General features: G+C 39.1%; 3 protein-coding genes and 1 long non-coding RNA gene across 5 annotated transcripts in view; all 4 read left to right on the forward strand.

The window, feature by feature from the left end:
- LOC137064500 (uncharacterized) overlaps positions 1-9,038 on the forward strand; it is a 17,232-nt gene extending 8,194 nt beyond the window's left edge. Inside the window, exons 3-5 of the long non-coding RNA XR_010901554.1 lie at positions 1,363-1,483; positions 7,092-7,177; positions 7,493-9,038. This is a non-coding gene — a long non-coding RNA (uncharacterized lncRNA). The remainder of the gene's footprint in view (positions 1-1,362; positions 1,484-7,091; positions 7,178-7,492) is intronic.
- A 1,721-nt stretch (positions 9,039-10,759) lies between these two features.
- Positions 10,760-28,537, forward strand: hsd17b12a (hydroxysteroid (17-beta) dehydrogenase 12a). Its single transcript, XM_067435873.1, has 11 exons — positions 10,760-11,080; positions 19,525-19,571; positions 20,325-20,400; positions 22,574-22,681; positions 23,019-23,083; positions 23,171-23,215; positions 23,552-23,586; positions 24,068-24,149; positions 24,523-24,588; positions 25,290-25,439; positions 27,450-28,537. Exons 1-11 carry the CDS (start codon positions 10,903-10,905, stop codon positions 27,555-27,557), a joined length of 960 nt encoding a protein of 319 aa, XP_067291974.1. The 5' UTR covers positions 10,760-10,902; the 3' UTR covers positions 27,558-28,537.
- Positions 28,538-29,288: 751 nt separating this feature from the next.
- Positions 29,289-53,202, forward strand: alkbh3 (alkB homolog 3, alpha-ketoglutarate dependent dioxygenase). Of its 2 annotated transcripts, XM_067436848.1 has the most exons (11): positions 29,289-29,409; positions 29,790-29,881; positions 30,645-30,712; positions 30,801-30,835; positions 30,934-30,981; positions 31,068-31,174; positions 33,803-33,891; positions 33,984-34,193; positions 35,581-35,679; positions 41,466-41,605; positions 52,748-53,202. In XM_067436848.1, the coding sequence occupies exons 2-10, from the start codon at positions 29,806-29,808 to the stop codon at positions 41,568-41,570; spliced, it is 837 nt and encodes a 278-aa protein (XP_067292949.1). In that variant the 5' UTR covers positions 29,289-29,409; positions 29,790-29,805; the 3' UTR covers positions 41,571-41,605; positions 52,748-53,202. The 2 variants fall into 2 exon arrangements, with proteins under 2 accessions (XP_067292949.1, XP_067292948.1); XM_067436847.1 differs by lacking the exon at positions 52,748-53,202 and having other exon boundaries at positions 41,466-41,883.
- Positions 53,203-57,515: 4,313 nt separating this feature from the next.
- Positions 57,516-59,105, forward strand: c25h11orf96 (chromosome 25 C11orf96 homolog). Its single transcript, XM_067436076.1, has one exon. It carries the CDS (start codon positions 57,971-57,973, stop codon positions 58,337-58,339), a length of 369 nt encoding a protein of 122 aa, XP_067292177.1. The 5' UTR covers positions 57,516-57,970; the 3' UTR covers positions 58,340-59,105.
- The last annotated feature ends 1,843 nt before the right edge of the window (positions 59,106-60,948 follow it).

Consider the following 60,948-nt stretch of genomic DNA (forward strand, 5'->3'; position numbering starts at 1 on the left):
GACAAACAAGTAACTTGTTACTTCCATGTTAAAGAGAAACAAGTTTTTAATGTCACAAAACATCTCAAGAAATTGAGACTTTTCCTAAATTGTTTGCAAAATGACATATGATTAAATTGAAACTTTTAACTATCATTCTAATCAGTCCACAGGAGCATGATGCCAACGTTAGCCTCCTGTAATAACACATAACAATTATCAAATGTTTGCCGCATGGACTAAAAAGAGGAAAATATGCATATGTCCCCCCCTCTTTTCTCACATTCCCTCCATCCATCCATACATGGATGAGTCAGGGAAGGTGTGAGTGAGGAATGAGTCAGTTCCGGGCAGAATTTTTAGGGAATGGGAGTGTCCGCTTGTACCTAAGAGGGTGGTCCCGTCAGGCGAACATGTCACGACCTCACTGCTGCAGAAATACACGTACACACATTCACTCTGCATTAATGTGCTCTCTACACAACCAGCGCAGTATATATATATATAAATTATATATGTTATTTCCCAGTTAATGTTAGCTATTTTTGTGTCATATGTTTTTAAACATGTTCAGTTCATTTTAAACATGGTCATATTGAATCTTTTGGTAAAATACATTAATTTAAAGGTAAATCTGAAGTTTTCAGTTACCTTAGCAAATATCACTAAATGGACCCGAAAAATTACTTCTCATTAAAAACTAAATCTTGCTCTTTTTTTTATACAAATATATATCACTTAGATGATATTGCTATTAGTATTCCACAGCTGATCATATATAAAGATTATATAAAGTATGTTGAAATAAAACTGTGGAAGAGTGTGTTAGAATTCATTTTCTGAAATTAGTGAAGACAATTAATATGTATAATGAATATGTCACTTTCACCATAAATGGAGAAGAAAGGATAACTTTACAATTTTATAACATATTTATATATGCACAGAACAATCTAAAAAATACAATACTATAAAATCAACTAAAACCATACAAAAAGTGTGAATGATTAATTATTTAATTTAATTTAATCAACAATTTTAGCACAAATAAAGAAACCAGATGCTGTGTTTGTGTTTGGCTGTGTGTCTGCATGTTTTGTGGGGGTTTTAATACTATAATATCAACTAAAACTATACAAATATATGAATTATTAAGTATTTAATTTAATTTATTCAACAATTTTGGCACAAATGAAGAATGCAAATGTGTGTGTTTGGCTGCATGTCTACAGGTTTTGTCTGGGTTTTAATACTATTAAAACTATAACATTACAAAAATATTAACTCTTTAATTTATTAAACAATTTTAGCACAGATAAAGAATGCAGATGCTGTTTTTTTTGGTTTTGGTTTCTTTGGTGATTGTTTGTGTCTTATTTGTAGGAAAACTCCTGATGTCCATCTGTGCAGAAGTGAGCTGTGAAGCTGAACTGACTGTTCCTCATGAAAAGAGACAGGAATGGAAGTTGACAGAGGAAAAAGAGGGAGTTGACCAATAAACGAGGTATCAACCGACACCTGTTTAGACCCAAACTCTACATGGAAGCATGGGAGTGTCCCGCACTTGAAATAGTTGTAATGCAAAACACACTTTATGACATTGATTCAGACCTCAGGCTTTGCTAAGAGGTGAAACTCAGTGACCTGCAAATTGTGACTAATCAAATGTGTCATTCAAGAAATACATTTGCAAATGCGAATCAATTGCAGAGAATGTTTAAAAATAGTAATGAGAATACTTAAGCACTGTAATTAGCAAGAATGAGAAAAGAAGGAGTATTCCCTTTTTGAGTGTGTAGTCATAAAATCGCTTTAGATGTCATCATAGACTTAAGTAACTCTCTCTAAAATCATGTGAGAAAAACTGTCAACTCACATTTATTTGTGTTTGGGTGGTCTGCTCCCTATTGCATGGGTTTAAATAACAAAATATGATGTTTAATTGGTCATTAATCATGTACAAAGTTGAAAAAGTAATATAGATATGACAAATCAGGCCTGATAGTGACGTGAGGAAAGTACAGGCTCCAATGGCACATAAAACGACGACAACTGAGGGAGATTATTGCAGACCAAAATTAATACTGTTTATATAAATAAAGTTATTATATATTTTTATACAAGTTATTATTAAGTTTATATAAAAAAGTATTAGTATTATCAAACTCTTAAAACAAGCAATACACAATAGATGCAATAAAAAATTAGACATGACAAATGAGTTAAAATTCACACAATTTTTGTTAAAGTGAATGGAATACATTTTTCTCTGTATACAAGTATTGGTATTACAGATAATTTAATTTAATGATACATAAACTAACTTACATAAAACTTCTATTAAAAATAAGACAAATGTGACCCTGGACCACAAAGCAAGTCATAAGTTACACATTGCCTGGGTCAAAATTGGGTAAAAAAAAATTATTTTATGCCAAAAATCGTTAGGTTATTAAGTAAATTTCATGTTCCATTAATATATTTTGTAAATATCCTACTGTAAATATATCAAATGTATTATTAGTAGTAATATGCCTTGCTAAATACTTAATTTGGACAACTTTAAAGGCGATTTTCTCAGTATTTAGATTTTTGCACCCTCAGATTCCAGATTTTCAAATAGTTGTATCCTAACAAATCATACCTCAGTGGAAAGCTTATTTATTATATTGACCATGGCTTTGTGGTCCAGGGTCATAAATAAAGTAGTTAAAACCAGTTTCTTACTAATCATAATGAAATTTGTAGAAACCAGCAAACTAATCTACACAGTCACTACTTACTGTTCACTTCAACATTTTAAGCAGTCACACACATTTTTAGAGGGTAAAAATAGTTGTGTACCCTGTTTTTGGTCTTTTTGTGTTTTTTGTTAATAAGAAATGTAGAATCTGAAAGACTAAGGCAGCTGACGTATAACAACATTAGACATACAATCACATAACCTATATACACACGTATGTAAGTATGTATATATAAATATATATAAAAATAAAACTTATGTCTGATATTTTTCTTTTGAATGAGCATTTTTATGTTTTTAATTTAACTCTATTAGTGACATTTTAGCAAATTAGGCATGTCAATAACTGACTAATAAACTTTTCATTGGCATTTAAGTGAAATGACTGAACCTAAACAGGATAACTTTAAAAGAAAAATGTCAGAAGTACTTTGGTAACTTAACATACTATATTGTACTAAGTCAGTCCTTAAAGTCTGTATGTATTTAGCATGGGAGTCTCAGGAAACACATTTGTTTTTTATGACTGTCATAAGCACATTTTCATTGTCTGGGCCAAATCTGTGTGTGTGTGTGTGTGTGTGTGTATGTTAGTATCCAGTGACATATATAGCTGTGAGATGTGTTGCTTGTGTCATATGTTTGCATACCCACTCAAAATGCTCTTGAAATGTGAGTTTAAGTGTTAGTCTGTGTAAGAATCTTTCTAAAAGAATTTTATTGTGGATGTGTGTGTGTAAAATCTTTGTAAATATATATATATTATATACATATATGTGTGTATAAGTTGTGGTGTGTGTGAAATGTTATACATTTATAACATTGCAAAGTGGCGCATTGTAAATCTATGCACATTTATATAAATATTGAGTAAATGTTTGCGCATACGACAGATAAAGCGAGTGTGTGAGTCTGTGTGCAATGTGTGTGTGTTAGTGTGAGTCAAAAAGCTTTGTATTGTTATTTAGTGTTGGCAAAACCTTATACAAATGAATGCATGCGTAGATATTTATGAATAGGTGCGCGTGTTTGAAAATGAATATAAAGCATGTTCATTTTTGCCGTTGTTACATACAGTATGTGTGTCATTTGCTTATGAACAAAATATCTATATTTGTGTAAGTGTATATCAGAAAGCTTTGTGTCATTATATCATTATCGCAAGGCATCTGTGTGTGTCCGAAATGTACGTACAAGTGAGTGTGTCTAAAGGTACGTGTGTGTGTGTGTGTGTGTGTGTGTGTGCGTGTGTGTCTGTGTGTTTGTCAGTTATGCTGATAACATGATTGTGTGTGTGTGTATATTTGTGTACTAGAAGAGCGCACAGAGATGTGTGTGTTAATGTTGTAAGACTTTGTGTAATTGTTTAGAGGCCCTAAAACCGCTTGTGTGTGAATGCATGCATATATGAGTCTATAAGTGTGAGTGTGTGTGTAAATACGCACAGAATACTTGCGTACGATTGTCTGCGCACATGTAAAGGGCTGGATTTGTGTGTGTGTGAGCACATGGCTGAGAGCTTGTGAAACATATGCATGAGCTTTAAGAAAGAGACGGACTTATACATCCTATACATCGAGTTATATCGATACATCAGAATGCATTGTTTAGTTAGATTTTGATAGATTATATTTTCTTTTAAATGTGTTTAAAAAGTCTAAATGTACAGTTTTGTAAATATATTTAATGTGCATCTTATATTTAAGGGTTGGGTGTTTTGTAAGCAAAGCAACGTACTTTACAAGTACATTTGCTAAATTGCAGCTTTTTCTGTAATATTAAATGACCCTGAGTAATTTTAAACACTGTATACTTTTAATATAATATACTGATTTTCAAACTTTAATAGTTTACAGCAAATTTGCTTCTAAACATTCATTGTAGATGTTTAAGAAAGCAGGACTTCATGTGTGCGTTTAAAAAGCTTTGAATCATTATCGCAAGGCCTCTCTGTGTGTGAATGTTTGCATATATGTGTGTGTAAGTGCAAGTGTGTGTAAATATGCACAGAAAACATGCGTAAAATTGTCTGCGCACATGTAAAGGCCTGATGTGTGTGTGTGTGTGTGTGTGTGTGTGTGTGTGTGTGTGTGTGTGTGTGTGTGTGTGTGTTTGTGTGTGTGTGTGTGTTAGTGAGCACATGGCTGAGAGGCCGAGAGGCAAAAATGTTACAAAGCTTTCTGATTGTGTGTTTGAAAATAAATATAAAGCATGTTCATTTTTGCCGTTATTATAGACAGTATGTGTGTGATATTGGCATATGAACAAAACACATATGTGTGTAAGTGTATATCAAAAAGCTTTGTTTTATTATCGCAAGGCCTGTGTGTGTGTGTGAAATGTTTTGTGGGAATATAAATCTATGTATGAGTGAGTGAGTGAGTGAGTGAGTGTGTGTGTGTGTGTGTGTGTGTGTGTGTGTGTGTGTGTGTGTGTGTGTGTGTGTGTGTGTGTGTGTGTGTGTGTGTGTGTAAAGGGATGTGTGTTTTTGTAAGTTGTGCAGATGATGAGTGTGTGTATATTTACATACTAGAAGAGTGCACAGGGATGTGTGTTCATGTTGTTAGACTTTGTGTGAACGCATGTATTTAAAAGGTGTAAGTGTGTCTGCGCACATGTAAAGGCATGGTGTGTGTGTGTGTGTGTGTGTTAGTGAGCACATGGCTGAGAGGCCGAGAGGTGATAATGATACAAAGCTTTCTGATTGTGTGTTTGAAAATAAATATAAAGCATGTTCATTTTTGCCGTTATTATAGACAGTATGTGTGTGATATTGGCATATGAACAAAACACATATGTGTGTAAGTGTATATCAAAAAGCTTTGTGTAATTATCACAAGGCCTCTCTCTCTGTCTGTGTGTGTGTGTGTGTGTGTGTGTGTGTGTGTGTGTGTGTGTGTGTATGTGTGTGTGTGTGTATTTGCGTATTTGTATTGTGTAAATATGAACGTACGTATCAGGGATTATGTCAGTTGTACTGATGTGTGTGTGTGTGTGTGTATTTGTGTACTAGAAGAGCGCACAAGGATGTGTGTGTTCATGTTATAAGACTTTATGTGATTGTTTAGAGGCCCTAAAACCGCTTGTGTGTGAATGCATGCATATATGAGTATAAGTGCGAGTGTATGTGTAAATGCGCACAGAATACTTGCGTACGATTGTCTGCGCACATGTAAAGGGCTGGATATGTGTGTGTGGTAGTGTGTGTGTGTGTGTGTATGTGTGCCCTTGTTTATGTTACATTGTGGGGATCAAATGTCCCCATAAGGATAGTAAAACCTGAGATTACCTACATTGTGGGAACTGGAAGCCAGCGGTCTCCACTTTTCAAAAGGCTTATAAATCATAATGGATGCGGTTTTTTGAGAAAGTAAAAATACAGAATGTATCCTGTGATGGGTAGGTTTAGGGGCAGGGGCAGGGGGATAGAAAATACGTTTTGTACAGTATAAAAATCATTACGTCTATGGAGAGTCCCCAAAAATATAGTAAACCAGACGTGTGTGTGTGTGTGTGTGTGTGTGTGTGTGTGTGTGTGTGTGTGTGTGTGTGTGTGTGTGTGTGTGTGTGTGTGTGTGTGTGTGTTAGTGAGCACATGGCCGAGAGGTTGTGAAATAAATTCATGAGCTTTGAAAAAGAGACGACAGAGCAGACAAACCAAAGACATATTACATAGATATTTCAGAGTACATTGTTTAAAATAATTTAGTTAGTCATATTTTCTTTTAAAAGCATTATGTCTAAATGTACAGTTTTGTAAATATATTTAATCTTATATTCAAGGGTTTGTTGTGTGTTTAATAAGCAAAGGAACATACTTTACAAGACAATTTGTTTAATTACAGCTTTTTCATAATATAAAATGAACATGTATAATTATAAACACTACATCATTTTAATCTAAAATACAGATATGCTCAAACTTAAATAGTTTATAGCAGTTTTCCTTCAAAACTAATTATAGATGTTTAAGAAAGCAGGACTAGCGTGGAATATAGGATGCTGTCTGTTTTAAATAATTGGTATCTGTTCAGACGTGGCTAATATGAAAAGGTTGTTTTGAAATATAATAACATGAGGCACAAGGGTGGAAGTGAACATGATACATGTGGATGTGCATGAAAAGAAACATACATGATGTTTGACTGTGTGTGTGTGTGTGTGTGTGTGTGTGTGTGTGTGTGTGTGTGTGTGTGTGTGTGTGTGAATATGCTATTTATGTGAAAAAATATGTATTGTTAAAGAACACAACCTAAGAAAATATTTATATTACTGTATATTACTGTAAATTTTCTAAAATTCCCGTTGTTGTTTGAAATCATATCTTTATCTGTTTTTGCATCCTTTGTCTTTCAAAACCCACCCAAAGGCCTCAGGCGAGAGAAAATCATGATGAGGTCCTACGGTTAATCATCTGATCCAGAACATTCACATGAGGAAGGGAAAAATAAAAAGGTATATGGTATTTTATCAGTGTCTGTACTTTTGTAAGCATGTAATGTGGCCTGCGTCAAGCTGACAGTATATGAACGTCCCTCTCAATAAATGCTATAGTGGAGATTAGTATGATTTTCACCTTATAAATGTACTATAAACTGATAGATAAATTATTATATTTTCTGAATGAGCATATGTTGATAAAACATGAAATACTTGCTTTAAAAATATATTTTAGTACAATTTATTGATAAAAGAAACAATAATGATTTATGATTCAGAAGATATTACATTTAAAAGAATACTCAAATGTGTTTTATTTTCCCCCCATAGGTTAAGAAAATCTGAAAACTTTACCTTGTATCCTGGCCACAAGATCAACGTCAAACCAACGTCTAGGCTGCTTTACACCTGTTAATGGATATTCAGCAAGTTAAATACTTTGTAGGAATACAATAACACCGTCAGGTATTTGCAATATTTGTCTGTAATATATCTGGGTTTTAATAAATGAGCTGGACTTTGCTTACGTTGTCACCTTCAGACGTTTATAACGTGCGAGCTGCGGATATTAAAATGATAACGTATTTAATCTAAAAAATATATGCCTGCACACAAATTCATATATATTGTAGGCCTACATTTGTCGTAACTCGCCCAAGTGAGGAAAACTGCGCACGAGAACGCTTGTGTTGGGTTATGTTGTTTTAATTCGCAAAGACTAGAAGGGAAACGTAGTCGGATTTAATCTTATTTGTGCTAATTAAATAATAGTCTATATGTAGCTTGAAATGGATTTGTTTTGAATGTGATGATAAGAAAGTGAGCGCGGGAAACTCCCGCGTCTGTAGAAGAGCAAGAAAATTACAGATACAGCACGGATCTTTTTTTTTCTTTTTTTTAAAGCTTGAGGTGCTTTATAATTACGAAAGTTGCATATTTTTGGGTTCCTATAGTTTGTTAAAATTGTTTAATGTGCAGACGGTTGAACGGAGAGTCGGAGCTGTCCATTGCACGTGGTGCTGAAACGCGCGACTGCTGCTGACGTATCCCTCACACGGGCCTAACTGAGCTGATAAACATTACACTGTGTTTTATACGTCCTTTACATGTATGAGTTGAGTATGTCGTATAAGGTTTAACAACTAGTGTTAAGAAATCATTCTGAGCACAATTAATGTTAACTATGACTTGTTTGAATCGTCAAAAGGTCAAAGGTTCTATGAAAAAGGTATAAGAAACATGTTATTGGCGTCGAGTTGATTTTAAGATGTCTGTGGTAGATCTGTGAGTGTCTGGGGACGGAAAGAAAGATATAATGTGCTATATGAGAGACTGAGAGGAAACGTCTGTCTCTCTCTCTCTGTGTGTGTGTGTGTGTGTGTGTGTGTGTGTGTGTGTCTGAGGTAATGTCGAAAAGTGTATGTTTTAAGGTTTGTATTGGCCTTAAGTAAAGGATAATACATTAAAAATGTGCATCAGTTATTAAAGTACTATATTATATACATCATAGCACAATAAAGACAAAAATAACCGTTGTAGTGCTCTATGTATAGGGTTATTTGTGTTTTATGTGTCTTATTTTTTTATTGATTTATAATTGTGCTATTTTTCTGCTTTGTTGATTTTGTAGTTATCATGCAACCCATGTGCCGAGTTCTGTGTGTGTGCATATAATGCACTGAGGAAAAATATGCTGAATTAACTATTTGACTAATTGTTTAGCTCGTTTATTACATGAAATACGCTGTAAGTAGAATATGGTTTGACTAAAATGAGTGTATATTGCAAAATCAAAAAGCTGGAAAAGTTGTGATGGATCACGCATTTTGTAATCAATCTGTATTCTCTGTTCGTGCAAATAAAATGCTTGGCGTTATTTTAGAGTCTGCTTATTTTCCTACTTTTATGTGTGAGGGGAAAAATCTGCAAAATGAAAACTACTTTATGACATATTGAAGACTTTCGTGTAATTAGAGCATTTCAAATATACAAAGACAAAAAGTAGCGTGAGGGCATGGAGATGTATCCACAGCCAGACCAGTCTTACAATTCAAAATACTGACATTAAAATGTTTTTCTTAACGACACCAATGCTTTTTTTCTACTAAACACTATGTGGTTTACATGTTTTACGCGTTGCTTGAATTGTGCACGTATCGGTGGGCTTATATTTTAGGTTAAGTTTCAGCTCGTGAGTGGACCGAATGGTGACAGTGGGCATGGATGTGTCGGAGGGATCCAGTCTGACTGAATGTCAACCTGACAAGCTAGGCACGAGCAAAGAGCCAAACACGAGTTTCACCGCTTACAACACTCGCGTATCGCTTTCGTACCTGCGTGCATGTCTGGGTCGATTAAAAACGTGTTTCGCAACCTGTATTTTCACAGGTTGCTCAGCTACATACCTATTACTTGCCTGTTGTGTTTACATAACCGTCCTCTCTTCCGCGTTACTCGCAGTTCTCGCGATGTTTTGGTGCGGCGCCGTATGGTAATTGTAGTTTCATGCGGGGGATGTTCACCGTGAGAATTAGGAATACTACGCGTGTCTCCATTAAAAATAAGCAGAGTTTCCCAAAATAACACTGTTCAAATCATATTAACTTACGTTGTACGCTATGTGAGATGTAAAATAACAGATCCAAGCGCGTAAATCGCTTGTTACTACGTAAAACTGGTTAAAAAAATGCATAACAACTAATTTTGCAGGTCATTCATCACCACGCACAGCCAACCGCTGACATGGAGTTGTTTAACGTGGTAGAAACGCTTTACATGTTGCATTACAAGAATGTATATGGATGGATGGATAATGTCCATATATCCTGATAAAGAAATGCATTTATGTAATGTAGGCATTTTTATGTATCCAATGTATGTATAGCCACAATTGTATTTTCAATACAATGGCTTTGCACTATTCAAAATACATTAATAGCGTTTATGTACTTTTTCTCTGATGCACTGTGGAAAACAAGTGGAATGCGGATATGCGGGATTTTTTTGTTAATTCACGAACGTTTTCATGTGCTTCGGGGAACTAGGAAAATTGAAGAAAATGAGTCACATATGTGTCTTTCTAACTAAAATGCAGCAAATAAGCATGCCCGTCTTTTTTTCCCAGTGTATGACTCATTGGTGTGACAGCGCTAGTGAATGAACGTGACTGGCGTTCGTGCCGACCAATAGAATCTTAGTGAATGCTCAGAGGGGGCGGGACGATAGGAGTCCTCTTGGCCAATAAGCAACAAACTTCATTCATAAAATAGTGTGGGGGTGATTGTTGGACGCGTGGGTTTGGAGGTTTCATAACCCTGGCTGAAACAGAAAAACCAGTTCTGAATCACAACCAATGGAATTATTTGAATGGAGGTTACCACAATGTTTGTCCAATCGCTTCTCACTCAGAAGAGTTTTCGCTCCGCCCTACTGAAACGAGCAACCGAATGAATGAGAATAGGCTATTTGTGATTGACGCGCACAGTGGCGAATAAACGGTAAGTTTCGATTGACGGACGCGAGTTTCAACCAATAAACAATGGACGTGGGCTCGCACGGGCGGCGATGGAGTATGTGGGAGGTGTGCACTTAAATCTGGATAGACTAGTATGTTAGAGGAGTTGTAGGGGTGTGATGCCACAACCTGCTTATAAAGGGGCGCACACATTGAAGCTTTTAAAGCAGTGCTTAACGACTAATTTTGCAGGTTATTCACCACGCACAGCCAGCCAGCCATAGTCATGGAGTCGTTTACCGTGGTGGAGACGCTACAGCCTGCCGTCAGAGCGATCTTCTGGGTCGGTGCACTTGTCACGGCCTCGCTGGCGTTGTGGCTGTTGTACATGATCATCACTGGCTTTAGGATATGGGTGCTGGGAAACGGGGATTTGCTCTCCCCAAAACTGGGAAAATGGGCAGGTAAGTTGAAAGACATTCTTTGAGAATAAGCGCTTGTAACGCAGGACATGGGTGGGATAGATGTAGTGCGCATTTGACGCAGCCTTAAACTAAATAAAGCTCAACTTTATGGATTTGGGGGTAAACTAATAATTTTAACTTTTTTGCGCATCAGATTTAATTTAACACATTGTTGTGAAGGGCGAATGTTTATACTACTCACATACATTTATAATCCTTGAGGAAAGATTGACTAATTGAGGCATTAGTATTTTATGCGTATGGTCAATGGAGGCGACGTGTGTCTCAGGTTGACTGATTGCGCCATACATTCATATATTATGCGCAGATTGCATGTCACTATGAGTCATTCAGGTATTTCAGCCTGACATTTTTCAATAAGTTTGGTCTTAATATATTCGGTCAAATACCACAAATTAAATAAGTTTATTGTAACAACCCTTTAGGTTATTTAATTACAAAAGCATACCTATTATTCAACAAGATATTTCGATATAATCAAGATATTTTTGATTTTTTTTCACATTTCTAGTTTTTCCTCAATCGTATGCCTGGCCTGACCCAGTTATCCAGTTTCCCGGCTGCGCGTGCCAATGTGTGTCCCGACAAACGCTCTTTCTTTTTTTGTGTGACAGTTTTTGTGGATAAAATGCGGCTTACTCTTTTAGTTGATGTCTTTTTGCTCGCCGTTGTCCGCTTCATCCCCTTACTAGGGCACTGAGGTTGTTTTTTTGGCAACATGACGCAGTTTAAAACGCCAATCTTAATTATAATGCGGGTCCATACCACGTGCGGCATGTGAGGGGAGACTTGTATGTGATGCTCAAGAGTACAAAAGCCGTGAGGTTCAGCGCAAAGATTTCCAATAGTCACAATCGCACTTTCAATACTGTTACTTCAAAACTCCTCGCACTGTTAAAGATTTTGAAATGGCTCATCATGCTATAGTCTTTCACTGCCTAGGATGTTGCCTAGGCAGCAGGTGCACCAGCACTCGACGCCCCTAGCGGTAGACTTGACCATTGCACGTTCAAAGCGATTTGAGGGTTCGCAGTATCTTCGAGCAATTCTGAGCAAAATTGATTTAAAAAAAATAATATATTTTATTTATAACACACCTTTCATTCCAAAGAATCTCAGTCTTTTTATCGAATGGCAAGCAGGTTTGAACTCTAGGTTTTTGGGGTTATTCTCACCTGTCAATAAAATGTTCATGTTATACCTCACTCCAAAAAGCAGCAGATATATGTTGAGTAAACGTCAGCCTATATCGTTTTTATTTTTTACTGATAGTTTAACTGTTTGATAACCAACCAATGACATCACCACTAAGCAATGTGGTTTCCTGTTCAATGTAGGTTAAAGGTGAGCAAACATACCAGATTTAGAGCCATTTTTTGATAAATATGGATATCAATAAATAACAACACTATTGTTTTTTGAATCACTAAATTTGCCTATATAGAAACAATTCATTTTAAACCATGACATTGTTTTTCAGGACAACGATGCATTTTACCCACTATTCTTATTAAATCGTTTTGATATTTTACTGCAACTCTCCCCATCATGTATACGTTTCACAATTCAAATAACAAATTTTTTATGCATTACATTATGTTTTACATGTGATATTTGGAGGCATTACTTCCATTTCATAAGTTTGATTTTAAGATGAATTTCTTGCTTTTTGGAGTGAAATGACATCACATTTTCATGACAGGTTTTGTAAGAATAATCCCTTTGCTCACTAGTCAACAGCACTCCCTATTCCAGTGATATTTTGAACTATTTCCTTCGTACATTTTGTAAGGGTGATTGTCAAATGTGGAGCTGATGAATGCCACTCCCTGAAACCAAAAAAACAGGGTACCAGTTGGACTTGTTCAGTTTAACGTGTACTGTCGCTCACAGGTTAAAGGTGGTGAGTAAGTGGAGATGGGGAAACTAGTTCCTCTTCCAGTCAGTCCAGAAGCACAGGTCTTGTCAGGTTGAGCAAGAGTTCGTTTCCAGATCTTGAAACTCTCTTTCACGTGTATAACTGATGATTCTTTGACACGTCTGCAGTCTCCCCCACCTCCTCTCTTGCCAAGTGCAACATCTTACAGGCTTTTGTGTTGGCATGTTAATAGCATGATGTCACAAAAGTCAAAAACAATGTGTTTTTGAAGGTGTAATATGCTGACTATGCTGTAGCTTGAAGGTGAGTCATGAAGAGGAATGTATGAGAGGGAGAACTCTGATGAAAGGCCCTGTGGTGTCTTCCTGAAGTAACAAGGCATTCCTGGCCTGAGATGCTTACGGGAGACTCCTGGTGTATTTCTTGGGAACTGCATTGCCATGGCAATAAGCCTGGTTTAGTTATTGTGCATGTTTGATTTTCTTTCAGCATTATTGAGAGAAAGGAAACCCAGACAGCATTATTTTATAAGCAATCACAGATGTGATATAGAATTGTTAAAGCTTAAAATAATGTTGTTGTTTTTTGTTTTTTTAAATCATAAGCATCAGAGGTTAATTTAATCTCAATCTGATGGTCTCCAAAGTTGAATCTCATGCCCCAAAATCAAAGGGAAATTAATATTTTGCATAAAGGACATTTATTTTGGATCAGTTTATATTTATTTGCATTGACATTATAACATTTTTGTAATTCCCATTTTGTTCATTAGTGGTTCTCCTCCTCTTATACAGTCAATTTTAGTGCATTAAAATGATAAATTCTAGAATTATTTAAACTCAATATAAAGGCGACACAAATATTACCACAATGTCAGTTTAAATTTTAGGTACATGTATGAAATATTGTGTAATGGGTTAATTTTTTAATTTTAACACAATTTCATAAATGTACCTAAAATTAAAACCGACAATGTGGTAATATTTGTGTTGGGTCATGTCATACAATTAAAATGTATTTATACATTTTGATTTTGTAATTGTAAACTGCCCATGCCACACTTTGATCAGCAACACACATTTGTGTCTTATTGCTTGCGTTTTGTGTTTCCGTGCATGTTTTGTAAAACGAGAGCATCATGGGACATTGAGACGGTCCTGGTGATATTAGTAATATTTCATTGTGCGTTAAAAGCCCTTTAATGCACATTGGTAAATGTGAAGGGTGTCACTTCTGTTCCGCTAGCATCACTAAATGGATAGTCAAATATGACTTTTTTTCAAACATTGTAATTAGCCTATTTTAAAATAATAAATAAGTAAAATAGTTTATTATCATTATTTTCAAGAAATGCATAATAAGCGTCAAAATGTGATTTGTGTTGATTTTTTTAAATTCAGGGGTGACATATGACCCAGATATGTCTTTGACAGGTTTTGTGGTATTTGAATGTTGAAGAGACCTCCAGTTGTCTCACGGACGCAAGCAAAGAAGCCACATAAATGTTTTCCGGCCCATCAGTGTATAAGGACTGAGAGGGTCTTTGTTTTTTTTTTGGTTCCAACTGGCAGGTTTCGGTGCTAGTTTATATGACTGGTGCAGTGTACTGTGTGAACAAGGTGGGTTGGCCTTTCTCACAGCTGAGTTATGATGCTGACCGAGCAGCGCGAAGAAGCCAGAATTAGCGTTTCATCACCCCCCACCCTTCCCCATCTCTCTTCTTGTCCTCCAGTGGCTCACTTCAGCCTTCCTCAAAACACTAAATGTGTTTGAAATCAGTTATGTAACAGAGCTGCAGTCATTCATGGGGATGGGGGGGTGATTTGTGTCTCACAAACTTGGTTTGACATTCAAATCAAAGGTTTCGGCTTGAAAACCACTTCTGGCTCTGGCCTTTCTCAAACTGACAAGCATGTTGGCTTGTTTTTAATACGCTTTTACTGCACACGTTTGTGAATAGCATTGTTAGCCCATTCATGCTAGCTAAACGATGTGAATGAAAGGTATTCGGTGAGAGAGTGAATGTCGGCTGCGCAACGTGTGACTGTGTGAGCCCTTGTGCACCGTGAATGACAGCGTGTGACTGGCTCTTGTGTTCTTTGAAGAGGCGGGGGTCTTCAAAGAGAACGCTGCTGTTCATGTGACTAACACGCTCGTTGCCACGTGCCGAAACCGAGGATGCTGGGTAAAATTGCACCCCCCACCCCCACCCCCCTCCTCTCTCTGTCTAAGCCTATCTCCATCCTCCATCTCTTGCTCATCCCCTCACTAAGAACCCCCCCACCCCCCTGAATCTGTTTGTTCGCCCTCTGCGAACCCCCACCCTCCTGTTCTCTTCTCTGTCACGACTCGGCTCCATTTATTTATTTATTTCCTGGAAAAGGAAATCTTCCATCTGGCGTTTAACATTACACTTACAATTCACATCCCATCCCGACCTGCTATCGTGAGCTGAGTGTAGCAGACGTTTAAGTGGCTCTATTTGGCCAAAATATACGTATATATATTTAAAAAACTATTTAGACGCTACTTACATTCCCCCCTGCTTTTACAATGCAGCTTGCAAAAATGCCTTAAGACACATTCCATCCAACACTTTTACCATATTTCTCCATGACACTTATTTTTGCACATAATGCATCTCCTCCCTAGAAAAAAAGCATCTACCTCTGCACCAGCGTCCAAGAATATACCATGTCTATGTTTAGATGTTTTGAATTATTTCTGCCCTTTTCTGTTCTAATTAATTTTGTGCAAGGAGAAATATTGATTTTTTTTTTTTTACGCATGTGACTTTTTGCTGCTATTTCTGATATTGCACCCTCTCACCCCCACAGTCTTTTCTTTTTTTCTTCCCTTCAATCCACCTTTATCCGAGTATAGATGCTATTTTGGGTGCTGAACTGCTCTGCTGTGTAGTTTTTTCCTGCTGGCCATGTGACTGGCTTGTGCTATTTAAAACATGATGCTGCTTTGGGGGGAGTGGGCGGAGGTGTTCGCATTCTGCAGTGCTACCGAGCCAAGAACGGGAACGGTTCATTCATGGAGGAAGAGAGAGAGTGATGCGACAGATTGCATACAGTAACCGGTCTGAATGTGGAAGGCCGAATCCTCCCCATAATCCCTACTTTTAATTATGCTAAACTGGCCTCCAAAGTTTTCCTCCTCTATTTGTAAAGGGATAATTCTCATAAAATGTCATTACTCACCCTATACCTGTATGAGTTCCTTTCTTCAGTTGAACACAGATATTTTGAAGAATGTTGGCAACCAGACGGCACCCGTTGACTTCCATTGTATTTTATTTTTCTACAATGGAAGTCAATGGGTGCTGTCAGCTGTCTGGTTGCCAACATTCTTCAAAATATCTCCTTTTGTGTTCAACAGAAGAGAGAAAGTCGAACAGGTTCAGAACAACATGAGGGTAAGTAAATGACGACAATTTAATTTTTTCCCTTTTTTTCTTTGGTGGGTGAACTGTCCCTTTAAACACTGTTTTCGTTCACGATTGTCCTCTGCTGTAAGCATAAAATCCCCTGTTCCATAAGAGCCGGTCAGCTCTTGCTTTTTTTTTTTTTTTTTTTTTTTTGCTTTTTTCTTTCTACCGAAGGCTCTACACTGAGCTGGGTTGCTGGGGGATGCAGGGAGAGAGGGAGAGGTGAGCGGGCAGCATCTTGTTGGTATTCAAGTGCTGCGGCTGTTCCAGACGAGGCAGCTATTTTTATTCACTCGTGTGCTTTTTTTAGCGCTGGAATATAGTCGGAAGAGGGCGAGTGCGCATGTGCGGCTCCGTATTTCTGAACGTACTGTTCGTGAACGTACCCGAGCACGACTGCACTGCTCGTGAAGAACCCCAGGAGCTGCTTCTAATAATTTGTTCCATGCTTTTAATTGTGTAGCATCTTGCTAATAATGTTCATGCTACACTCTTAAAAAAAATAAAGGTTCTTCATATAACCATTGGTGCCAATAAAGAACCTGTAACACTCACATAACCTTTATAGTAGAGTGGGGGTTTTTTTATTGGTGGAAAGGGTCATTTAGATTATTGAAATTTAAACTAAGAAAAAAAAATTAAGAACTATCGCTGAAAGGTTTTTTGGGAAAGCAAAAATGGTTCTATGTGGCATTACTGTGAAAATCCTTTTGAAAATGAATGTTTGTGTGGGGTAGACTTGGGTTTTGATGGCCAGCAGATCTGTCTTCTGCATTATAAATTATCCCATGGTCCCCGCCGGATATTCTAGATGTTAATTAGTCTTGGATTTGTGTGCTATTTTGATGGTTGTTGATAGTTAAAAGGCTGGATTGATGGCCCGTCTCTTCGTCTCCATTACCCCTTTCCTTGCAAAATCTGGGAATTGTCCCCAAGCTCTCTTCACTTCCTGTTTGAAGTGTTCTGGTGTGTGTGTCACACCTGCACAATTGACTTTAAAGCGATAGTTCACCCAAAAATTAAAATTAGCCCATGTATATCCCCAAAATATCCATATTTAAAAGGTTATAAAGTAAAGTTCCGGCCAATCACCTTCAATGGGAAAGTGTTGAAAGTGCCTCTCGCTTTTCAAAATACTTATGCTACGTCTGACCAGCATAACTGGAAGCATACACATTTTGAACTGCAGAGACACTTTCAACACTTTTTCCATAAATTGAATACGGACGGCGATCTGATTGAAATGCAGTCCCAGGCAAGGCATCTTGTCATTTTTGGTGATGTTTGCTTTTTAAATGCTTCTTTGCTAGAGGAAGAATTCTTAGCGATGTCTATTTACTATTGTTCTGAATTTTTTTTGTTAATCAAACGAAGGAAGTTTGTGTATACAAGATTTTCGATCTCCATAACATGAGTTTTGTTCTTCAGCCATATCCTTGCAAGCTCTTGCTGTTGTTCAGGAGACCGTTCCCCCCTCATGTTGTTTTGAAACCTGAATTACGTCTGCAAAACACAAAAGAATGTTGGTTCCCATTGACAAAAAAACACTGAGACATTACTCCGAATGTCTTTTGTTCCACACAAGAAAATCAGGCAGGTTGGAAACAACATGATTGTGAGTAAATGACAGAAATTTCATTTTGGGCTGAACTATCGCTTTAATGTAATTTGTCCCATTGAGACGAACCAGAGCGTGCTTCATTCTCGGGATGAATTTGAAAAGGAGCTTGTGAATCACCTTCTTTTGTTCCTTCTCCCTTTCGATCCAGTGCTCTCACTCCCGTTGTCGTGCTCTCTCACTTTCTACCCACATCTGACTTTGCGCAGTCTCCCTCTGGTTTCTATTTTTAGCAGCCCCCAGGATCCCTCCTCACCCCTCCTGTGCTGTCGTGCTCTACAGACGTCATAACCCCCCTATTCTCTCCCCCACAGCCATGTTCTTGCCAATGACCACTGCCCATGCCACACTTTGATCAGCAACACACATTTGTGTCTTATTGCTTGCGTTTTGTGTTTCCGTGCATGTTTTGTAAAACGAGAGCATCATGGGACATTGAGATGGTCCTGGTGATATTAGTAATATTTCATTGTGCGTTAAAAGCCCTTTAATGCACATTGGTAAATGTGAAGGGTGTCACTTCTGTTCCGCTAGCATCACTAAATGGATAGTCAAATATGACTTTTTTTCAAACATGTATATGTAGGTTGCACAGATTACCCCGCCCCCTACTCAAGTCATTGGTTGAGGCAGTGTTGTTGGTCGGAATTGTGAAATGTCAAATGTTTTGAGCATCTTAAAGTCACAGTGTTTATACTTTGAGTAAATCGACCTACAAAAGGCTTTCTTATAGTAGTTTTTAATATAATAAGCTGTTATATGAGGGAGCATTTTAGCATTAGATAAGATTTAAAAGCAACAACAGTTTTCCTGAACTCTGTTCCTGTCTGCCATTGGTCAAACAGATAGCTCCGCCCTAAACTCACGCCATTGTTTGAGCCAGTGTTACTGTGTTGAGTATTCTCAAACAACAGAGAAATGTTTTGAAAACATCAGAGTCGGTCTGTATATTTTTGAGGACGTCAACTTAGAAATTGCTTTTTTTTATAGCAAGCTAAGATGCAAGGTATTTTAACGTCAAATTGTGCTCAGTGGTTTTAAGAAAGAATCACTGTATTGTGAGAACTATGCCTGAAGATGTAAGGAACTTATAAAAAGCAAAAACAGGTTTCCTGAACAATGCTCTGGTCTGCCAATTGTCAAACATGGCTCCGCCCCAAATCAATGCCATTGGTTGAGCCAGTGTTAGCGTGTTGGGCTGGTTCCTGGGATTCTCAAACAAGTCCGTGCTTACACTTTTCAGGGAAATCAACCTTCAAATAAAAATTATTTGCATATGAAGCTCAAATATAGGACGTATTTATTTCTGACGTCAATAAAGTGACAATCTTCGACTTCAGCGCCCCTTAAGGTTGTTTTGTTTTGAACCTGGTGTATCCGAGTACCTGTTTGCCCTGAATGTACCTTGTGAGAAGTTAGTTTTTGGTGATAAATGAGCAATTGAGCTGCCGCAAACACTGATCCTGTCTATTTCTTTCTACTTTCTTTAGTTGTGACGGGAGCCACGGATGGGATTGGGAAATCCTATGCGGAGGAGGTAAGGGTTTCTCTTCTTATTTATCTCTTCGCTCCACGGAAAGCACAGTGACTCATCACAAGACAGAGGTTTCACTCTGAGGCCAAGAGAAGGAGGGTGACTAGAAGACTACTGGTGGAAAAAGACCTGTTACCTCATATAACTCGTACAGTTAAAAGCCCTTCTTGTCATTGCTCACTCCAAAGTTAACAAGCTCAGTCTTTAGCTTTTTCATAACTGTTAAAAGTAATCCACCATTGTGCAAAATGTGAAAGCATGACTGCCTTCAAACAGGTTTCCCCTCAGACAGTAGCCTCATTTCTCATTGGTCAAACAAACAGGTTGCCCCACCCCCTCGCAATTGGTTGAGCCGCTGTTTCCATGCTGGTCATTCTCAAACAGAAGTATTTTGAAACTGCTTCTAGCTTACTGTGTTGTTTTTACATATTAAACTTGAATAGGAGGACTATTCAAACAAAAATTTACATTGATGTTATGCTATAAATATTACGTTTTGATTCTGTCAAACATTTTATTGTTGTAATATTTCTACTGACAATTGGAAAAGTTTTTAACCTTATTATGAAATATTGTCTTAAATATCCTATATAATTTCTGTTTTAAATTTTAACTTTTATTTGGTGTTTGCCTTAATAATAGCCAAAGAAGCTGACATGGATCACTTTTAGGAGTTTTCATTAAACTTATTAACGCAAATATTTTGCAGTGTTTCTGTCATAAATGAGATGATTCAAACTCTCTTCTCTCTCTCAGCTTGCTCGACGAGGGTTCTCCATGATGCTCATCAGCCGTTCCCAGGAGAAGCTCGACGACGTGGCAAAGTCTCTCGGTCAGTGTTCAGCCATCTGTGTGTATGTGTGTGTGTGTGTGTGAGAGAGAGTGTGTTAGCAAACTGCAGTGCTCATCTCTGTGAATGACAGACAGTCCTCCTGATGTTAATGAAACAGGGTTTATTTTTAGCCTTGGCCTGAGAGGCAGGGTGGGGGCCTGGTTCACTGACTGGGCGGAGAGCTGATGCAGCCTGGCAGGAGTGCATCGTCAAAGGTCCACGCAAGCTCCAGGGGTCATGCACGACACTTCTCAGAAGGGCCAAACCACTGTTTGCCTTTCCTGTTCCAGTAAATGTGAACTACTTGGATGTTCGATCAGTGCTTGCATGATGTACAGATAGCATGAAGGTCCTTCTGTCTGTCTGACCAAGTGCTAAATGACCAAATGTTGACCGTTTAGAGCAGTCAGATGTATGAAAGGCGCAGGACTGTTTTGACTTGTTTCCTCTATGATCACATGCAATTAAATTTAGCATCTAATTGGAATGTGATCTTTTGTTTGACGCTTTTGGTGTGAAAGCAATTTCTGCTTCAATCTCTTTATATGCAATGAAACAATCCAAACAAAGTTTTTATAATGCAATGCATGATTATTTTAATATTTATATACTATTCATAATAGTTTGAATTAGCATTTTTTATTTATTTATTTTTTTAGTTCAGTAAGTTTTACTTTCGGTAATGATATAAAACTTGCTAAAAAAATCCACCCTACTTTCCAGTTCTTATTTGGCCCCAAATACTGAATAATGAACTAATAATGCCTTGATAGAGTCTTAAAGGAACACTCCACTTTTTTGAAAATAGGCTCATTTTCCAAGTCCCTTAGAGTTAAACAGTTGAGTTTTACAGTTTTTAATTTTAATTCAGCCGATCTCTGTATCTGGCGGTAGCACTTTTAGCATAGCTTAGCATATAGTCCATTAGCATCGTGCTCAAAAATGACCAAAGACTATTATTCATTTTTTTCAAAGATAATGTTTTCCCTATTTAAAATTGGACTATTCTGTAGTCATAACGTGTACTAAGGAAAATTAAAAGTTGCTATTTTTAAACCTATATAGATAGGAACTATTCTCTGTTCCTGTGTAATAATCACGTAACTTTGCTGCTGTACCATGGGTGCAGCGGTGCAATATTACGTAGCGCTGAAAGTAGTCTTCAGATAGGTAATTTCCAATGCGACTGCCACTAAGTTTGTCATTGCAGATAATGCAGAGTTGCAGCCGGCAAATTAGTTAGTGGATTTACTGTGCGATTAGCCATGGTTCTGTGTCATAAAGGGCTGTGATATTAAGTCGAAGGCGCAACTTTTCATTTTCTGTTTTTCTTAGTACACAATGTTACTATAGAAGAGTCAAGTTTTAGAAAAAAATATTGAAAGTCTTTGGGGTTTTTTGGAGCACGATGCTAATGGTCTAATCCGATTCATTGATAATGTATGTTAAAAGTGCTGCTGCCAGATACAGAGATTGGATTCAAAAATGGTAAAACTCAACTGTTTAACTCTAAGGGACTTGGAAAATAAGCCTATTTTCAAAAAAGTGGAGCACTCCTTTAACTCACCCATGATCAGCTCTGGAATCATTTAAGCTCTATGCTGATGCAAACAAAAATTTAAATCAGCATTTTGGCTGTCTTAAATGCAAGCACTTAACTATTGAGGGGAAAAAACCCAGCCTAGTTCTCAAACCTCACACTTGCATTGATCACCCTCAATTTGGGGTGTTAGAAATCACAGAGAGCTTTATCTCACAAGCCCCCAGAACAAACAAAAAAAACGTTGGAGCTCATTAAGGTGTGTTCTTGTTCTTCTATATAAATAAAAATCCTGCGAGACCTGAGAGGAATTTTCCTCTCATAACTCAGCGGAACAGTGTTTAGACAAATGAGCCTTTGGACAATAAATTCTAATTGCTGCAGGCACCTCAAACAAGCAGGGGAGGGGAGAGGAGATGTAGGAAGTTCCACTGACAGCCTTTTCTTGGTATGCAGTGCCCCCTGCTGGCCAGAAATCTGTGTTTTGGTGCAATGGGCAAAATCCCAGAGAAGTTATTTTTAGAACAGCAGCAATGGCAGGGATGCCTGATCATGGACCGGGTTCTCCAATGCCTATTACGTCTGCAGATGGAAAGTTTCTCTGAATTTAATGTCTTTTGTTTCTTATTACAGAAAGCGCATATAATGTGGAAACGAAAACCATCGCAGTGGACTACAGTCAGGCTGATATCTATCCTAAAATCGAAAAGGGTCTTGCTGGACTGGAGATCGGAATCCTTGGTAAGGTTTTTCTTCAACGTGAGGCCATGAACGTAACACAAACCATCAAAGTTGGAAAGCTGACTCGAACACAACTTTCCTTCACGATTCCCTGTCAGTGTGTGAAACTCCTTTTTATTTGGCCTCATTTTCTCAGGGTTTTTTTTTATTTGTTCACCTGAAATCGTGATTGAGATTTTTTTTAAATTTTATTTATTTTATTTTTTACATCTGTGTTTAGCGCTCATGTCTCATTACTGATGTGTTATCACCACATAGTGGTGATTCTTGGAACATTTCAGATGCACATTCTCCATCACATCTAATCTTCCTTCTCTTCCCCCCCCCCGATCCATAGTTAACAATGTGGGAATGTCCTATACATACCCTGAATTCTTCCTCCATATCCCTGATTTGGAAAACGTGAGTAACTAATTCATCTGAGGAGGTTTAAATGTTAGTAGCCACATTGCTGTTAAGAAATATTCACCAGCTTCTTTCCTTTTGCAGTTCATCACCACCATGATCAATGTGAACATCACCTCAGTTTGCCAAGTAAGTAGACACAAACAACACATCGGGATGATGAAGGGCTTCGTAATTCTTAATTTTGTAAATCTGAAAAAAGTAAAAGCACTGCAACGTGACCACTTTGATGTACTCCTCCTGTTGTACCTGTTCTCTCTTTCCCTATGTTTTGCTGATCTCCACCAACGCTTCCCGTGTTCACCACCCACGCCTCTCTCTGTCTCTCTGTCTCTCTCTCTCTGTCTCTCATTTATATATATGTATGTGTGTGTGCAATAATAGCTTTTTAATATTGTCTCAAGTCATTGGAGCATGCGAGTCTTAGCCTAATTCCTTTTCTTTCGTCCCCTTTTTATTTGCCAGATGACTCGTTTGGTTCTGCCCAGAATGGAGGCAAGGTGAGTCCCGAAACGATAGCTGGTGTTTTTTATTTTTAAAGCATCCTTTTAGCGTGTGACTGGAATTCCTAACACAACCGCTGTCACTAAAAAGGAATTCAGTGCAGATTTTTAAAACAGGGTTTCTGCTCCCCTCCTGTTTTCCCCCTACTCTTTGTGTAAAATTGAAAAGCAACAATGCACCGATCTGATTGGCTACCCTGGGGTCACATGCAACTCTTGGGCCAATGATGGAGCTGGGCAAATTTTGTACAAATATGTCCAACCCTCTGCACTCCCCAGCACTCTGCTGCGGCTGCAGGGGTGCTGCATGAGAAAGCTGGTGCTATGGCAACACGCATGGCGACCATCATTAGACAAGTGTTGATGTGAAGTACAGTGGGTGACGGCAGCTGGAAAAAACCCTATTGGATGTTAATGTCAGACGTGATCAGTTGAAATAAAGATGAAAAACTTTTTTTTTTTTTTTTTTTAATTGCAGAACTAAAGGTGTCATCCTCAATATATCCTCTGCCAGTGGCATGTTCCCCCTCCCACTGCTGACCATCTACTCCTCTACCAAGGCAAGTGTCTTCTACATTCTTCATAGAAGTATAGTGATCATAGTCGTTACAGAAAGGGAGAGAGGGCAAAAAAGTTTATTTTTTTTAACAATTCTGTGGTGTTTATTTATTAGTATTGGTCGATAATGAATATTTTGTGCACTTTTTTGTATTTTTACATTTAGATTACCTTTGCCATCATCTAACAATCACTTTAAAGTGAATCTTTAAAACAATTAATTTAATAACACTATTACATTTACAAATCGCAAAGTGAGTATACAATTTCCATACTGTACACCAATGTTATGATGTCCAATGTCTGTATTTAGAAATTTTATTTTAGTTTTTTTTTCTTTTTGGATGATTATTTTCACTTGTCATATTTCTACAGGCTTTTGTGGACTTCTTCTCACGTGGACTTCAAGCAGAGTACAAGTGCAAAGGGATCATCATCCAGGTGAGCGTTAAATGCTACGCTACTTCTGTAATGTGTCGTATTACAGAGTGACGTGTTATTAAATGGAGGGAAAAAGTTGGGCAGGAATTTGTCCTGTTTGGTATTATTTAAGTTTAGGGTCAGTAAGAGTATTATTTATTTATTTATTTATTAAAAAAATAGTTGAGAAATTACTTTCATTCTTTTCTTTTTTTTTAATTGAAAAAAAATGTGGCCGTATCTTTTTTTATTTTTTATATAGATATATTACAAAACAGTTCTATTGTAAATACTGTTCTTTTTATTAATTTAAAGAATCCTAAAAATAAAAAAAAATCAAGGTTTTTACAAATAAAGCGGCACAATAATTTTCAACAAGAAATGTTTCTTGAGCAGCAATTCATCTCGATGATCATGTGACACTGAAAATTCAGCTTTGCATCACCGGAATAAATCTAATTTTTAAAATGTATTAAAATAGAAATCGGTTATTGTCAATTGTATTGAGCAATTAAATGCAGCCTTGGAGAGCTATTTCATTCAAAGATTTTGCCACCCCCAAACTTTAGAACAGTAGTGAATTATTTTTGTAAGTTCTAAACAAAACAAACATAATTGGTTAAATTGAGAGAATAAGCTTTTCAATTTCTGCTACATAATGTAATATTTACATGCATAAGCCTATGAAACTGAAAAAAGCTCTGAAATTGTCCCTGCCACAGAGTGTGCTGCCTTTCTTTGTGGCTACCAAGATGACGAGGATCAGGAAGCCGACCCTGGACAAGCCCACTCCTGAACGCTACGTAGCTGCTGAACTGAACACTGTGGGACTACAGGACCAAACCAACGGCTATTTCCCTCATGCCTTCATGGTACGTGTGCTTTATTTGCAATTATTCCAATTTTGCACGCGTTTCTATTCCGTCAAGAACAAAAATGGTCACTTCCTGATAAACTAGCACTAAATATCTTTGTCAAATGGAAGATGCAGCACTAGGAGAAGCCACTTTATATCATTTTGGTCACACTTTAGATTAGGGTCCAATTCTCACTATTAAAGGGTTAGTTCACCCAAAAATGAAAAGCGTAATTTACTCCCCCTCATGTCCTTCTAAACCTATGAGACCTTCGTTCATCTTCAGAACACTCAGATTTCATCAAAAATATATTTGAGTTCTCTGACCCCTCCATGTGACTCCAGTGGTTCAACCTTAATTTTATGAAGGGATGAGAATACTTTGTGTGCAAAAACAAACAAAAATGTACACCTTTATTAAATTTCTTCACCCCTGTGCTAATCTCCTTAGTTTACATTGTAAATACAGTGCAGCTCCTGCATTACGCATGCTAGGTTTGTTTTTCATGCACTTGTCGCTTCATAAAATTAAGGTTGAACCACTGGAGTCACATGGATGATTTTACCTATGTTTTACTACCTTTCTGGGCCCTGAAAGTGTTACATTACATTGCTGTCTACGGAGGGGTCAGAGAGCTCTGATTTCATCAAAAATATCTAAATTTGTGTTCCGAAGATGAACGAAGGTCTTTCGGGTTTGGTGGGACATGAGGGGGAGTAAATGACATTTACATTTTTGAGTGAACTAAATATTAACTACAACTTTTGCCTCAAATTCCTAATTACTGCTTATTAATGGTTAGTAAGGTTGTTGTTTTGGGTAGTTTAGGTATTGGTAGGATTAAGGGATGTAGAATATGGTCATGCAGAATAAGGAAATATGTGCTTTATACATACTAATAAACAACCAATATCCTAGTAAAATGCATGCTAATAAACAATTAGTTAAAGGTGGGTTAAGTCTTATTTCAAAACCGTTTTAGAAAAAGGACACGGGCCGAGTGGAATAACAAACTTGTAGCCAATCAGCAGGTAAGGGGCGTGTCAACTATTGATGGTGAGAAGAGCGCTCTGTGCACGTCATTATTCAAAACACACGAGTCACACATGACAGACATTAGCACCAGCCTAATATATGCTGCTTGACTATGCTCGTGTGTCATGTTCACTTGTTTGTCCATTTGCGATCGTATTGTCTCACTTCAGCGACGATAAAGACCCGTTCATTTCCACACTGTATGGAGCATCTAAATCTCCTCACGGTGTGCTTCAAGCATCAGTTCACACAATGTCTCCGACAAGTAAGATACTATACTCCTAATATATGTTTGCTTACTCTTTTCATGATCTATATAACCCTTATCCAGTCATAATTGTAATATGTCGTTAGCTGGACTGTCGTGCTTGTGTTCTATAGAGTTGTTCATGAGAACAGGTTGTTCGCTATCTCTAATCTTGTCATAATTGTAATATGTCGTTAGTTGGACTGTCGTGCTCGTGCTATAGAGTTGTTCATGAGAACAGTTTGTGATAGAAGGGATGACTTTTTCATTGAATATTCGACCTGGATTAGATACACAGAGATTCTTCCATAGTCGTTGATGCCTCTGGGTTACATATGTGTGGGGCGGCCACTATCAAAATAGGGGCGAGACACTTTTGGGGGTAGGGGCGTGTTTGTTTTGGTGATTTGAAATATCAACAACGGTTACCAGATAGCACTTACCCCACCTTTAATATTGGGAATTGGACCCTAGACTAAATATAATAAATTACTCACGCCTCAGAACGCGCAGACAGAACACAATATATGCGGTCATGTTATCTTGCTTTCGGAGAGTTTGGGACAGTTCTGGGAGGTTATACCAAACCACTTTGACCAGGCATTTTGGAAGGGGGTCAACGAGATCGATCCAGTAATGCGTTCCCATTGCAAAGCCGGGAATTTTATTTACAATTATTTTTTTTTTTTTGATGCCTCAAAATAGGTGAAGGAAACCTAACCTTGTTTCTTTGTGTCCCGCAGGGCTGGGTCATCGCCGTCCTGGCCCCCATCAAGCTTGTCATCTGCCTGGGCCTGCGCTTGAACAAGTCCCAGCGTGGAGGCTACCTCAGGAGGAGAAAGCTACGATAGACGGAGGACATTGTCTGATGGAAACAAAACAGGACAAGATGTTTTATAGAATATATGTGCTGAGATTTGAGATTCCTTTTGAATCTCACATCTTTGAAGTGCTTCCTCTTACAATGCATAATTTTTTTTGTGTGTGTTTAATGTGGTTGTTTTGTTTTTTGATAAATATCTGGACATGCTCACGTTCCACAATGACTCGTTGCTGAAATGGGAGGACCAATCTTTCTTTATAGGGTGAACAAAGTATTACATTTTGGAGGGAGGGTTCTGTGACACTGCTGTTGTAAGCAGAGGGCTATTTATCTGGTGGTGGTGTTTTATATTTATTTAATTGCATATATATGTATCTCCTTTTATCTGGGATAATCTACTTGCACTCTTCTTATTAACTGCCAAAAACTTTGTAATCATGCCTTGTGATAAAGGGGTGCTGGCCTTATTAATTTAACAAATCAATGGTGGATAATTTTTGAATCCTGTACTGTGACGATATAAAACCAAAGGTCTGATTTAAGTGTATTTTGTACATTGGCCTATTCAGGTGGGAAGTTTACCTGTCAACTTTGGTTCATTTAAAACCTGTGCCTTTTTATAGAACATAAAACTTGGTCACATTTATTGAAAAGAGATCTAATGCACGTTTACATGATTTTCTCTGCTGAAGACTTTAAGGTGTGGTGAAATGTCACCGGTTTGTCTTGGGTTTCATCCAAATATGGATTTGAGGAGTACCTCCACAGCTTGGATCTCTGATCGTTTATGGGCCAGTGCCAGTCAAGTTGAAACGTCCAGGTGGTTGATCTTCAGTAGTCGCCCCTGGTTTAACTTGAATGTTCTCATTCCAGTCGTGTCGAAGAGTGGAACACAATGTGCTGCTTTACTGATGCATGACAACCCGAAGTGCTTGTTTGTTAATAAAATGACTTTTCTGTAATTATTTTGTATTTGTCTTTTTTAAAATAAATATTATACAACTGTGACTGTTGTTTCATTTTTTTTACTATTATATTCTATGTCAGTACTTGTCCATTTGTAATAAAGAAGGCTCAATTGTTCTGGGGCACTTAGAATTTAATGCAAAGCATAACTTCTTGTTATAAATGTATATTACAAAAAAATAAAATCTATGGAAGATTTACGATGCTGATAACCGTTAAAACGCGTCATCATAGACTGAAAAAAGGCCTATTCTATAGAAAAATTTGCTGAAAGAACATTTATTTCTCCTGAATGTAGCGCAAATGTAAGTATAAAGCTTCAAGGTGTAATGCTTTGCCAAGCATTTTACAGCAATCTCCCCCTTCTTCTTTTTTTTTTTATCTACCTAACCGTTTTTGTGTAGGCCTGACACTTGAATGCAGGTGTTCACTTTGTTTATCAGGTAACTTATTTACCGTTTTTTTTTCCTTTTATTAAATATACCTTGCCTAAAATAACACATGTTAAAAGTTGTTGAAGTGTTTAAAAATTGAGCAAGTACTTTCCTTATGTAAGCCTGTTTTTCCCAGTATCATGTAGACATATAAATATTTCCTAAATGACTTTAGATGTAATATTACAAATCTAATAGAAATAGCATAGTAGGCAATCTATATCATACGTATCGCATCTTAAACAAATATGCATTATTATATTTGTATTATACACATTTGTTGGTGTATATTTTTTTCATATTCAAATAGCTGTACTTACAGAGTACGGGGTAGGAACGATTATCTCAAGGTAGGAAATATTTTATCGGTCACTGTAGTAACCCGGACACGTTTCGATGAACACGAGAGCTGTTTGTATTACATTACTTAAATGTTCAACGCTTTGAAGATCGATATAAATCGACTCGAAACGAATGTTTGTAAGTATTATTGAAGATACTAATGTTTGGGACAGCTATCAGGTCATTAAATAAACGAACCGTTTCTGTCTAGGAAGTGTGCAAATATAAGTAGTAGATGTCATCAGTCCATTTACATCAAACATACTTCTGTATTTTATAATATGGCTCTCTATATGTCCATCTTACTTTTGAAATAATTTATTTTAAAAACTGATCCATAACCACATTCCGGAATGAAATAGGAGTGTTATGATTTAATGAGTTATTTACTAAAAATACCTGAAGATGGCAGCAAAATCCTTCTGTGGTCATTTTTAAAACTGGGAGGGTGAAAATATATATATTTGTCCTTTTAGGGTACTAAAGCACACGGACGTCATGTGTTTTTGTCTTGTCAGATAAGGTTTGCTTTTGATGAGTGATAAAAGGCAGCGAGCAAGGGTCCAGGGCTCCTGGGCCAAACCTCTTCACAAACCACAACAGCCAGCTGGTATGCCAACAATAATTTACCTATTATAATGCATGTACAGCAAAATAAACCTCTTTTGTTCAAGTTATCGGAATGTTTTTTAATGACATACAGTAACTATCAAAAGTTTGCAAACATTACTATTTTGAATGTATTTGGAAGTGCCTTTGCTCATCAAGCCTGTATTTATTTGATAAAAAAAATATAGTAAAACTATAGTAAAACAGTAATATTGTGAAATATTATTACAATTTAAAATAATGGTTTTCTGTTTTAATATACTTTAAAATATTATTTATTTCTGTGATGCAAAGCTGAATTTTCGGCATCCTTTCTCCAGTCTTCGGTGTCACATGATCCATCAGAAATCATTTTAATATGATGATTTATTATCAATGTTGGAAACAGCTGCGCTGCTTTTTCCCCCAGGATTTTTTGATGAATTAATGCATTTTTTTCTTGCTTATTTTTTTATATATAAGGATGTGTTAAACTGATGAAAAAAAGTGTTAGTAAAGATTTTCACAATCTTAATTTTTCCCTGTGATTTTGATCAAATAAATGCAGACTTGATGAGCATAAGAGACTGCTTTCAAAAACATTACAAATAGTAATGTTTTCAAACTTTTAGTTTTTATTAGTAAAATTATTAGTATTTTTTACTAAAAAACATTGACTAACTTCATGAATTTACTGGTTTTCTGCTTCTGTTCATTGTGTTACAGTGATAAGTGTGATTTCTAAATGTTTTTTTAAACAAAAAAAAATCTGTTTTGTGTTTCAGCTCAAGATGCCCAGTCAGGGTCATGGAAATATGGACCACGATCATTTGAGTTCAATCAGCCAGCTGACGTAAGAGCGTTCTGTAGCTTTTATATGCTGTTTTCTTCGACATTGCTTACATCTGAGTCTTCTAATCTGTCCTGTGTTTTTTTTCCAGCCTATCAGAGAGATTCCCGCAGAGAAAGTGATTGAGTGAGTTACTCAGTCCCATGCACTTTCAAGCGATAAAACCCTGTTTATTGACATGCCACATATAGATATTGACTGTGTTGTTTTTTTCTTTTTCTCAGAAATGCCGGTGACTATGAGATTAGTCAGGGGCCTACTGGAGTGTCCCGGTAAGAATGCTCAAGATTTAAATAGCATCAACTAAAAAAGAAAATGTCTTGCATGTAAGGTAATTGTTTACTGTGTTTCTGCCCAGACTGCGGCTCATACCGGGGTTTCTACAACAGGAGGAGGCAGACTGGATGTTTAGTAAGCTGCTCGCTGAACTGCCCTGGTCACAAAAGACCAATTATAGGATGATGGGTAAGTTGCATGTTGAAGTACTGTAAATTGGGAAGGAGAAAATAGTATTTTGACCTCTGGACATTATCTCCAAGATAAACCATGTAAAGCCTGACATATGAAATACTTTGTTGTTCTTTTTTTGTGTGTGAAGTGGAGCAGTTTATTAAAGCTTTAAAGAAAATATTCAAATTATCTTTTTTTTTAAATGTGCTGGATCAGTAGATTGGGTAAACCCAGCCTGATCTGCTGGTGATTTGATTTCGCCCTGCAACTCAGTCTTGAAACCTGTACATCAATTTCTACTGCTTCTGTTACACTTTTGTCGGAACCAATCACAGACTGGCTTATCCACCTGGTGCGCTATTGACAGGTTTAATCACACCTCTCGTGGTCTGATTGGTTAAAGAACTATCCAGTTGCGTACAGAGTCATTTGAATTATGCTCATTGATCACGTCTCTTGTGCAGTAGAAAATACAGAGCAGACTCCCCAGACCAATGTTAAATCTTAAATAGAGCTAGGTCAGGTGATAGCCAGACAACTGCATCAGGCTTTTTTTTGGCTGAAATAGTATGAAAGTGAGACTATGGAGCTCATACTTCAGAATGAAAAACACCTTAATTTTATTCCGAGGCTCACATTAAACAAAAACATTCAATTTGGTAGATTGGGTAAACCCAGCCTGATCTGCTGGCGATTTGATTTCGCCCGACAACTCAGTCTGGAAACCTGTACATTTATTTCTACTGCTTCTGTTACACTTTTGCGGGAACCAATCACAGACTGACTTATCCACCTGGCGCACTATTGGCGGGTTTCACATGATGACTGATAGAGAAGTGATGGGTTGTTGCCCGTTTATCACGCCTCTTGTGGTCTGATTGGTTGAAGGACTATCCAATTGTGTACATAGTAATTTGAATAATGCTTATTGATCACGCCTCTTGTGCAGTAGAAAATACATAGCAGACTCCCCAGACCAATGTTCAATTTTAAATTGAGATTGGTCTGGTGATAGCCAGACAAGCAATTTGGTGCATTTGCTGAAATGCATATGGTCAAAAGTATGCTTGTAATGTAAATCAATAAGATCTACAGTATAGCCAAATACTTAAAATGCATATAAATATCAGCTGTCATTATATCTCCCAATAATATGTTTTAGTAAGATGATAATTAAATACTTAGTTTTATGATCAAAGCTCTGTAGGAGGCAAAACATACAGTGCAATGTAATATAATGATGATTGAGAGATAAACAAAATAAATATTTCTCAAAAGCCTGATGGATCATATTTTATACTTACAAAAAATATCTATGGATAAGTAAACAGAAGTTGCTTAAATCCAGAAATTTTTCATCTAGAAATACTTACGATATGAAAGTTATTCTTATGTTTGGTTTATGAAAATCTGAAAAAAAGTTACAGCTAAAAGACACACATTTTATAATTATAATAAAAGACCTTTTACCTACTAAAAAATATAAAATATCACAATCAGATGACAGAAGGCATTAGTTTCACAAAGTTTTGATCCGGTTTATAATAGAGTGCTTAAAAATGGGTCTATTAATTATGATAGACACTAGGCATTGTAGGGCAAAAAGGGAGTTAGAAACTCTTTTAAATGTTCATCATAACTGGAATAACAGTTCTACGGAAAGCATGCTGGTAACTAATAATCCCCCCATGCAGTTTCAGTTAATGCAACAAAAATTACTAATGTAGTCCCAACACAAATGATTTAAGTAAACCTTAATTTTTTACACATATAAGTGGACTGAACACAGTGAAATTAAGTTGATATGTGATAAAATATTCAGCATATTGTGTTGCTTTAGTGCATTTTAATAAAGTAAAATGAAAAAGCAGATATTCTTTAGCATATGAGAATATGTTGAGCCTTGGTGTTAATGTGGGAAAACGGGTTCGAATCTGACTCAATACCAAAACAGGAGAATGCAAAATAAGCATGTGCTTGTTCTTGCATGCGTATGATGAAATGTTGCATCTGTCCCACTCAGACATGTTCACTTCCCAGTTCCCACAGTGACTCACTCTTTCCAGTCCTTCTTCATCAGTAAATTGGCAGGAATGCCACTGCCTCTAGTTCCCTTGTCTGTTTACCTTCTCTAAGACCGACATCATTTGAAAAAGTCCCAAATATACCAAATGTTTAAACCTTTGCTTTGGACCAGGGATAGTTAACGTTTGACTGTGACTGATCGAGACCCGTTTTGACAAATATGTTGTTGTTCCGCGAACATTCGGCCCTTATTTGGCGCGCTGAAGGTCGGCACTTCATCAAGTCAAGTCACATTTATTTAGATAGCTCTTAATACAATACAGATTGTTTAGAAGCGGCTTCACAGTAATAAGTAATAACAATGATGTTGCAAAATTCCTCATTTATAAAAGTAAAACAGCTCTTCAAAAGATATTAGTATAGCTCAATCCAGTTCATTCAATATCCAGCTCAGTTCAGTTCAGGTTTCATTTTCAGTTGAGGGTGTTAGTAGTGCAGTCAAATCACTAACATTAACTGAGTATTACTGAATTGTCTTTAAACCCCAATAGATGTTAAGCTGTATTGAAAGTACAAAAAGCAGAACATACTTCACATTCAATGGTTTTTGCACTTCAGGTGATGCATATGAGGAACCCAGACTCACTTGTTGGTATGGAGAGCTGCCGTATACATATGCACGCTCCACAATGGAGGCCAATGCTCAGGTATATCGTATGATCTCCTGTTTTTACATTAGCACGTGAGCAAATTAAAATGACATCTTGAAGCAACTCTTTCCATATTTCTCTTCTTCTAGTGGCATCCAGTTCTTACCACTCTGCGTCTGGCTGTTGAGCAGAAGAGTGGCCACACGTTTAACTCATTGCTGTGTAACTTGTACCGGGACGGTAAAGACAGTATTGGCTGGCACAGTGACAGCGAGCCTTCATTAGGACCCCAGCCCACCATCGCCTCTCTGAGTCTGGGTGACACTAGAGTGTTCAGTCTCCGAAAGCAGCCACTTCCTGTGAGTGTTGCAACTTGTGGCAGTCATACTTGGGTTTAAATGATGGAAATGATGGTGTTTACAATAAGAATGCACGATACATTTGGCCAGCGCGATTAATCGGAATACAACAAAAATCATGTGGTTGACAACCTGCCATTTCCCGCCACACAAAACCTTGATGGTTTAATGTTTGAAATTAAAAAATGAAGACAGCCATGAATATTAGTATTGTAAAATAATTTTTTTAAAGTGGAATATTACAGTTGTGATATTTATTATTTTGATTTAGTAATAATAATAATAATAATATTAATCATAATACAAATTATTATTGTTGTTGTTATATAGTCATATTCATTTATATATAGAATCACAACTGTTTTCGCCAAATTGTGCAGATGTACCAACAAGCTTTTTTTGCAGACAAAATTTTTTATTGTTTATCAAATCTCAAAATGAATATTCATGTTCTATTGTTCTATTGCCACTTAGCAGTTATTTTAGTACTTTAATGTATTAGTGCTGTCAAATCGATTAATTGCCATCAAACGCATCCAAATTAAAAGTTTGTGTTTACATAATATATGTGTGTACTTTGTATAATTATGTATGTATAAATACACACTATATCATGTATATATTTAAGAAATATTTAATATTATATCTGTCAAACAATGAATCGCAATTACTCACTTCCAAAATAAGTCTGTGTTTACATAATATACGTGTGTGTGTTGTTTATAATTATTGTGCATATAAATACACACACATATGCTTGTATATATTTAAGAACAATTTGTTATATTTATACAGTATATACATGCAAAAAAAATATATATATATACACGTATGTGTATTTAAATATACATGATAGTTATACTCAGTACACATACATGTAAACAAACTTATTTTAGATGTGATTCATCATTTGAGAATATAAATATTGTGTATATATATAAATAAAAATGTTGCCCTTATATATATATATGTGTGTGTATATATGTGTATATATATGTATATGTGTGTATGTATGTAAACACAAATGTTTATTTTGGATGTGATGAATCGATTTCACAGCACTACAGACATTTTTGGCCATAACATGAAAATAATTATCCAGTTATCAGCACGGGCAAGAATTTTAATATCAGTGCAACCCTGGATTTAAAACTTCAAATCTTAATATTTTTATCAGAATCCTGATATTGAAAGTTTCTGGCGCTATTGTAATTTAGTGATTTTCTCCTTCTTTTAGCCCTGAATGAAGCAGACTGTATTTGCTTCTGACGTCTGTGTACCCTGATTATATTTCCATTATGTGTCTCATTTTTGGTTTGAAGGGAAAATGTTTGTCAACATGTTGGTTGAATTTGAGGTCATGGTAGATTCGGTGTATGTGTTTCAGGAGGACAACGGAGACTACAGCTACGTGGAGCGTGTACGCGTCCCGCTGAACCACGGGACCCTCCTGCTCATGGAGGGCTGTACACAGGAGGACTGGCAGGTACTGCTCTAAAGAAATGATCTGATTTTGACAATCACAACAGAATCAGTAAACCAGAATCAGAAACCTAAGCATTGCTTTCCTGCTAAGTTGCACCAGAAGCTCAGACAGCAGCAGAAAAACACTGAGCCAGATTTAATGTGACAGGAGTGTTTGTTTATGTTTGAAATCCTTTTTATTAGGGAATCCAAGAATTTGATAATCGTTGTACATAGCTTTTATGATTCCTCTTTATAAACATAAGGAAGAAACAAACAAAAAATAATACAATTAAAAACAACAAAGCAAAGCAATTCCAATAGCACCCACCCCACCCTAGGGGCTATTGTCTTTAATGGGACAGTCAATGCTTTAATGGGGCATTTCCTCAAGCTACGGTATGGAGAAGTGGAAACCAAATCTTATCAAATTGATCCAGCTTGTTTAACAAAGAAAACCTTTTTTTTTCCAGATGTAATAACCTTACTATTTCATCCAACCACAATTTAACAGTAGGGATTTGGTGTTCTTCCAAAGCTTTAGTATTAGTTTCTATGCTATAATAAGCCCATAGGACAACAACTGTTGAGATTTTTTTTTTAAGAATTGAGGTTATCTGAGATTCCAAATATCTGCCAAAATATCAATATACAGTCCCTGACAAAAGTCTTGTCGCTTGTGTACAAATTGACCTAAAGTGCCGCTGAAATATATTTCTAATCAAGATTTTTTTTACAAGAAATGGCTCATTTTAATCCCACCAGCTTTTGTGATAATGTTTCAGTGAAAAACTAAACTTTCAAAAAGTATTCTAATATTCACAGCTTGGTAAAGCCCATTGAGTCAATTTTTGCAAAGACATAAGTGTTGCCACCTTGTCATATGAGCTTCACCTGTGACTAATAATGGATCAATTAGGTCTCAAGTGTGTATAAAAAGAACCCCAGTACACTAGATCTTCACATCAACTGCAACTAGACCTCTGCAAACATGCCTAAGATTCACCCTGAGACTAAAGTTTTGATTATCATGAGGCTGAAGACCAGATCCACTGCTGATGTGGCAGACACCTTCAATGTGTCTCAGCGTCAAGTACAGAGGATAAAAAAAAGATTTGAAGAGACTGGAGACGTTTTTGATAAGCCCAGGTCAGGCAGACCCCACAAGACAACTGCTCGAGAGGACCGTTTGTTGGCTCGAAAATCCAAGGCCAGCTCATTTTCCACTGCAGCAGAGCTCAACGAGACCTGGTCACCTGAAGTCCCTGTGTCAACCAGAACAGTTTGTCGGATTCTGTCTCGAAATGGCCTCCATGGTCGAATCAGTGCCCAGAAGCCAGCACTAAACAAAAGACAACTGAAAAACCGTGTGGCATTTGCCAAGGCCCACAGCCTGCTAAAAGGATGGACGCTGGAAAAGTGGCAGAAGGTGGATTTTTCAAATGATTCTTCTGTTGAATTACACCACAATCGCTGCAAATATTGCAGGAGACCTACTGGTGCCCGAATGGATCCGAGATTCACTCAGAAAACAGTGAAGTTTGGTGGCGGAAAAATCATGGTCTGGGGTTACATCCAGTATGGGGGTGTGCGAGAGATCTGCAGGGTGGAAGGCAACATCAATAGTCTAAAATACTAAGAAATCTTAGCTACCTCTTATATTCCCAACCATAAAAGAGGTCAAGTTCTGCAGCAGGACGGTGCTCCATCGCATACTTCCATCTCCACATCAAAGTTCCTCAAGGCGAAGAAGATCAAGATGCTCCAGGATTGGCCAGCCCAGTCACCAGACATGAACATCATTGAGCATATGTGGGGTAGGATGAAAGAGGACGCATGGAAGACGAAACCAAAGAATATTGATGAACTCTGGGAGGCATGCAAGACTGCTTTCTTAGCTATTCCTGATGACTTCATCAATAAATTGTATGAATCCTTGCCAAACCGCATGGATGCAGTCCTTCAAGCTCATGGAAGTCATACAAGATATTAAATTTGGATCTCACAGCACCACAACTTAATTTGCTGACATATTTTTGTATTTGCAGTAAATTTGTTCAATTTCTGTATAGGCGACAAAACTTTTGTCTTGCCAAAATTTGACCTTTCTGTCTTGATTAAATGATAAATATTTTTTCTGTGAAAATTATTTATTTCACTGCATTAAACATCATCTGGGAGGGTTTTAGCTTTTCATATGAGCTATTTCTAACACCAATGAATTAATTAAAAGTCAGGTTAATATCAGGTATTTCTAGAAAATAGATAAGCGACAAGACTTTTTTCAGGGACTGTATGTGGATCAGGCTCTAATTCAACATTTCTGACAGCATATGAAAACTATTAGTCCAGAATGGAGTTAACTTGGACCAAAGAGCATAACTATGCAGGAGAGTGGCTTCCTCTGTCTGACATTTATCACATATGGGGAAAACATCTGAAAAATTTTGTTCAGCTTTGTTTTAGCATAATGGAGTCAATGAATAATCTTAAATTGAATAAGGCTGTGCCGAAAGTTAACGGAGCATTTATGAATATTCCCTAATGCATTAACCCATAACTCATCACTAATCTCCCCACCTAGCTCCCACTGTTATACTCTGTGTAGAAGGTGAACATGTGGATAGTAGTGAATTATAAGTAGAGAAATCAAATGACTAACCCCATTTCCAAGTCTTAAGAGCTCATCAAACTTAGCAGAAGAAGCCTCATTAAGACAAGGCAAATGCTTACTTACATAATCCCTGAGCTGCAAATATCAGGAAAATGTGTTTTTATGCAAACCGTATTGTCCAGGAGCTTTTGCTTCGTCTAATATGAGTGGTGAAGCTGGCAGTTAATAACAGTCTGTGTTAAAAACGCTGCTGAAAAGCCAGCCTGCGAAGAAAGGCTGAAAGGGGTTGTTTTGGCTCTACAGTACATTCTGTAAAACTGATCACACATAATTGGGATGATCTGGAACGGTCACACGGTTTACTGTCGAGAGTCTGTTAAGTGCAGACCCTGCTTTGTGCTGATGTGTAATAGTGTGAAGGGGGAAAGCGAACGTGTTTCTTCACAGCATACTGAAGTGGACAGTGTTTCCAAGAAAGACTTTGCAAAACAGTGCAATAAAATACTACAGAGACACTGGGGAGAATTCCCGAAACATGCAAAAATTTAAGAGCAGGAACCTACTCTCTCTCAATCTAGTTGGCTGGGAGCTAAATGCTCTAAAATAGCAAGCTTTTCATGTAAATTAAATTATAATAGACACTCTTTTCAGCGCAAACATGCGTCTATTAAATGTAAATTTGACTTTTGTGATAATAGTGATGTAAATATAATATCATGAAATTATGAACTAATGTAAGATGTCTTAATGTAAGAGTGTTTTTCGCACCACTGGATGCCACTTTATATGCCACTAAATCAAAAGTGTCTATTGTGAGAGCCAGGAGAGCTGTGTCGTCACAGAATTGAATCATGTAGTTGTTAGTGGTACTGCATACATTCATTAGTGTACAGGGTGAACAGGACTATGGAACTGATGCACCCCAGAGGGAGCGCCTGATGGTCAAAGGTTCAGACCTTTTTTACCTGTTTACCCTGACCTGCTGACTACGATTGATCAGAAATGAGTGGAACCACTTAATAATAAAAGGGTTGGTACTCATCCACTGCAGTTTCCAACAGAACTTGAGGCTGCAGAGTGTTAAAGGGTGAATTAAAATCCACAAACAATTATCTAGCAAAGGCCCTAGGATTCTCAAGATATTTAGTCACTAAGTGCACTGTACTGTTGGTTGCATCATCAGTGCCTCTCTGGTGTTTGTATGCGAACTGATAGGGATCTAACCGTGAGCCTACTTCCATCTGTAGTTTCCTCATACAGAGCTTTTCCATGCACTTCATCACAAAGCATTAATAGGTCTAAAATTATTCTCTAAAGGGTAGGATTTCTTTGTGGCCGGTATAATGATTGCCTTATTCCATTGTGTGGGTACAGTGTGAAAGTGCAGGGAGCTCTGGAAAATAGCACACCATGCAGGTGTCCGTTCATCTGCAAATGTTCTTAATAGGAAAGATCCGTTAATCCGTTCATCTTCGGAACACAAATTAAGATATTTATTTTGAAATCCGATGGCTTAGACAGGCCTTCATTGACACCAATGTCATTTCCTCTCTCAAGACCCATAAAAGGCACTAAAGACGTTGTTACAAAGCCCATCTCACTACAGTGATTCTACAATCATTTTGTAGAACAACTGTATATCATATTCTTGCACATGCGTCGTGCTTTGTGACACATCAGAGGCCCTAAAGGAAGATAAGAATAAAGTTAAATAGTCGCTTTTTTCCACTCTAAACTGTTTTTGTCGCTTTATAAAATGATTGTAGAGCCACTGTAGTGAGATGGGCTTTGTAAAGCCATCTTTAGTGTCTTTTATGGGTCTTGAGAGAGGAAATGACATTGGTGTCAATGAAGGCCTTTCTGAGCCATCGGATTTCAACAAAAATATCTTCATTTGTGTTCCGAAGGTGACCGGAGGTCTTACAGAAGTCCAAAAACATTAGGGTAAGTAATTAATGACAGAATTTTCATTTTTGGGTGAACTAACCCTTTAAGCAAATCAATGTCAATAAGGCCACAGGTCCAGACGGCATCTCTTCTTTTCTATTAAGAACATTTGCAGATGAACGGACACCTGCATGGTGTGCTATTTTCCAGAGCTTCCTGCACTTTCACACTGTACCCACACAATGGAAAAAGGCAATCATTATACCGGCCACAAAGAAATCCTACCCTTTAGAGAATAATTTTAGACCTATTAATGCTTTGTGATGAAGTGCATGGAAAAGCTCTGAATGAGGAAACTACAGATGGAAGTAGGCCCACGGTTAGATCCCTATAAAAGATGAACGGAGGTCTTACGGGTGTCGAACGACATGAGGGTAAGTAATTAATGACAGAATTTTTGGGTGAACTAACCCTTAAGGACCTTATTGATGGATTTAGTATTAATCTCTAGCCTTTAGCATCATCAATACTTAAATATATAAAGAATGGCATGTGTGTATTATATATATATGTTTGACAGCACTAATTTGTATACACATTTCTGCAATTTAATTTGACAGATTTTTGCACTTTTTTGTAGTTTTATTTAATAGGTTATATTATTTGTTTTATTTAATTTTACTTTTTATTGTTTTACTTTAAAAAAATATATTTTTGCAATTTTGTAATTGAATACATTTTAAGGCATTAACCTGTTGGAAGTTATTTTAGTCCCGTTTAAGAGTTGTTTTTGTATTCCGACTCCAAGGCGAACCGCAGGCCTTTGGTGAGGCACAAAGAATAGATAAAGGTCAAAAACATTTTATAGCGACATCTGAAAACTGTTTAAGAAAGGTCACTCACAGATTGTGCCAAAAAGCTTTCAGGCGATCTTATTAGGTTGACATAACTCTCATTGACCTGTCAAAATAAAGCTGACTAAACTCACATGTATGGCCTTCAAAATGACCACAACATATTTATAGGCTTTGAAAGCTGTTACATAATTGTCAATGGGACGTCCTGCGTCAAAAATATAGCAGTTCAACATTGTATCTGTGCATGTAAACATACTGCTTTTGCTTAGTCAATCTACATTCTTCATCATCTGTCTGTTCAAATATATGACACCATGTGTGATCGTGTATTTGAATTATTAAATACCCATGTATTGCCTCTGTCTTTCGTGGTGATTAACCTTCTTTAAGTAGGTTTACATTGCCTGATTGTGAGTGCAGTTTTAACATTATTAATGTTCTTTTGAATAGCACCAGGTGGCAAAGGAGTACCATGACCGTGGACCTCGGATAAATCTCACTTTCCGCACCATATACCCCGAGCCAGAGAATCCCAGTTGGAGATCTGTTAGATGATCGCTGAGAGAGAAGACAGCAGGTGATCTGAAGAGGTCTGTTTCATTCACAGACTATACTGATAAACACTGTTCAATGTCATTATCAGTCAACGACCTGAACAATGATAAACTTGACTGGCTTTATTGTATTTTGTTTACAAAGATTATTATTTTCTCAGAGCAATTGTCTACAAAGTAGCTTTTGTTTCAAGGAAGAATTACAGGTATTACTTGTTTATGACGTTTGGAGAATATACGTTAAATAAATGGTGCCAAGCGGACTATGTTTCAGTTACAGTCCCCAAAAGACTCTTTTTTTTTTTTTTTTTATAGTTAAATTGCTGTTTAAATATTGCCTGTTCTGCAATTCTTCATTTATAGGTTGTGGTGAATAAACCTGGATGACTAACATTTGTTCAGTGTCATTATGGGGTTTAGTTAAACTGCCATTCAAAAGTTTGGAAAACTTTTTGCTTTAAAAGGTCTTTTTTTTTTTTTAAGCGAGTACAATGTTTTACCATGCTTGATATCGATCTAGTTTACTAGCATTATAACATAACTTTTAACACACTCAAGTGGTAATATGATAAAACACCGCTGCGTTACCACATATACAGATGACCGGAAGAAGTGGAAGCACTTGTCTGCGTTATAATAAAAGCTTCACGAAATCAAGGTGTTATCAAACTATGATTTTGTTTTTAATATGCGACCTCTAGCAGCGAAAAATTGCATATTGTGCCTTTAATTCATCCTTGTTACATTTTTTTTTTTAAATTTCTTTACAAATTAAATAATTGAACCGTAGTGTATATCTGTTTGTTATAACATTTGAAATTTTTACAACTTCGTAATTCAAATTTTTAAAAATTAATGAATGAATTACAAATTTGTCATTCAATTTTTTTTACATCACCCAAATATTAATATAACATCTCAAAACAAAGCAGAAACCTCCCCCCAGTGTCTGTTGAAGCCAATACAGAAGTAACTTAAAGGGTTAGTTCACCCAAAAATGAAATTGATGTCATTAATGACCCACCCTAATGTCTCACACCCGTAAGACCTCCGTCTGTCTTCGAAAGACAGTTTAAGATATTTTATTATTTCCGAGAGCGCATGCAAGTGTATGCACACTATACTGTCCATGTCCAGAAAGGGAATAAAAACATCATCACAGTAGTCCATATGTGACATCAGTTAGTTCATAGGAATCTATTGAAGTATCGAAAATACATTTTGGTCCAAAAATAACAAAAACTATGACTTTATTCAGCATTGTCTTCTCTTCCCTGTTTGTTTTCAATCCTCAAATAAAGTTTAAAATGGTGATTATGAATCATGGCGATACGAATCATGAAATCAATACGCTGATTCAATTCATAACCGTTCAAATCTTTTGAAAACAAACCTGGTAGACAATAAACAACTTTTCGACAAACACCTATCCATGTCCCTTTTTTTTAATGCAAATATTACAAGGTTTATTACATTTTGAAGGGTTGCTAGTCTTTCCAAGACGTTTGTTTTTACAACATGCATCCCACGTTTTCTGTGCAGATGGTTGGTAAGATAAGCACCTGACTGCTAGCCTCTTCTCATTATTGACGAGTCACGGTCGAGTCCTTGTATGGTTGGTTGAGCTAAATGGATGTCTCTGTCCACAAACATCCCCCACCAACCTTGAGAGACAAAGACCGTGTTAACTTGGTGGCAGCTGAGCAGCAATACTATCAAAGAGAACACAAATATTATATAACTCACTGTTTAAAGTTTTTCTTAAACCTGTTTTTAAATGTTTGCATTTGAATTCCCTGCAGTTCAAGGCACATATAGGGTCAAATATAGGGCTGTTTTGTCACTCTATTAAAGAAAATATCCTTAAATATGGGAACACCACCTAAGATATTATCCAGAGAACTGCAAAATGTTTAGAAACTGCAAACCGTAAATCTCTTGCTCTTGCTTGTGGCTTCCAGTGATTTGTCGGCGCTCTTTAATTTGAGTTACATGGTGTTCCTTTCTGCTCTGCTGACAATGCAGTGCCTTTCAGAGCTTCACCATAAAGACTGACCTGCGCCTGGAAATGGGGCTTCTGTTCTGGAATGCAGGGACCCTCGCTGTGTAATGGGATCACAAGCCATTATTTTTTCCACTACAATTAACTTTGTTATAAGTTTCATTCCCAGAGTGTGCAGGGAGATCTGTTGTGTGTGCAACAACTCTTCTCAGCTCTTACTGAGAAATATATCCTGTGTTCACAGTATCTCTCATGTTTTTTTGTGTTCAAACAAAAGTCTAATGAGGACAGCTCATTTTTATTTTTGGGTGAACCTTTACCATATAGATGGATTTTCAAAATAACACTCTTTGAAACCTTCATAGTATCTCATGCCAGAGAACCATTAAATACAATTTTGGCATAGTGTCCAGTATGCTTTCAACGTTTCTCAATTGCACTGGGATTATAACCGAAGCATCAACCATCAGAAAAACAGCTTGATTTGGAAAGTCCAATGACCCGTGTCCTGCCAGGATCCTCTCTCCCAGTAGCTTATCAGTGGCCTTCATTAGCAAGACTTCATGGATTTGTTTTCCGCACCTGCCTCAGAATTGGAAACGGTCCAACCGCAAGGGCTGTCATGTTACATCAGAGTCATGCAAACTATGCCTCTCGTCCTCTCTTTGTCATAGGAGTTGAACTTCAAACCAAAGGGGTGGAAGTTGTTTCTTTTTAATAAGAGATAAGGGGTGACAAACATGCTTGAAGTTGCTTCGGGTTGAAGCGTCTGTTGAATGACTACTTACAAAGTACACAACTTTTCGTCTCTCTTGGCTGACCTGTGCTTGATCTGCACAAAGACACGTTCCCACTCCTCCTAATTCTCAGATCAGAGAGCTGCACCACGAGTCTAGACACAGAAGCCTAACAGAAACCTGTGCGGCATCGGCACAAATCCATTAGACACTGGCAGTGTTGTGTCTTTTGAAGTCATGGCCTGTCTTTTCATTCCCACCAATATTAAGACCCAGGTCTCCATCTGTTTTAGGGGAAAACTCCTCCTTTTCCCAGCAGAACTCTGGAACAAAAACAACATCTCTTCCAAGTACATTGCACTCGCCACCATTTAGATCAGTATTATGTTTACTCCCACAATACAAGAGGTAATTAATAGTCAAGAGTCCAACAGAGGTAATTAATTGTAATTAGTTTCATTACTTGCAGGAAGAGATGGACTAGCTTTGTGGAGGCATATCTAAGAATCCATTTTTAGGCCCTGATATTATCTTGCTTGACGTAATTTCTGACTGCTTACATCTGGGCATCCAGCAATATATCGGTTCCATATCAATTATCAGATTTATCATTATGGATATTTAATTGTTTCCTCTATTTTTATAGAGGAATCTTTTGAAAGCATTAATGCTTTAATAAGACTGTTAAAGGGATAATTCACCCAAAAATTATAATTAGCCCATGATTTTAAAAGAGTGTATCCATCCATAAAAGTAATCCATACGACTGGGTTAGTAAAGGCGTTTGTGTAAGAAAAATAGCCATATTTAAAACTTAAATAACAAGCTTCCAGACTGCCTACACAAGTCGGAGTAACCTCTGATGTAATGTATGTAGCTTAAAGGGTTAGTTCACCCAAAAAAATATCTCTTATTACTTACCCTAATGTCATTCGACACCTGTAAGGCCGTTCATCTTCAGAACACAAATTAAGATATTTGTGTTGAAATCTGATGGCTCAGACAGGCCTTCATTGACACCAATGTCATTTCCTCTCTCAAGACCCATAAAGGCACTAAAGACGTCGTTACAAAGCCCAGCTCACTACAATAATTTTATGAAGCCATGAGAATAGTTTTTGTGTGCAAAAAAAATAAAATAACGACTTCTATAGTGATGGGCCGATTTCAAAACAAAGATTCGAACGGTTATAAATCAGCGTATTGATTCATGATTCGGATCACGTGTCAAACTGCTGAAATCACGTGACATTGGCGATCTGAATCATGAAATCATGAATCTTGTGTCCCGAAGATGAACGGAGGTCTTATGGGTGTCGAACGACATTAGGGTGAGTAATTAATGAGAGAATTTTCATTTTTGGGTGAACTAACCTAACCCTTTAAGCTTTGCCATTTTAAGCTCTCGCAGTTCAAACAAATAGTGCTGGCCAACAAACTCAAGCTCCTCATCTCTTATATCGAAATTCTCAGATATTTCTAATTAGTGAACGCTGTTTTGTTGTGCTCTATCTTTCTGGCCTGCCTTTCGTCAACACATCAGATCAGAGGTCAGTCTTACGTCGTAAATCATTGCCTACAGCCATCTGTCAGAAGCTAATTAATTATTTTAGAAAAGGTTTAAATATGGATATTTTTCTTACACAAATGCTTTTTTTCACTTCATAATTCCTTTATCTGCCCCCAGAACTGCATGGATTACTTTTTCTGGGCTTCAAAATCCTAACCCCCATTCAATGCAATTATAAAGCTTGGAATAGCCAGGATATGTTTTAATATAACTCCGTTCCCTTATCGAGTCGGTTCCTCGACATTACGTATGGGGAAACCCTTTTCCTCGAAATGCTGAAGCCTGATTGAATCACTCTATTGCTTTGCAATAGCCAATGGCGTCCTGGCAATCGCCTGATTGGCTGGCCCAGCCACTATAAAAGCGATGTCAGGCGCCAAAAAACCTCAGAATCTTTCTTCTTCACCTGGAGCCTGGTTTCGTCGTTGATTTACGCTACGAGAGTGGACCACGCGGATTGCGAATCCCCTCTTGCGTTCCGGCGGATTACTAACTTCAAGATGTCTCTTTGTCGCGAGTGTGGCGGGCCCGTCGATTTTCCGGACGCACACGAGGATTGTGTGCTGTGTCTGGGCCTAGCCCATGCTGAGGCGGCATTGGAAGGATCAGATTGCCGAGCCTGTGAGGAATTGCCAATCAGGATCCTTCGTGCGCGGCTAGCCGTCGTTCGCGGCGACGACCCGCTGCCTCCTGCATCTCCTCAGCCCGCCGCCGTCGAGCCGCGGGCCGGCAGATCGCAGGTAACCCCTTCAAGGGGCTCTGCGGGGGGTTTGACGTCGGCCCATCCCCCACGTTGCCCTCGCGTGTCAGAACCCCCACTCACCTATGTTGAGGATAGTTCCCGCCCTCCGGCCGAAGCGCGGGAAATGGTCTCATTCGGATACGGAGAGGACGACGCCATGTCCACGAGTGCTTCCGATCCGGGTGCCTGGTCGGAAGTTCCTTCAGAGGCTGGCTGTACCTCAACCTCTCTGGATACGGAACTGATGAATATTCTTTCAGAGGCAGTGGCGGTTATGGAGCTGGACTGGGCGGCACCTGAACAGCCGTCCAAACGCTGGATGGACGGGTCCTTCCTCGGCGCTAGCCACCAGGCGGACGTCGCGCAGAGGCCCGCCCCCTTCTTTCCCGAGCTCCACGAGGAGCTCACTCGTTCATGGCGCTCCCCTCACTCAGCTCGGGCCCATGCTCAAGGGACTCAACTGCTCACGACAGTGGAAGGGGCGGAGAAAAAAGGATACGCCAGACCGCCTCCCGTCGAGGACGCCGTCGCGGCTCACTTATGCCCGTCCCGCGGTTGGAAAGCCGCCTCACTGCCTTCTAAGCCATGCCGAGCCACTGCTCACATCGCTGAAAAGGCATATATTTCAGCAGGACATGCAGCATCTGCCCTCCACACGATGGCAATCCTGCAGGTCTTCCAAACGCGACTCCTGCGGTCCCTGGACGAGGAAGGCCCGGACCCAGAATCAGTCCGTAAGCTGCGCATAGCAGCGGACCTCGGATTGGCCGCTTCTAAGAAGGTGGCCCAGGGAATCGGCCGCAACATGGGCAGCCTCGTTGTCCTGCATCGACATCTGTGGCTGACACTCACGGAGATGCGGGACGCGGAGAAGAAGCAACTCCTCGACGCGCCGGTAAGCCCGCAGGGCCTCTTTGGCGTCGCGGTGGAGGCGTTTTCAGAGAAGTACACGGAGGCATTGAAGCAATCTAAGATGCTGCCGCATCTTCTCCCCAAACGATCGAATGCGCTTCCCAGAGCGAGGTCCAGATCGTCATCGGCTCAACGTCAGGCAGGTTACGCTGGGCGCGCGCCTGTCCAGGGCGGGAATCCGCGCCGCGAGCCGGAACCGCCACTCCGTCAGAGGCAGTTCAGGAAACCCCGTTTCGGGGCGAAGTCGGCCCCTCATCATCAGGGTCGGCAGGCGGAGAAAAAGGAGCAGCGCTCCTGATGTTCCTGTGAGGAGGAAAAGAGCGCGGCCCGCGCACGACAGCGGACCGGCGGCCAAAAGAGCGCGTTCCCGCTCAGAGTTCTTTCAGCAGCCAACAAAGAATCCCAATGTGCATTCAAATGTTGTGTCAAATACAATGTACTGTGTTGCAATAAAACGTTACATGACTCACCAAAAGAGCTCTTTTCCTCCATTAACTACTGTCCGCGACATAAGCGAAACCTCTCCCTCGGGAGATGTTTGGCGGAGCGGAAGCTCGGCGCAACCCGAGTTTTTAAATGTCTCCGTGGGTCAGACCACAGACACATCACCTGCCGTCATTGTAAGCAGCGATGCTCTGCCGGCGACTGGCACGACGCCCTCGCCGCAGCGAACACCGCCGTCACTATTGTCGAACCACCTAAGCGCGTGGGCACAGCTACCGGCGGCGTCAGAGTGGGTGATCAACACTGTAAAGCGCGGCTACACGCTACAGTTCGCTCGCAGACCACCCCGCTTCAACGGTGTGATTATGACAGAAGTGTCGGAAGAGAGCGCCCCACTGTTACGGGCAGAAATCTCCTCCCTCATAGCGAAGCAAGCGATAGAGATGGTACCCGAGGAACAGAGGGAGTGCGGGCTGTACAGCCGCTACTTCCTTGTTCCGAAAAAGGACGGGGGCATGCGCCCCATTTTAGATCTAAGACCGCTGAACAAAGCGCTCGCGAAACGATCGTTCAAAATGATTACAGTGAAGCAAATCCTGGCGCACATTCAGCCCGGGGATCATTTCATTGCGGTGGATCTGAAAGACGCTTATTTTCACATCCAGGTAGCCCCTCATCACAGGCGTTTTCTGCGATTTGCGTTCGAAGGCGTTGCATTCCAGTTCAAAGTGTTACCCTTCGGCCTAGCGCTGGCCCCCCGTACATTTACGATGTGCATGAATGCGGCGCTTTCTCCCCTGAGACTCAGTGGAATGCGCGTGCTAAACTATCTCGACGACTGGCTGATCCTTGCTCAATCGAAAAGTGTGCTCGAGGAACACAAACAGATGCTCCTCGCTCATTTAGCGCGCCTAGGTTTGTCTGTGAACATGCAGAAGAGCACGCTTCAGCCCTGCCAATCCATTACCTTTCTGGGTATGGTTTTGGACTCGCGCACGATGATCGCGCGCTTATCGACACAGAGAATCCAGTCCATTCACAATACACTGGCCTCGTTTGTGCGAGACAGGGCAGTCACTTTAAAAACGTTCCAGAGACTACTGGGTCTAATGGCGGCTGCAGCCTCCGTCTGTCGGCTGGGCTTACTGCATATGAGACCGCTGCAGCTCTGGCTACAGAACAGAGCCCCATCACACGCGTGGAGGGCAGGGACAGAACGCCTTGTCATAACGCGAGCATGTCTCGAGACCTTGACGCCCTGGTTCGGCACAGCTATGTTCGAACAGGGTGCTGCTATGGGCAGGGTGGTCAGGAGGATAGTGGTGACCACAGACGCATCGCTGTCAGGCTGGGGAGCCCTCTGCGATGGCAGACCAGCGTTCGGTACGTGGACGGGAGACCAAAAGCGCTGGCATATAAACTGCTTGGAGATGGAGGCTGTTCGTCTGGCGCTGCAGGTTTTTCTTCCGTTTCTGAAGGACCGTCATGTTCTGATCAGAACAGACAACACGGCGGTGATCGCGTATATCAATCGCCAGGGAGGAATGCGCTCCCGCGCCCTACACGGCTTGGCGAGACGCCTGCTGTTGTGGACGGATCGGGCACTTCTCTCGATCCGGGCAGTACATATACCGGGCAGCTTGAACCGCGGAGCCGACATGCTGTCCAGGGAGGGCATTGTTCATGGGGAGTGGAGACTGCATCCCCAAACAGTAAAGATGGTCTGGAGCATCTTTGGCGAAGCGGAAATAGACCTCTTTGCGTCGGAAGAGAACACTCACTGCCCTCTATACTTCTCGCTGACGACCGCTCCCCTGAAAGGGGACGCGCTGTCGAGCCGTTGGCCCACGGGTCGGAAATACGCGTTCCCCCCAGTCAAAATAATGCCGCTAGTGCTGCAAAAGATCAGGGAGGAGAGGGACGCTCTGCTTTTGGTAGCGCCAAAGTGGCCCAACCAACCGTGGTTCCCGGAGCTGATGAACATGTCGTCAACTCCTCCGTGGCGAATTCCACTGAGGAGGGATCTGTTGTCCCAGGCGAGGGGCTCCATATGGCACCCCAGGCCGGAATTGTGGGACCTACACGTGTGGAAAATCAGTGTGGAGTGAACCAGTTGGATGCTTCACACCGAGTCTGGCTCACGCTAGCAGAGTCCAGAGCACCGTCAACGAGGCGCTTATACGCACTGAAATGGGGAGTGTTTGCGCACTGGTGTGATAGCAAAAATGAAGACCCTGTGGTTTGTGCTATTCCCGTAGTTTTAACCTTCCTACAGGAACGTCTGGATAATGGCAGCTCTCCCTCTACGTTGAAGGTCTATGTGGCCGCTATCGCAGCCTCTCATAGTATACTGGATGGCCGTTCAGTGGGTAAACACCCCTTAATAACGAGCTTTCTTCGGGGAGCGAGGCGACTGAATCCCCCTCGCCCTCGCCAAATGCCAGTATGGGACCTAGCCTTAGTGCTCAGAGCGCTATCTGACACACCGTTCGAACCAGCTGAGTCTATCGAACTGAAAGTGCTCTCATTTAAGACGGCGCTGCTGCTCGCGCTGGCGTGTGGGAAGCGGGTAGGTGATCTACATGCCCTCTCAGTTAGTAATGCTTGTATGCAGTTTGGTCCAGACGATTGTATGGTCAGACTCACGCCCAGACACGGCTACACGCCTAAAGTGCTCTCAACCCCGTTCAGGGCCCAGGTTGTCACGATACAAGCTTTTTGTTCCACAGAGCCAACCTCAGATTCAGCGTCACAGAAGTGCGCCTTGTGCCCCGTGCGTGCGCTGCGTGCTTATGTAGACAGAACTAGTCAGATTCGAAGTTCAGAACAGCTCTTCGTCTGCTACGCTGGCGCCAGGAAAGGTGGCCCGCTGTCGAAGCAGAGACTGTCGCACTGGATTGTGGAGGCTGTGCGCCTAGCTTATCATTCCCAGGGACTTGACTGCCCGATAGGAGTGCGTGCCCACTCTACTAGGAGTCTGGCATCTTCATGGGCCTGGGCTAAAGGTATGTCTATTCAAGACATTTGCCTTGCGGCAGGCTGGTCATCTCACAACACTTTTGCGAAATTTTATAACTTAGATATTCCCTCGTTTGCACCACACGTTCTGTCAGTGCAGGAGGAGAAGGCTGAACAGCCATTGGACGACTGAGTCACCTGAAGACACGCCCCAACCCAGCGCGTGTTTCAGACGTGGTTTCAACTAGGTCGTCTAAGCAGCACGGGACAATACAGAGTCAAGTTAACTCTATAGCGCCTTTAAGTCATAACCACATTTTCAGTGTTATCCCCATTATCTATGCCCGCTTATCCACGCCGGCTATATATTCGAGCACCAACATCTTGTTGCCTTATTCACCCCCTGTAATTCACTAGTCCAACGTAGTTCGACTGTTTGTAATGGACACGTATGCTTTAATTATTCTCTGTCTTTAAGTGGTTTTCTTTACGTTCATCACAGCGCGCCGTGCATTAACGTTACTGCCGCGCGCTGCTATTTATTTATATATTAATCAATTAATTGTATTATTATTGAAAGTATCAAGATTTACAAACAAATATCGCTGCATAAAATCAACTTCTTCGAATTCGAAATAGGATACAGAAAAGATATAGCCTGATGGAGCAGCTCTTAATATCCTGAATACAAACGGGGGAAAATAATAATAGTATGCATTCGTAACAAAAATAAAAATAATTTATAAGGGAAAAAAAGGTAGGCTATTATAACATGACATGAGGGGAGAATCAGTCATTGTTAAGCTATTAACCTCATTTGAGAAGTGTTTTCGTGTACGCACTGCTCTAAGTCCTTAGCAGCGAGGCACGCAGTAATGGCGGCGATGCTTTACTTCCGTGTTTCGCCGGATTTGTGTATACAAGGGAGACGCTGACAGTGTCAACGCAGAGTTGGCTCTCTGCCAGGGTTTTCAACCAGGTCCGATACCTGACCTGAAGGGGGAGGGGCGAACGCGCTGATACCAGTGGTTACAGCCGAAAGCGCCATTGGCTCTGTTGTACCGGGCCGACTCTATTTTCTTTTCACACGGCGGGGTTTTATACGTTCCCCATACGTAATGTCGAGGAACCGACTCGATAAGGGAACGTCTCTGGTTACTCAACGTAACCTTAGTTCCCTGAGAGGAGGGAACGAGACATTACGTAAACTGCCGTGTGAAACGCCTCCTCATTGCCTCAATAGCTCTCGTTCAGTCGAAAGATTCTGAGGTTTTTTGGCGCCTGACATCGCTTTTATAGTGGCTGGGCCAGCCAATCAGGCGATTGCCAGGACGCCATTGGCTATTGCAAAGCAATAGAGTGATTCAATCAGGCTTCAGCATTTCGAGGAAAAGGGTTTCCCCATACGTAATGTCTCGTTCCCTCCTCTCAGGGAACTAAGGTTACGTTGAGTAACCAGAGACGTTTGTATTCGTCTGAAAGAAGAATGTGATATACACCTAGGATGGCTTGACGGTGAGTAAATCACAGGCTAATTTTCAATCTTGGGGTGAACTAACCCTTTAAATATAATTTGGAGCAAATATCAAAATTATTGTCCTTTTTTCATAATGTTGTGATGCATAAATTCACTTGTAGCATTTAAAACACTGTTTTTTATTGTTTCTTTTTTGTTTTATTCATTTAAACAAAATTCTAGCATACTCAAAGTGTTATACTTCTTATCCTCATCGGGCACATTTGAGTTGGTTATAAAATAAATAACCTGTATAGGTAATATAAGTAACTTGTGTTTATGTGCTATCCATTACAGGACTGGAATGTTTTGGTCCATGTTGGAGAAGTCTGCCTCTGCTAATTTTGGATGTTATACTGAGCGAGTGGCCTACATGGGAATGTGTCTATGTTGTGCTATAAATATATGGCTTTTCGGCCCCTATTATGAGGCCAAGTCCAAGGAAAATAAAGTGGCTTGGGTGGTATTTTCACCTTTTTTTAATTATGTTAACAGACAGACCTCTTAATTTGACAAAAAAATTGTTTATGCCCCTAATAAACACCAAATCAAGCTACAGTGGCCCTGCGCCAGCATGGGGATTTATTGTTTTAAGATGTCAGTATGTTATCATTTAATGTAATGGTTCCTTGTGTGTCCAGTTTGTTTTAGCAAACGATATTGGTATGTAAAATACTTTTTTTTTTTAAATGTGTTCTATAAACCTGTTTTTTTTTTTTTGTCTTATATAGCCTACCCCCTCAACCCCATCAGTAAAGCCAGTGGTTCTCAACCTTGTAGACTCCAAGGCCGCTCACTGTCAAAGACAATATTTAAATCAAGTAAACAAAAATTAAAGTGAAAATGTCCAGAATTGTTTAAATAACTACAGTTGTGAGAGTTTACAATTTTTATTACTAATGAATTAGCATGACTTTTCCAGTTGTTGGTACTTTTACTTACAAATAGCAATTTCTACCCGATAAAACTGGTTTAAGATTTTATAAATGAATGGGACTTTTTCCAGATCTAGAAATCACACTTTTAAAATTCAATCATGAATCCCGTTTCAAGACCATGAGTATGCTGGACACCAAATGAAATGTGTTAATTTTAGCCCATAATGTATTTTCATATAATTTAGCATTATCATTAAAATGCCCAGTAACAAGTCATAAATCAAAATAATTATCATCGAAGCTCAACAAATATGAAACAGCCTACCTGAACCAAAACTCCTTAAATTTGTTGAAGCATTTTTAAAAGAAAAGAAAAAAAAATTTCAATTTAAATACAACATTTTAATAAAACGTATAGCTATAAATACAGTTAAATATAGCTGCATGCAGCAATCATGGGGTCCAGTCCTTTAAGAACATGCGTAAAAAGGTATTAGGTAACCACCTGTAACCAGATCATAGATGAAAAAGAGCATTTACAGCCAAAATAGACAATTTACTAAGGAAATATAGCTTTTTAACACTTATCGAGGTTGAGCCAAATACCCAGGACTAGTTTGCAAAGAGTTGAGGAGTTCTACCATGTGGTATGAATGCGGTAGGCACATGCAAAAAAATAATGAGATATACTGCCCCCAGGTGACACTGCATTTTTAAGTCAATCGTAATTACTGCTACGTAGTTAAAGCCTTTTTTATGTTTGTTTGTTCATTATATAGTGCCCCCTAGTGGCCAGTCGACGCATTCTTTTTTCTCTTATTCCGTTAAAGACGGTATACATTAGAACGGTAGAACATTTTGGCATCCCGATGCAGATGTGGATCGAAATTAATTTTTTCCTGATAACTATTGATAGTCGCACTTCAGAGAATATTTCGGCACTGGTTTGGTTCCGATTGAGCGAAAAACCTAGGACTATAATTCGCAAAGGTAAATCCAAAATAACCAAAAATTTCACCTGCTAAATTTCACCTAGCGACCATTGAACCCAAGATGTGCTTTTTTAAGTCTTGATTCAAGGATTACAATGATATAAGACACTTGAGCCATTAAGAACTTTTGATTCTTCAGGCCGATTGGGGAGAGCATTGTGACATTGTAGAAAGGGTGAGTATACCATCCAACCAAGTCTCTGTGACTTATGATTCTTGGAAATTCTAACAATTATTAATAGGGTTTTAGCAAGAAACTTGAACCCCTAATAAAAATAATATAAATTAATTATATTTTAAAAATGTAAAAAACTATAGAATTATAAAATTAGAATAACTTTAAATTATGTACATATTCATGCAATATGATTCATAGGAAAACCCAATTTGTGATAAAAAGGTAACTTTAACCCTACTTACTAACTAACCACAAGTGCAAAAACGTGCAGTTAACGTACACATTTAGCACCAATTTGGCAAAAGGATTTGTGAGTAATGAGAGTGTTGATTTATACATATTTAGCTTGCTTCTGTAACATCGGTGTCAGTGACAAAGCGTTCGAGCTTAAGGATGAAGAGAGGCTCCTAAAATCCTATATGTTAAGTTTGTTCAGGATTACCCAGCTGTCCCGTGCTGTATTTATTTAAAGTATTCAAAGTACCAGCAGCTGTTGCTGATCATGCAGGTATAGACCAGAGGGTTTCAACTAAAATATCATCCCTTTGACTGGCATATCACTGTTTTTAATAGATGGAGGCTAATGTATTTCTATATTGTTTTTGGTATTGTTTAGATGTAAAAATAGTAAATATATGCGCAGTTTAACTCCTCTTTGCTGTCAAGTAGATTTCTTTCTGCATTTTGTACTGCTTAGTCCAGAAACAAGCTATTAATCAACTTGACAAGGCGTTCCTGCAACACGTGGTTTGTTTAGTTGTCCTTGACATCATTACATGCGGTCACCTGATTGATAATACCCTAGCGGGTGGATGATCGTGCATGTCTGCAAGTGTATGAGTGCCTCTCTGCCCAAAATAGATGTTACTTAGAGTAGAATTTACGGTAACCCCTTGACGTCTGAAATATGGGCTGAGTAGGAGTGTGATAGAGACGGTGAGGTGGCACTGTTAGTGTTTCCTGTTTTGCTTTTAATGGGTCAATGTCAGGGTCCATGACAAAACGGGAACTGCCAGGGTGTTACGTCACAATATCCAGTCCCTATAATTTCACACATGGCTCCCAAAATGGACTCATCAGACATGCCTGACATGGACTGTTCAAGGGTTAATGACCGGTTTGAATAGCAAAGGAAAATAGAGTAGCCTAAGAGTAAAGTGAGAGCTGATGAAAGTCATTATGGTGGTGAGATCATGGTCGTGGCACTGCGAGGTGAGATTCTTGCCATGTGCATGTCAAAGCGATTACGGCACCTCTAGTAAAGGAAAAAAAATAGTTCATAGATAGTCATCAACCCTCCATGTCGTTGTCCTTATCTGGCCAACTAGCAATGGCATAATCATTCAATTTCCTTTATATGTATTCTACATGTGAGATTCTCCTGTTTCAGTATAGAAAAACTGTGTGTGTGTGTGTGTGTGTGTGTGTGTGTGTGTGTGTGTGTGTGTGTGTGTGTGTGTGTGTGTGTGTGTGTGTGTGTGTGTGTGTGTGTGTGTGTGTGTGTGTGTGTGTGTGTGTGTGTGTGTGTGTGTGTGTGTGAAGTGCTCTATATATATATACATACACACACACACACACACACACACACACACACACACACCTAAAGGATTATTAGGAACACCTGTTCAATTTCTCATTAATGCAATTATCTAATCAACCAATCACATGGCAGTTGCTTCAATGCATTTAGGGGTGCAGTCCTGGTCAAGACAATCTCCTGAACTCCAAACTGAATGTCAGAATGGGAAAGAAAGGTGATTTAAGCAATTTTGAGCGTGGCATGGTTGTTGGTGCCAGACGGGCTGGTCTGAGTATTTCACAATCTGCTCAGTTACTGGGATTTTTACGCACAACCATTTCTATGGTCTACAAAAAATGTTGCAAAAGGGAAAAACATACAGTATTCAAGCTGATAGAAGAGCAACTTTGACTGAAATAACCACTCGTTACAACTGAGGTATGCAGCAAAGCATTTTTTGAAGCCACAACATGCACAACCTTGACACGGATGGGCTTCAGCAGCAAAAGACCCCACCAGGTACCACTCCTCTCCACTACAAATAGGAAAACAAGGCTACAATTTGCACAAGCTCACTAAAATGGGACAGTTGAAGACTGGAAAAATGTTGCCTGGTCTGATGAGTCTCGATTTCTGTTGAGACATTCAGATGGTAGAGTCAGAATTTAGCGTAAACAGAAAAAGAACATGGATCCATCATGCCTTGTTACCACTCTGCAGGCAGGTGGTGGTGTAATGGTGTTGGGGATGTTTTCTTGGCACACTTTAGGCCCCTTAGTGCCAATCGGGCATTGTTTAAATGCCATGGCCTACCCCAGCATTGTTTCTACTTCCAGCAAGATAATGCACCATGTCACAAAGCTCGAATGGTTTCTTGAACATGAATATATATATATATTCATATCATATACTTGTACAAGTGAATCTCACAAAAATCACATGTCTAAGTCACAGCAAAAAAATATTATTCTTCATAAAATTAAGTCTGTTTTGAGAACCATTGAGAACCAACACCAGGATTTTTTTCCTTTGCATTTTCATGACAATTAAGTTAATTTGCAGTTTAAATTATTGCAATGCTAAAAATCATTCTCAGAACTGTACAATGATAAATCTTTCAATTGTAAAGTTCATTTCACGGCAGTAGTTTTGGTACTGGATACAATTTTTGAAAAGAAAAATATTTTTTACAGTATTACAGTAATTGAAAAGAAAAAAAGACCAGACAGTACATTAATGAAAATTTCAAGATAGAAATCCTGCAATGCAAGTATAGAAAGGTAAAACAAATTAAGCTGTTTTAGGACCATTACAACGTTGTAATGGTCCTAAAACAGCTTAATTGTCTTTACGTCAAATGACTGCCTTCATTTTATTTCAATGTGACCTGAAACTGATCCCAGTATGTATTTGTTGTCTAGATTTCTCCAAAGCGTTTCTTCCTCTAAACAGCCATTTTTCTGTTCCTGGCCATTGGTTTATTACTCCCTTTTCTGATTCCCTCTGCTAGAGCTGCACATATCCTCTTCTCTCCTGCACCTCCCACCTCTCCTTTCCCAACTCCCTCTCTGGCTGGCATTTATTTCAAGGATCTGATTTGGAGGGACTGGTATGGCAGCCGGAACCATGACTGTTCACAGTGGGTGGGCGGAGCCAGAGTGGAGCGAGGAGGCGTTAGGGGAGTGAAGCGGTATAAAAAAGCCAGAGCTGGTTCATCCCTGTCAGTGGCACGCTCAGAAACGACAGAGACACAGACGGAGGGAACCGATATTCACCTCGAGTACCTTCTGGAAGTTGTTGTCTCCAGCTGTTTGTCAGCATCACCTTCTGTCAAGAAGGATATAAGGAAAAGAGAAATCTACTTCAAAACCTTCACCACAGGGAAACCTGGAGAATTGCAAGGCTCTCCTAACAACTCAGAAGACGAACGGCCAGCCCTTGCCATCCAGATACATGGCTGCCCGTCCAATGGAGACGGTGGGTTTCGCCGTTCTCCCCGCACACATCTTGGCATCGGCCATGGAGGAGTTTCCCCAGCAGCTACCGGTGCCCAAATGTCTGGCTAGGGGCCGAAACCGTCCCCGGCGGCCCCGAGATGCCCGCTTCAAGACCCAGCCGGTGACATTTGCAGAGATCGCAGAAGTGGAGGAGGAAGGGGCTTCACCTCTGGAGGAAGAGCGGGCCAGGCGGTCCTTCCTTCAGTCGCTGGAGAGTCTCAGGAGAAGCACACAGACCTTGCACCACGCAGGATCCACACAGAGCTGCCGCACCGCGTCTGCACAGGCTAGCCTGGACTCCAGTGACTCAGACTCGGCGCAATGAGAAGAGAGGAAGGATGACAGGAATGGAATTCAATGCATTTCGCACTTATATTCCTGTTAAATTCCTCATTCCCATCCGTTAATCTATAGTAGTTATGATTCCAGTCGAGTAACACTGGCACAATAATTGTTTACCTCTTCTGCGAGAGCAAAGTTGTAGCACATTGGATGATATCAGAAACCACGTAAATGCTTACGCAAATTCCTTTTTTTATCACACAAGACTCGAGGACCGGTGAGGTTTCATCTGTAATGAACTTGACAAGAAACATAATTCCGATTCCATTTTAATAGACTGATGTTATTCATGTCCCTTGTGCCTGCTTAAGAATGCACAGTCGAATGGGTCCTCTACTGCTGGGCAGGATGTAGACTGTCACGTTTTGTTAAAATTCATTGCTGAGTTGATGAACAAACTAAAAGCGGTACAACAGAGATACTGAAATGTATTTTTACAGAAAATAATCCGCATTCAGACAAGGTTTTAAAGCCTGATGTCAATGTCTGCCAGAATGGTGAACTTACTAATGAACTCGACAAAGAGCAAATTATTGTACTTTTCAAATGTATCTTATATTTATTCACAGATTATTTTGTTATAACATAGTGATTTTTAGAGATTTTTTCTGTTGACGCTGTGGACTTGTAAAGTCACTATCACTCTATGTAAGAGAAAAAAGTCTTTATACTTCAATTTGACTATTATCTTTGTTCATTTGTTTCATACTTTCTTTCATAATTATATAAATAAACTTTATAACATTTAATTCATTGTCTCATTTATTGTCACGTTCAGAGATTGGCACACCCAACTAAATACAAATGATACAAAATAACTTATTTTTCATTATCTTTATATTATTATTTATCTTTATCTTTATTGGTTTCATACTATACAATTAAACATTGGGTTTGTCCTTTGAAAGATCCAAATGCTTAAGCAAAAAAAAAGTGAGAAAATTGAATAAATAATAAATAAATGAAGTGAGTAAAAGGGTTTAAAAAAAGAAAAATAGGGAAGGCTGGACTCTTCAATACATATAATAATGAACTATTATAGCAGCTCACAATCACCTATTATCTCGGATGACAGCATGTGTTTACATGTTGTCCACATCCACATTTACAAAACCACATTTCACCGGTCTCTATCTGGTTTCCCTCCTAAACATCTCATTTCTATCAGCCAGTACAGATGGCATGTAAAAATAGCATCTCATGACTTGCCCTCTGATCTAGTTACATTATAGGAAATCTTGCCTCTCCATCCAACTGGGGATTGTTCAGTGTTGTGAAAGGCTGTGCTTGACACAATACTGTGTGACTGAGTTTATTTACGTTTGAGGGATTATACTCTTTGACCCACTGTGTCAGACTAATTCATAATTCTATGCCTTCTGATTTGTCAGGCAGTACTTCAGTTGTATATCATTAACCTTAAAGGAATACTCCACCGCGTTTTCATATTAAACTATGTTATTCCCTTAACTAAGAGTATGGAGGTGGGGTTATATGTCTAGCCAATGGCAGATGGGGGTGTTAAAGGGAACCCTGTATAAAAGCAGTCATTCATTTTGCACATCTGTTGGGTGAAATGACACACTTCACATTTAAAGGGATACTCCATCGCTTTTTCATATTAAACTATGTTATTCCCTTAACTAAGATGAGTTGATACATGCCTCTCTCGTCTCAGTGCGTGCACTTAATCGCTCTGACGCGCGTTGATGATCTGATAGCATTTAGCTTAGTCCACTAAGCCCAGTTCATTCACTATGGTACCAAACAGAGATCAAGTTAGAAGCAACCAAACACCTCCACATTTTCTCTATTTAAATACAGTTACACGAATAGTTGAACGATCAAGTATGGTGACAGAAAATAAAACGAGGGGCTTTTATTAACGGGTTAAAATGGAACTATAATGTATGGTGGAATAGCACTTCTGAGAGTACTTTGACTTGGCGCAGTAAAAAGTCCCCGCTGAAAAAACCTTACTCACATCTTCCCCTCCCTCCAATTGACAGAAATGAGAGAGGGAGGGGGAGATGTGAGGAAGGATTTTTCAGGCGTGACTTTTTACTGCGCCGAGTCAAAGTACTCTCAGAAGTGCTATTCCGCCATACATTATAGTTGCCTGTCAATCACGTCATATCTGCGTTAACCTTGGTTTTATTCTGCAGAAACACTTTTCTCTTAGCAGTGTGAACATGTCACAGCAGCGCCGAGCAAACACACAGAGTAACGTCATAACATCATTTTAAACACATTTAAATGTATCTAATATGGTAAACAGCGACTGTGTCCCGTCCCGTCATAATAAAAGTTCCGGTTTTCACAAGCCGTGTGTGTAACAATCGCTCCAGTGGCCGTGCTCAGCTCCACAACACTCGGTCCTGCTCTGCTTCATACAACAGTAACGTTAATAATCACATCCATGAACATGATTTCTGCCCGTGTCCTATTTTCCACCAGCTGTGAGGTGAAGACCACATGTCCCAAGATACTGCGCTCAAACTTGCCGACATTAAACTACGCCTTCAGTTGACGGAAAGTTGCATAGTGCACCTTTAACGCACAACAAAGTTTAATTTCACAATGTGTGTGTCT

Source organism: Pseudorasbora parva, chromosome 25 (assembly GCF_024679245.1).
Source record: "Pseudorasbora parva isolate DD20220531a chromosome 25, ASM2467924v1, whole genome shotgun sequence".
Taxonomy (NCBI): Eukaryota; Metazoa; Chordata; class Actinopteri; order Cypriniformes; family Gobionidae; genus Pseudorasbora; species Pseudorasbora parva.

Excerpts from the sequence above, each read along its gene's own strand:
- hsd17b12a (XM_067435873.1), top strand. The coding sequence starts at position 10,903 with ATGGAGTCGTTTACCGTGGTGGAGACGCTACAGCCTGCCGTCAGAGCG. Across the intron at positions 23,084-23,170 it reads ATATCCCTGATTTGGAAAAC|TTCATCACCACCATGATCAA; the intron begins GTGAGTAACTAA and ends TTCCTTTTGCAG. Across the intron at positions 24,589-25,289 it reads GCAAAGGGATCATCATCCAG|AGTGTGCTGCCTTTCTTTGT; the intron begins GTGAGCGTTAAA and ends TCCCTGCCACAG.
- alkbh3 (XM_067436848.1), top strand. The coding sequence starts at position 29,806 with ATGAGTGATAAAAGGCAGCGAGCAAGGGTCCAGGGCTCCTGGGCCAAA. Across the intron at positions 30,713-30,800 it reads AGTTCAATCAGCCAGCTGAC|CCTATCAGAGAGATTCCCGC; the intron begins GTAAGAGCGTTC and ends TTTTTTTTCCAG. Across the intron at positions 33,892-33,983 it reads CAATGGAGGCCAATGCTCAG|TGGCATCCAGTTCTTACCAC; the intron begins GTATATCGTATG and ends CTCTTCTTCTAG.
- c25h11orf96 (XM_067436076.1), top strand. The coding sequence starts at position 57,971 with ATGGCTGCCCGTCCAATGGAGACGGTGGGTTTCGCCGTTCTCCCCGCA.